The 72,089-nt window shown below is 32.8% G+C and overlaps 4 protein-coding genes across 4 annotated transcripts; all 4 read left to right on the top strand.

Moving 5' to 3' along the window:
- The first annotated feature begins 17,569 nt into the window (after positions 1 to 17,569).
- On the top strand, positions 17,570 to 27,663 carry LOC142229999 (uncharacterized). Its single transcript, XM_075300603.1, has 2 exons — positions 17,570 to 17,791; positions 27,184 to 27,663. Exon 2 carries the CDS (start codon positions 27,275 to 27,277, stop codon positions 27,587 to 27,589), a length of 315 nt encoding a protein of 104 aa, XP_075156718.1. The 5' UTR covers positions 17,570 to 17,791; positions 27,184 to 27,274; the 3' UTR covers positions 27,590 to 27,663.
- On the top strand, positions 20,495 to 25,201 carry LOC142231437 (uncharacterized). Its single transcript, XM_075302044.1, has one exon. The coding sequence runs from the start codon at positions 20,495 to 20,497 to the stop codon at positions 25,199 to 25,201; it is 4,707 nt and encodes a 1,568-aa protein (XP_075158159.1).
- A 10,227-nt stretch (positions 27,664 to 37,890) lies between the features above and the next one.
- Positions 37,891 to 42,198, top strand: LOC142231438 (uncharacterized). Its single transcript, XM_075302045.1, has 2 exons — positions 37,891 to 38,204; positions 39,621 to 42,198. The coding sequence occupies exons 1-2, from the start codon at positions 37,891 to 37,893 to the stop codon at positions 42,196 to 42,198; spliced, it is 2,892 nt and encodes a 963-aa protein (XP_075158160.1).
- Positions 42,199 to 49,417: 7,219 nt separating this feature from the next.
- LOC142231439 (uncharacterized) lies at positions 49,418 to 51,595 on the top strand. The gene has a single exon (XM_075302047.1). The coding sequence runs from the start codon at positions 49,418 to 49,420 to the stop codon at positions 51,593 to 51,595; it is 2,178 nt and encodes a 725-aa protein (XP_075158162.1).
- Positions 51,596 to 72,089: the final 20,494 nt, after the last annotated feature.

The following is a 72,089-nucleotide window of genomic DNA, read 5'->3' on the forward strand; positions in this document are numbered from 1 at the left end:
ATATCTCCTTAAATATGCGTCCTAGAGCGAAAAGGACAATAATTCGTGACCACCCCTCAAAAATCAAAATTTTGATGAAAATCCTTCAAAAATTAAAATTTTTATATGAAAAACTTATTTTGGTCATATCTCCTTAAATATGCGTCCTAGAGCGAAAAGGACGATAATTCGTGACCACCCCTCAAAAATCAAAATTTTTATGAAAATTCTTAAAAAAAAATAAATTTTTGTATGAAAAACTTATTTTGGCCATATCTCCTTAAATATGCGTCCTAGAGCGAAAAGGACAATAATTCGTGACCACCCCACAAAAATCAAAATTTTGATGAAAATCCTTGAAAAATAAAAATGTTTATATGAAAAACTTATTTTGGCCATATCTCCTTAAATATGCGTCCTAGAGCGAAAAGGACAATAATTCGTGACCACCTCTCAAAATAAAAATTTTGGTGAAAATTCTTGAAAAATTAAAATTTTTATATGAAAACTTATCTCCCTAAATATGCGTCCTAGAGCGAAAAGGACAATAATTCGTGACCACCCCTCAAAATAAAAATTTTGGTGATAATTCTTGAAAAATTAAAATTTTTATATGAAAAACTTATTTTGGCCATATCTCCTTAAATATGCGTCCTAGAGCGAAAAGGACAATAATTCGTTACCACTCCTCAAAATAAAAATTTTGATGAAAATCCTTGAAAAATTAAAATTTTTATATGAAAAACTTATTTTGGTCATATCTCCTTAAATATGCGTCCTAGAGCGAAAAGGACAATAATTCGTGACCACCTCTCAAAATAAAAATTTTGGTGAAAATTCTTGAAAAATTAAAATTTTTATATGAAAACTTATCTCCCTAAATATGCGTCCTAGAGCGAAAAGGACAATAATTCGTGACCACCCCTCAAAATAAAAATTTTGGTGAAAATTCTTGAAAAATTAAAATTTTTATATGAAAACTTATCTCCCTAAATATGCGTCCTAGAGCGAAAAGGACAATAATTCGTGACCACCCCTCAAAATAAAAATTTTGGTGATAATTCTTGAAAAATTAAAATTTTTATATGAAAAACTTATTTTGGCCATATCTCCTTAAATATGCGTCCTAGAGCGAAAAGGACAATAATTCGTTACCACTCCTCAAAATAAAAATTTTGATGAAAATCCTTGAAAAATTAAAATTTTTATATGAAAACCTTATTTTGGCCATATCTCCTTAAATATGCGTCCTAGAGCGAAAAGGACAATAATTCGTGACCACCCTTCAAAAATCAAAATTTTGATGAAAATCCTTGAAAAATTAAAATTTTTATATGAAAAACTTATTTTGGCCATATCTCCTTAAATATGCGTCCTAGAGCGAAAAGGACAATAATTCGTGACCACCCCTCAAAAATCAAAATTTTGATGAAAATCCTTGAAAAATTAAAATTTTTATATGAAAAACTTATTTTGGCCATATCTCCTTAAATATGCGTCCTAGAGCGAAAAGGACAACAATTCGTGACCACCCCTCAAAAATCAAAATTTTGATGAAAATCCTTGAAAAATAAAAATGTTTATATGAAAAACTTATTTTGGCCATATCTCCTTAAATATGCGTCCTAGAGCGAAAAGGACAATAATTCGTGACCACCCCTCAAAAATCAAAATTTTGATGAAAATCCTTCAAAAATTAAAATTTTTATATGAAAAACTTATTTTGGTCATATCTCCTTAAATATGCGTCCTAGAGCGAAAAGGACGATAATTCGTGACCACCCCTCAAAAATCAAAATTTTTATGAAAATTCTTAAAAAAAAATAAATTTTTGTATGAAAAACTTATTTTGGCCATATCTCCTTAAATATGCGTCCTAGAGCGAAAAGGACAATAATTCGTGACCACCCCACAAAAATCAAAATTTTGATGAAAATCCTTAAAAAATAAAAATGTTTATATGAAAAACTTATTTTGGCCATATCTCCTTAAATATGCGTCCTAGAGCGAAAAGGACAATAATTCGTGACCACCTCTCAAAATAAAAATTTTGGTGAAAATTCTTGAAAAATTAAAATTTTTATATGAAAACTTATCTCCCTAAATATGCGTCCTAGAGCGAAAAGGACAATAATTCGTGACCACCCCTCAAAATAAAAATTTTGGTGATAATTCTTGAAAAATTAAAATTTTTATATGAAAAACTTATTTTGGCCATATCTCCTTAAATATGCGTCCTAGAGCGAATAGGTCGATAATTTGTGACTACCCCTCAAAAATCAAAATTTTGATGAAAATCTTTAAAAAATTTAATTTTTATATGAAAAACTTATTTTGGCCATATCTCCTTAAATATGCGTCCTAGAGCGAAAAGGACAATAATTCGTGACCACCCCTCAAAATAAAAATTTTGGTGAAAATTCTTGAAAAATTAAAATTTTTATATGAAAAACTTATTTTGGCCATATCTCCTTAAATATGCGTCCTACAGCGAAAAGGACGATAATTCGTGCCCACCCCTCAAAAATCAAAATTTTGATGAAAATCTTTAAAAAATTTAATTTTTATATGAAAAACTTATTTTGGCCATATCTCCTTAAATATGCGTCCTAGAGCGAAAAGGACAATAATTCGTGACCACCCCTCAAAAATCAAAATTTTGATGAAAATCCTTGAAAAATTAAAATTTTTATATGAAAAACTTATTTTGGCCATATCTCCTTAAATATGCGTCCTAGAGCGAAAAGGACAATAATTCGTGACCACTCCTCAAAATAAAAATTTTGATGAAAATCCTTTAAAAATTAAAATTTTTATATGAAAAACTTATTTTGGCCATATCTCCTTAAATATGCGTCCTAGAGCGAAAAGGACAATAATTCGTGACTACCCCTCAAAAATCAAAATTTTGATGAAAATCCCTAAAAAATTAAATTTTTATATGAAAAACTTATTTTGGCCATATCTCCTTAAATATGCGTCCTAGAGCGAAAAGGACAATAATTCGTGACCACTCCTCAAAATAAAAATTTTGATGAAAATCCTTGAAAAATTAAAATTTTTATATGAAAAACTTATTTTGGTCATATCTCCTTCAATATGCGTCCTAGAGCGAAAAGGACAATAATTCGTGACCACCCCTCAAAAATCAAAATTTTGATGAAAATCCTTGAAAAATAAAAATGTTTATATGAAAAACTTATTTTGGCCATATCTCCTTAAATATGCGTCCTAGAGCGAAAAGGACATAATTCGTGACCACCCCTCAAAAATCAAAATTTTGATGAAAATCCTTGAAAAATAAAAATGTTTATATGAAAAACTTATTTTGGCCATATCTCCTTAAATATGCGTTCTAGAGCGAAAAGGACGATAATTCGTGACAACCCCTCAAAAATCAAAATTTTGATGAAAATCCTTGAAAAATTAAAATTTTTATATGAAAAACTTATTTTGGCCATATCTCCTTAAATATGCGTCCTAGAGCGAAAAGGACAATAATTCGTGACCACCCCTCAAAATAAAAATTTTGGTGAAAATTCTTGAAAAATTAAAATTTTTATATGAAAACTTATCTCCCTAAATATGCGTCCTAGAGCGAAAAGGACAATAATTCGTGACCACCCCTCAAAATAAAAATTTTGGTGATAATTCTTGAAAAATTAAAATTTTTATATGAAAAACTTATTTTGGCCATATCTCCTTAAATATGCGTCCTAGAGCGAAAAGGACAATAATTCGTTACCACTCCTCAAAATAAAAATTTTGATGAAAATCCTTGAAAAATTAAAATTTTTATATGAAAACCTTATTTTGGCCATATCTCCTTAAATATGCGTCCTAGAGCGAAAAGGACAATAATTCGTGACCACCCTTCAAAAATCAAAATTTTGATGAAAATCCTTGAAAAATTAAAATTTTTATATGAAAAACTTATTTTGGCCATATCTCCTTAAATATGCGTCCTAGAGCGAAAAGGACAATAATTCGTGACCACCCCTCAAAAATCAAAATTTTGATGAAAATCCTTGAAAAATTAAAATTTTTATATGAAAAACTTATTTTGGCCATATCTCCTTAAATATGCGTCCTAGAGCGAAAAGGACAATAATTCGTGACCACCTCTCAAAATAAAAATTTTGGTGAAAATTCTTGAAAAATTAAAATTTTTATATGAAAACTTATCTCCCTAAATATGCGTCCTAGAGCGAAAAGGACAATAATTCGTGACCACCCCTCAAAATAAAAATTTTGGTGAAAATTCTTGAAAAATTAAAATTTTTATATGAAAACTTATCTCCCTAAATATGCGTCCTAGAGCGAAAAGGACAATAATTCGTGACCACCCCTCAAAATAAAAATTTTGGTGATAATTCTTGAAAAATTAAAATTTTTATATGAAAAACTTATTTTGGCCATATCTCCTTAAATATGCGTCCTAGAGCGAAAAGGACAATAATTCGTTACCACTCCTCAAAATAAAAATTTTGATGAAAATCCTTGAAAAATTAAAATTTTTATATGAAAACCTTATTTTGGCCATATCTCCTTAAATATGCGTCCTAGAGCGAAAAGGACAATAATTCGTGACCACCCTTCAAAAATCAAAATTTTGATGAAAATCCTTGAAAAATTAAAATTTTTATATGAAAAACTTATTTTGGCCATATCTCCTTAAATATGCGTCCTAGAGCGAAAAGGACAATAATTCGTGACCACCCCTCAAAAATCAAAATTTTGATGAAAATCCTTGAAAAATTAAAATTTTTATATGAAAAACTTATTTTGGCCATATCTCCTTAAATATGCGTCCTAGAGCGAAAAGGACAACAATTCGTGACCACCCCTCAAAAATCAAAATTTTGATGAAAATCCTTGAAAAATAAAAATGTTTATATGAAAAACTTATTTTGGCCATATCTCCTTAAATATGCGTCCTAGAGCGAAAAGGACAATAATTCGTGACCACCCCTCAAAAATCAAAATTTTGATGAAAATCCTTCAAAAATTAAAATTTTTATATGAAAAACTTATTTTGGTCATATCTCCTTAAATATGCGTCCTAGAGCGAAAAGGACGATAATTCGTGACCACCCCTCAAAAATCAAAATTTTTATGAAAATTCTTAAAAAAAAATAAATTTTTGTATGAAAAACTTATTTTGGCCATATCTCCTTAAATATGCGTCCTAGAGCGAAAAGGACAATAATTCGTGACCACCCCACAAAAATCAAAATTTTGATGAAAATCCTTAAAAAATAAAAATGTTTATATGAAAAACTTATTTTGGCCATATCTCCTTAAATATGCGTCCTAGAGCGAAAAGGACAATAATTCGTGACCACCTCTCAAAATAAAAATTTTGGTGAAAATTCTTGAAAAATTAAAATTTTTATATGAAAACTTATCTCCCTAAATATGCGTCCTAGAGCGAAAAGGACAATAATTCGTGACCACCCCTCAAAATAAAAATTTTGGTGATAATTCTTGAAAAATTAAAATTTTTATATGAAAAACTTATTTTGGCCATATCTCCTTAAATATGCGTCCTAGAGCGAATAGGTCGATAATTTGTGACTACCCCTCAAAAATCAAAATTTTGATGAAAATCTTTAAAAAATTTAATTTTTATATGAAAAACTTATTTTGGCCATATCTCCTTAAATATGCGTCCTAGAGCGAAAAGGACAATAATTCGTGACCACCCCTCAAAATAAAAATTTTGGTGAAAATTCTTGAAAAATTAAAATTTTTATATGAAAAACTTATTTTGGCCATATCTCCTTAAATATGCGTCCTACAGCGAAAAGGACGATAATTCGTGCCCACCCCTCAAAAATCAAAATTTTGATGAAAATCTTTAAAAAATTTAATTTTTATATGAAAAACTTATTTTGGCCATATCTCCTTAAATATGCGTCCTAGAGCGAAAAGGACAATAATTCGTGACCACCCCTCAAAAATCAAAATTTTGATGAAAATCCTTGAAAAATTAAAATTTTTATATGAAAAACTTATTTTGGCCATATCTCCTTAAATATGCGTCCTAGAGCGAAAAGGACAATAATTCGTGACCACTCCTCAAAATAAAAATTTTGATGAAAATCCTTTAAAAATTAAAATTTTTATATGAAAAACTTATTTTGGCCATATCTCCTTAAATATGCGTCCTAGAGCGAAAAGGACAATAATTCGTGACTACCCCTCAAAAATCAAAATTTTGATGAAAATCCCTAAAAAATTAAATTTTTATATGAAAAACTTATTTTGGCCATATCTCCTTAAATATGCGTCCTAGAGCGAAAAGGACAATAATTCGTGACCACTCCTCAAAATAAAAATTTTGATGAAAATCCTTGAAAAATTAAAATTTTTATATGAAAAACTTATTTTGGTCATATCTCCTTCAATATGCGTCCTAGAGCGAAAAGGACAATAATTCGTGACCACCCCTCAAAAATCAAAATTTTGATGAAAATCCTTGAAAAATAAAAATGTTTATATGAAAAACTTATTTTGGCCATATCTCCTTAAATATGCGTCCTAGAGCGAAAAGGACATAATTCGTGACCACCCCTCAAAAATCAAAATTTTGATGAAAATCCTTGAAAAATAAAAATGTTTATATGAAAAACTTATTTTGGCCATATCTCCTTAAATATGCGTTCTAGAGCGAAAAGGACGATAATTCGTGACAACCCCTCAAAAATCAAAATTTTGATGAAAATCCTTGAAAAATTAAAATTTTTATATGAAAAACTTATTTTGGCCATATCTCCTTAAATATGCGTCCTAGAGCGAAAAGGACAATAATTCGTGACCACCCCTCAAAATAAAAATTTTGGTGAAAATTCTTGAAAAATTAAAATTTTTATATGAAAACTTATCTCCTTAAATATGCGTCCTAGAGCGAAAAGGACAATAATTCGTGACCACCCCTCAAAATAAAAATTTTGGTGAAAATTCTTGAAAAATTAAAATTTTTATATGAAAAACTTATTTTGGCCATATCTCCTTAAATATGCGTCCTAGAGCGAATAGGTCGATAATTTGTGACTACCCCTCAAAAATCAAAATTTTGATGAAAATCTTTAAAAAATTTAATTTTTATATGAAAAACTTATTTTGGCCATATCTCCTTAAATATGCGTCCTAGAGCGAAAAGGACAATAATTCGTGACCACCCCTCAAAATAAAAATTTTGGTGAAAATTCTTGAAAAATTAAAATTTTTATATGAAAAACTTATTTTGGCCATATCTCCTTAAATATGCGTCCTACAGCGAAAAGGACGATAATTCGTGCCCACCCCTCAAAAATCAAAATTTTGATGAAAATCTTTAAAAAATTTAATTTTTATATGAAAAACTTATTTTGGCCATATCTCCTTAAATATGCGTCCTAGAGCGAAAAGGACAATAATTCGTGACCACCCCTCAAAAATCAAAATTTTGATGAAAATCCTTGAAAAATTAAAATTTTTATATGAAAAACTTATTTTGGCCATATCTCCTTAAATATGCGTCCTAGAGCGAAAAGGACAATAATTCGTGACCACTCCTCAAAATAAAAATTTTGATGAAAATCCTTTAAAAATTAAAATTTTTATATGAAAAACTTATTTTGGCCATATCTCCTTAAATATGCGTCCTAGAGCGAAAAGGACAATAATTCGTGACTACCCCTCAAAAATCAAAATTTTGATGAAAATCCCTAAAAAATTAAATTTTTATATGAAAAACTTATTTTGGCCATATCTCCTTAAATATGCGTCCTAGAGCGAAAAGGACAATAATTCGTGACCACCCCTCAAAATAAAAATTGTGATGAAAATCCTTGAAAAATTAAAATTTTTATATGAAAAACTTATTTTGGCCATATCTCCTTAAATATGCGTCCTAGAACGAATAGGACGATAATTCGTGCCCACCCCTCAAAAATCAAAATTGTGATGAAAATCCTTAAAAAATTTAATTTTTATATGAAAAACTTATTTTGGTCATATCTCCTTAAGTATGCGTCCTACAGCGAAAAGGACGATAATTCGTGCCCACCCCTCAAAAATCAAAATTTTGATGAAAATCCTTGAAAAATTTAAATTTTTATATGAAAAACTTATTTTGGCCATATCTCCTTGAATATGCGTCCTAGAGCGAAAAGGACAATAATTCGTGACCACCTCTCAAAAATCAAAATTTTGATGAAAATCCTTAAAAAATTAAATTTTTATATGAAAAACTTATTTTGGCCACCCCTCAAAAACCACCCCTCAAAAATCAAAATATTGATGAAAATCCTTGAAAAATTAAAATTTTTATATGAAAAACTTATTTTGGTCATATCTCCTTAAGTATGCGTCCTACAGCGAAAAGGACGATAATTCAAAAATCAAAATTTTGATGAAAATCTTTAAAAAATTTAATTTTTATATGAAAAACTTATTTTGGCCATATCTCCTTAAATATGCGTCCTAGAGCGAAAAGGACAATAATTCGTGACCACCCCTCAAAACTCAAAATTTTGATGAAAATCCTTGAAAAATTAAACTTTTTATATGAGAAACTTATTTTGGCCATATCTCCTTAAATATGCGTCCTAGAGCGAAAAGGACGATAATTCGTGACCACCCCTCAAAAATCAAAATTTTGATGAAAATCCTTGAAAAATTAAAATTTTTATATGAAAAACTTATTTTGGCCATATCTCCTTAAATATGCGTCCTAGAGCGAAAAGGACAATAATTCGTGACCACCCCTCAAAAATCAAAATTTTGATGAAAACCCTTGAAAAATTAAAATTTTTATATGAAAAACTTATTTTGGCCATATCTCCTTAAATATGCGTCCTAGAGCGAAAAGGACAATAATTCGTGACCACCCCTCAAAATAAAAATTTTGATGAAAATCCTTGAAAAATTAAAATTTTTATATGAAAAACTTATTTTGGCCATATCTCCTTAAATATGCGTCCTACAGCGAAAAGGACAATAATTCGTGACCACCTCTCAAAAATCAAAATTTTGATCAAAATCCTTAAAAAATTAAATTTTTATATGAAAAACTTATTTTGGCCATATCTCCTTAAATATGCGTCCTAGAACGAAAAGTACAATAATTCGTGACCACCACTCAAAAATCAAAATTTTGATGAAAATCCTTGAAAAAATAAAATTTTTATATGAAAAACTTATTTTGGTTATATCTCCTTAAGTATGCCTCCAACAGCGAAAAGGACGATAATTCGTGACCACCTCTCAAAAATCAAAATTTTGATGAAAATCCTTAAAAAATTTAATTTTTATATGAAAAACTTATTTTGGACATATCTCCTTAAATATTCGTCCTAGAGCGAAAAGGACGATAATTTGTGACCACCCCTCAAAAATCAAAATTTTGATGAAAATCCTTGAAAAATTAAAATTTTTATTTGAAAAACTTATTTTGGCCATAGCTCCTTAAATATGCGTCCTAGAGCCAAAAAGGACAATAATTCGTGACCACCCCTCAAAAATCAAAATTTTGATGAAAATCCTTGAAAAATTAAAATTTGTATATGAAAAACTTATTTTGGTCCTATCTCCTTAAATATGCGTCCTAGAGCGAAAAGGACGATAATTCGTGACCACCCCTCAAAAATCCAAATTTTTATGAAAATCCTTGAAAAATTAAAATTTTTATATGAAAAACTTATTTTGGTTATATCTCCTTAAGTATGCCTCCAACAGCGAAAAGGACGATAATTCGTGACCACCTCTCAAAAATCAAAATTTTGATGAAAATCCTTAAAAAATTTAATTTTTATATGAAAAACTTATTTTGGACATATCTCCTTAAATATTCGTCCTAGAGCGAAAAGGACGATAATTTGTGACCACCCCTCAAAAATCAAAATTTTGATGAAAATCCTTGAAAAATTAAAATTTTTATTTGAAAAACTTATTTTGGCCATAGCTCCTTATATATGCGTCCTAGAGCCAAAAAGGACAATAATTCGTGACCACCCCTCAAAAATCAAAATTTTGATGAAAATCCTTGAAAAATTAAAATTTGTATATGAAAAACTTATTTTGGTCCTATCTCCTTAAATATGCGTCCTAGAGCGAAAAGGACGATAATTCGTGACCACCCCTCAAAAATCCAAATTTTTATGAAAATCCTTGAAAAATTAAAATTTTTATATGAAAAACTTATTTTGGCCATATCTCCTTAAATATGCGTCCTAGAGCGAATAGGACGATAATTTGTGACTACCCCTCAAAAATCAAAATTTTGATGAAAATCCTTAAAAAATTTAATTTTTATATGAAAAACATATTTTGGACATATCTCCTTAAATATTCGTCCTAAAGCGAAAAGGACGATAATTTGTGACCACCCCTCAAAAATCAAAATTTTGATGAAAATCCTTAAAAAATTACATTTTTATATGAAAAACTTATTTTGGCCATATCTCCTTAAATATGCGTCCTAGAGCGAAAAGGACAATAATTCGTGACCACCCCTCAAAAATCAAAATTTTGATGAAATTCCTTGAAAAATTAAAATTTTTATATGAAAAACTTATTTTGGTCATATCTCCTTAAATATGCGTCCTAGAGCGAAAAGGACGATAATTCGTGACCACCCCTCAAAAATCAAAATTTTTATGAAAATTCTTAAAAAAAATAAATTTTTGTATGAAAAATTTATTTTGGCCATATCTCCTTAAATATGCGTCCTAGAGCGAAAAGGACAATAATTCGTGACCACCCCTCAAAAATCAAAATTTTGATGAAACACCTTGAAAAATTAAAATTTTTATATGAAAAACTTATTTTGGCCATATCTCCTTAAATATGCGTCCTAGAGCGAAAAGGGCGATAATTCGTGACGACCCCTCAAAAATCAAAATTTTGATGAAAATCCTTGAAAAATTAAAATTTGTATATGAAAAACTTATTTTGGCCATATCTCCTTAAATATGCGTCCTAGAGCGAAAAGGACAATAATTCGTGACCACCCCTCAAAAATCAAAATTTTGATGAAAATCCTTGAAAAATTAAAATTTTTATATGAAAAACTTATTTTGGCCATATCTCCTTAAATATGCGTCCTAGAGCGAAAAGGACAACAATTCGTGACCACCCCTCAAAAATCAAAATTTTGATGAAAATCCTTGAAAAATAAAAATTTTTATATGAAAAACTTATTTTGGTCATATCTCCTTAAATATGCGTCCTAGAGCGAAAAGGACAATAATTCGTGACCACCCCTCAAAAATCAAAATTTTGATGAAAATCCTTCAAAAATTAAAATTTTTATATGAAAAACTTATTTTGGTCATATCTCCTCAAGTATGCGTCCTACCGCGAAAAGGACGATAATTCGTGACCACCCCTCAAAAATCAAAATTTTTATGAAAATTCTTAAAAAAAATAAATTTTTGTATGAAAAACTTATTTTGGCCATATCTCCTTAAATATGCGTCCTAGAGCGAAAAGGACAATAATTCGTGACCACCCCTCAAAAATCAAAATTTTGATGAAAATCCTTGAAAAATTAAACTTTTTATATGAAAAACTTATTTTGCCCATATCTCCTTAAATATGCGCCCTAGAGCGAAAAGGACGATAATTCGTGACCACCCCTCAAAAATCAAAATTTTGATGAAAATCCTTGAAAAATTAAAATTTTTATATGAAAAACTTATTTTGGCCATATCTCCTTAAATATGCGTCCTAGAGCGAATAGGACGATATTTCGTGCCCACCCCTCAAAAATCAAATTTTGATGAAAATCCTTAAAAAATTTAATTTTTATATGAAGAACTTATTTTGGACATATCTCCTTAAATATGCGTCCTAGAGCGAAAAGGACGATAATTCGTGACAACCCCTCAAAAATCAGAATTTTGATGAAAATCCTTGAAAAATTAAAATTTTTATATGAAAAACTTATTTTGGCCATATCTCCTTAAATATGCGTCCTAGAGCGAAAAGGACAATAATTCGTGACCACCTCTCAAAAATCAAAATTTTGATGAAAATCCTTAAAAAAATAAATTTTTATATGAAAAACTTATTTTGGCCACCCCTCAAAATCACCCCTCAAAAATCAAAATATTGATGAAAATCCTTGAAAAATTAAAATTTTTATATGAAAAACTTATTTTGGTCATATCTCCTTAAGTATCAGTCTTACAGCGAAAAGGACGATAATTCAAAAATCAAAATTTTGATGAAAATCTTTAAAAAATTTAATTTTTATATGAAAAACTTATTTTGGCCATATCTCCTTAAATATGCGTCCTAGAGCGAAAAGGACAATAATTCGTGACCACCCCTCAAAAATCAAAATTTTGATGAAAATCCTTGAAAAATTAAACTTTTTATATGAAAAACTTATTTTGGCCATATCTCCTTAAATATGCGTCCTAGAGCGAAAAGGACGATAATTCGTGACCACCCCTCAAAAATCAAAATTTTGATGAAAATCCTTGAAAAATTAAAATTTTTATATGAAAAACTTTTTTTGGCCATATCTCCTTAAATATGCGTCCTAGAGCGAAAAGGACAATAATTCGTGACCACCCCTCCAAATAAAAATTTTGATGAAAATCCTTGAAAAATTAAAATTTTTATATGAAAAACTTATTTTGGCCATATCTCCTTAAATATGCGTCCTAGAGCGAATAGGTCGATAATTTGTGACTACCCCTCAAAAATCAAAATTTTGATGAAAATCCTTAAAAAATTTAATTTTTATATGAAAAACTTATTTTGGACATATCTCCTTAAATATTCGTCCTAGAGCGAAAAGGACGATAATTCGTGACCACCCCTCAAAAATCAAAATTTTGATGAAAATCCTTGAAAAATTAAAATTTTTAAATGAAAAACTTATTTTGGTCATATCTCCTTAAGTATGCGTCCTACAGCGAAAAGGACAATAATTCGTGACCACCTCTCAAAAATCAAAATTTTGATGAAAATCCTTAAAAAATTAAATTTTTATATGAAAAACTTATTTTGGCCATATCTCCTTAAATATGCGTCCTAGAGCGAAAAGGACAATAATTCGTGACCACCCCTCAAAAATCAAAATTTTGATGAAAATCCTTGAAAAAATAAATTTTTTATATGAAAAACTTATTTTGGTTATATCTCCTTAAGTATGCGTCCAACAGCGAAAAGGACGATAATTCGTGACCACCCCTCAAAAATCAAAATTTTGATGAAAATCCTTGAAAAATTAAAATTTTTATATGAAAAACTTATTTTGGCCATATCTACTTAAATATGCGTCCTAGAGCGAAAAGGACAATAATTCGTGACCACCTCTCAAAAATCAAAATTTTGATGAAAATCCTTAAAAATTTAATTTTTATATGAAAAACTTATTTTGGCCATATCTCCTTAAATATGCGTCCTAGAGCGAAAAGGACGATAATTCGTGACCACTGACTTAAAAAACTAAATTTTTATATGAAAAACTTATTTTGGCCATATCTCCTTAAATATGCGTCATAGAGCGAAAAGGACAATAATTCGTGACCACCCCTCAAAAATCAAAATTTTGATGAAAATCCTTGAAAAATTAAAATTTTTATATGGAAAACTTATTTTGGTCATATCTCCTTAAGTATGCGTCCTACAGCGAAAAGGTCAATAATTCGTGACCACCTCTCAAAAATCAAAATTTTGATCAAAATCCTTAAAAAACTAAATTTTTATATGAAAAACTTATTTTGACCATATCTCCTTAAATATGCGTCCTAGAGCGAAAAGGACGATAATTCGTGACCACCCCTCAAAAATCAAAATTTTTATGAAAATCCTTGGAAAATTAAAATTTTTATATGAAAAACTTATTTTGGCCATATCTCCTTAAATATGCGTCCTAGAGCGAAAAGGACGATAATTCGTGACCACCCCTCAAAAATCAAAATTTTGATGAAAATCCTTGAAAAATTAAAATTTTTATATGAAAAACTTATGTTGGCCATATCTCCTTAAATATGCGTCCTAGAGCGAAAAGGACAATAATTCGTGACCACCCCTCAAAAATCAAAATTTTGATGAAAATCCTTGAAAAATTAAATTTTTTTTATTTTGGCCATATCTCCTTAAATATGCGTCCTAGAGCGAAAAGGAAAATCCTTGAAAAATTAAAATTTTTATATAAAAAACTTATTTTGGTCATATCTCCTTAAGTATGCGTCCTACAGCGAAGAGGTCAATAATTCGTGACCACCCCTCAAAAATCAAAATTTTGATGAAAATCCTTGAAAAATTAAAATTTTTATATGAAAAACTTAATTTGGCCATATCTCCTTAAATATGCGTCCTAGAGCGAAAAGGACAATAATTCGTGACCACCCCTCAAAAATCAAAATTTTGATGAAAATCCTTGAAAAATTTTAATTTTTATATGAAAAACTTATTTTGGTCATATCTCCTTAAATATGCGTCCTAGAGCGAAAAGGACGATAATTCGTGACCACCCCTCAAAAATCAAAATTTTGATGAAAATCCTTGAAAAATTAAAATTTTTATATGAAAAACTTATTTTGGCCATATCTCCTTAAATATGCGTCCTAGAGCGAAAAGGACGATAATTCGTGACCACCCCTCAAAAATCAAAATTTCGATGAAATTCCTTGAAAAATTAAAATTTTTATATGAAAAACTTATTTTGGTCATATCTCCTTAAATATGCGTCCTACAGCGAAAAGGACGATAATTCGTGACCAACACTCTCAAAAATCAAAATTTTGATGAAAATCTTTGAAAAATTAAAATTTTTATATGAAAAACTTATTTTGGCCATATCTCCTTAAATATGCGTCCTAGAGCGAAAAGGACAATAATTCGTGACCACCCCTCAAAAATCAAAATTTTGATGAAATTCCTTGAAAAATTAAAATTTTTATATGAAAAACTTATTTTGGCCATATCTCCTTGAAAAATTAAAATTTTTATATGAAAAACTTATTTTGGCCATATCTCCTTAAATATGCGTCCTAGAGCGAAAAGGACAATAATTCGTGACCACCCCTCAAAAATCAAAATTTTGATGAAAATCCTTGAAAAATTAAAATTTTTATATGAAAAACTTATTTTGGCCATATCTCCTTAAATATGCGTCCTAGAGCGAATAGGACGATAATATGTGACTACCACTCAAAAATCAAAATTTTGATGAAAATCCTTAAAAAATTAAATTTTTATATGAAAAACTTATTTTGGCCATATCTCCTTAAATATGCGTCCTAGAGCGAAAAGGACAATAATTCGTGACTACCCCTCAAAAATCAAAATTTTGATGAAAATCCCTAAAAAATTAAATTTTTTTATGAAAAACTTATTTTGGCCATATCTCCTTAAATATGCGTCCTACAGCGAAAAGGACAATAATTCGTGACCACCCCTCAAAAATCAAAATTTTGATGAAAATCCTTGAAAAATTAAAATTTTTATATGAAAAACTTATTTTGGCCATATCTCCTTAAGTATGCGTCCTACAGCGAAAAGGACGATAATTCGTGACCACCCCTCAAAAATCAAAATTTTGATGAAAATCCTTGAAAAATTAAAATTTTTATATGAAAAACTTATTTTGGTCATATCTCCTTAAGTATGCGTCCTACAGCGAAAAGGACAATAATTCGTGACCACCTCTCAAAAATCAAAATTTTGATGAAAATCCTTGAAAAATTAAAATTTTTATATGAAAAACTTATTTTGGTCACATCTCCTTAAGTATGCGTCCTACAGCGAAAAGGACGATAATTCGTGACCACCCCTCAAAAAAAAAATTAAAATTTTTATATGAAAAACTTATTTTGGCCATATCTCCTTAAATATGCGTCCTAGAGCGAAAAGGACAATAATTCGTGACCACCCCTCAAAAATCAAAATTTTGATGAAAATCCTTGAAAAATTAAAATTTTTATATGAAAAACTTATTTTGGCCAGATCTCCTTAACTATGCGTCCTAGAGCGAAAATGACAATAATTCGTGACCACCCCTCAAAAATCAAGATTTTGATGAAAATCCTTGAAAAATTAAAATTTTTATATGAAATACTTATTTTGGTCATATCTCCTTAAGTATGCGTCCTACAGCGAAAAGGACAATAATTCGTGACCACCTCTCAAAAATCAAAATTTTGATCAAAATCCTTAAAAAACTAAATTTTTATATGAAAAACTTATTTTGGCCATATCTCCTTAAATAAGCGTCCTAGTGTGAAAAGGACAAAAATTCGTGACCGCCCCTCAAAAATCAAAATTTTGATGAAAATCCTTGAAAAATTAAAATTTTTATATGAAAAACTTATTTTGGCCATATCTCCTTAAATATGCGTCCTAGAGCGAAAAGGACAATAATTCGTGACCACCTCTCAAAAATCAAAATTTTGATCAAAATCCTTAAAAAACTAAATTTTTATATGAAAAACTTATTTTGGCCATATCTCCTTAAGTATGCGTTCTACAGCGGAAAGGACAATAATTCGTGACCACCTCTCAAAAATCAAAATTTTGATGAAAATCCTTGAAAAATTAAAATTTTTATATGAAAAACTTATTTTGGTCATATCTCCTTAAGTATGCGTCCTAGAGCGAAAAGGACGATAATTCGTGACCACCCCTCAAAAATCAAAATTTTGATGAAAATCCTTGAAAAATTAAAATTTTTATATGAAAAACTTATTTTGGCCATATCTCCTTAAATATGCGTCCTAGAGCGAAAAGGACGATAATTCGTGACCACCCCTCAAAAATCAAAATTTTGATGAAAATCCTTGAAAAATTAAAATTTTTATATGTGTCCAAAAATGAAATTTTTGGACATTATCTTTAAACGTTTACTTGAGATTTAAATTTAAATTAAACACTAGTTCTGTAACAACTTATTGAATTGTGAATTATATATCTGAATTCGTGAGAAGGAAAAATGAAACTTGGTAACTAGAACTATTGTGAATTATCTATCAAAATAATCGAAATGTCAAAAATAAGAAATATTTGTAAAATTGAAACATAAGTTACCAAACACTAAAATGTTGAGTAGAACGGTCACTTACATTTGGGATCGCTATTGATTTCCCTTTGAATAACTCTGCACATTACGATTGGGATATTGGAGCCCTTATTGGGATTGCTTCGCTATTGGTTTCCTCTCTTCCCCTTTGTGCGATCTTAAACCCTCAACCATTTTCGCTACTACACCCACCACGGTGCTATTGTTAAAATCAGCCGCCAGCTGAATTATTCATGGTCCTTACGAAAGTGAAGAAGCAGTGACGTTGGAAAAATTTGGAACTCACCATTGGAACTCCAATCATGAGGTAAAAAACAACTGAAAATGATAGATACCATTAGTCTAACTCGGAAGCGGTAAGTGATGGCCACTCGCGGGTGATTATTTATTAGTATGAAAAGGAGAACAGAAACTCCAAAATTCAAATTTTAACTCATAAAAACCGCAAAATTTCGCACCGTAAAAATAAGCAAGTGTTGTCTAAAATTGTGCCTAGTGTCAAAGTAAATTAACAACTTTTATGCGAGGGAAGAAGGGCATTTATTGTCAGAAAGTGCTTTGAGGAAATAGAAAAAAAAAAGTCCTGAAGTGACTCGGGTTACGTAAATCACAAAACGAATTTAAGGAACAATCTGAAGATTTGTGTGAGAACATTTGAATCAACGCATTTTGAGTTATAATGCAAAAAACTTCGACAATTTGCTAGTGGGATTATATTTACGCTTCATATGGGAATTTTCTAGTTGGATTACAGTTACGCAAATTAGGTGTTTAAACTCGATGAAAAAAGTGAGTACATAACCCGTATTGTTATTTAAAAATCACATTTTTTTTCTTATAACGGTAACCAAGAAGACAAGATTTTTTTTTGTATTTCGTCAAGAAAGTACCGCTATAAAATTTAAAGTGCGGTGTGAGTAAGGTAAATACCGATAATTCACATTGCTCGAGTGCAAAGGAGAGAAAAAATTTTGTATGTTCATAGGCTTGAAGAGTAATAACGACAAATAGTGCAAGACAACTGTCAGAAATATATAACGAGTTTTCGTTAGTTCTTTATGTGCCTCGCTCTAAATCTAAGGTCAATAGCTGAGTATCTGTGCATCACTGGAATGAAATGATAATGCCTACATGTAGAGTTAAGCACAATTTCCAATATATTCCAAGAAGAAGAAGGTATTGAAATGAGACAATAAAATCTCAACTAAACAACTGAAGGAAGAATGATCAATATTTAGTCAAATGGAGGAAAAAGGAAAAGAAAGTCATACAGTCCATTGCTACATCCATTTTTTATGAAGTGGAAAACTAATTTAAATTATTATTGATCGAGACGACTGTCATAAAATTTCACTTCAAATGATTTTACCGCACGATGATGTTACATCGAATTATTGCCCCCTCTACCAATTCTTGTTTAGATGAATAACCCCGCAAAATTAGGTTTATTATAATTATTTCATTTAATTGGAATTTACCGCGTTATGACCCAAGTCAATTTATTGCTATTGATCCCTTTATAAGATTTCGGTTAAATGAATAACACCGCAAACCTAGTTGGTTAATTTAATTAATATGTGCTTAAGGAAGGAAGTAGACACAAATTGCGTTTCGATATGATGTCGTGATCGGAAATTTATTTATATGGGATACACCGCAGACCAATTAAAATTGGTTTAATACAAATTTCCATTTACATGAATATGACTGCATAAACAACTCGCATCGATTTTATAACAATTCATTTAAGTTATTTACACCGCAACGTAAAGTCAAATTACAGCTTCTATATGGAAGGAGCGTTCAATTAATTGAACTACGCCGACGAACTGAGCATTTTTTATACACCTTTTTTTTTGTTAATATAAAGGGTGATTTGTTAAGAGCTTGATAACTTTTTTTAAAAAAAACGCATAAAATTTGCAAAATCTCATCGGTTCTTTATTTGAAACGTTAGATTGGTCCATGACATTTACTTTTTGAAGATAATTTCATTTAAATGTTGACCGCGGCTGCGTCTTAGGTGGTCCATTCGGAAAGTCCAATTTTGGGCAACTTTTTCGAGTATTTCGGCCGGAATAGCCCGAATTTCTTCGGAAATGTTGTCTTCCAAAGCTGGAATAGTTGCTGGCTTATTTCTGTAGACTTTAGACTTGACGTAGCCCCACAAAAAATAGTCTAAAGGCGTCAAATCGCATGATCTTGGTGGCCAACTTACCGGTCAATTTCTTGAGATGAATTGTTCTCCGAAGTTTTCCCTCAAAATGGCCATAGAATCGCGAGCTGTGTGGCATGTAGCGCCATCTTGTTGAAACCACATGTCAACCAAGTTCAGTTCTTCCATTTTTGGCAACAAAAAGTTTGTTAGCATCGAACGATAGCGATCGCCATTCACCGTAACGTTGCGTCCAACAGCATCTTTGAAAAAATACGGTCCAATGATTCCACCAGCGTACAAACCACACCAAACAGTGCATTTTTCGGGATGCATGGGCAGTTCTTGAACGGCTTCTGGTTGCTCTTCACTCCAAATGCGGCAATTTTGCTTATTTACGTAGCCATTCAACCAGAAATGAGCCTCATCGCTGAACAAAATTTGTCGATAAAAAAGCGGATTTTCTGCCAACTTTTCTAGGGCCCATTCACTGAAAATTCGACGTTGTGGCTCGTTAGTAAGTCTATTCATGATGAAATGTCAAAGCATACTGAGCATCTTTCTCTTTGACACCATGTCTGAAATCCCACGTGATCTGTCAAATACTAATGCATGAAAATCCTAACCTCAAAAGAATCACCCTTTACAACCTTTGGTATAAAATCATTGGAATTAATTTTACATACAGTAGTTTAGTGTAGCCTTGCCTTTAACCTGTAGTTAACAGCATCGGAGAAATTGTGTTAAACTGCATCCTTATCGAGTGTAGAGGCGAATAATAACCACCTGATTAGTCGCTATTATAACGAGAACTCATTGGCGGCATTACATCCATATGGGAATTATTGTTTCGCTTAAGTTTTGCTACTGGCTTGGAAAGAGAATAATAATTTCCACGTCATTTACCTCATTACCTTTGTTTTGGTTTACAATTTTATCGCGTTTCATTAAAACCCCAATTTATTGCTACCGACTTCATCCTATTTTTATTACCATTTCTCCGCACAATTATCTGTCGTGAACTGAGAGCGAGGAGAGGATTCTCACCTCGGTTGGCTTATCGTTGCTTTGTTTTGATTCAAATTTATTGAGTTTTATTTAAATCCAAAATTCACAACAACCCAGTTTATTGGGTTGGTTATTGCTTTTAATACACATTTCGTTCTTCAGCTCAGTAGTCTGATAATTTTGGGTCATAGTTGATACATTCGATTGCAGTACACGGGAGCCTTGTGACCTTGGCTTAAATATTGGGTTTAGGAAACCGTATTAGCGTGTTCATAGACGTAAAGATTTGGTTCTTGATTTTTGCATTGCATTGATTCTGATCAATTTCAATGTCGGATCCACCTGAGAAGCAGAGTATTTCGGGTTTATCCGAAGGTATTTGCTCGTCACCACTACATCAGAAATTTCTTTTCGATTGCGAACATTTACAAAATTTCTGTACGAACTTTGAAGATGGGGAAATAACGGACCAGACAGATGCTATTCTTGGGGTAAAACTTGAAGATCTTGAGCATAAGTGGGATAAATTGAATCAATCTTTCGAGAAATTAGTTTTATCTCCTGAAGCGAGAGATTCCAGGGAATTTAAAGCAGCCGCTCTGGTCAACTATAACGTATCTTCTGAGGCCTACTATACCGTCCGTTCGACCATATTGGAGTTTCTTGGCTCGAGCAGATTGGCTCAGAACCAAAAAGTCACGATACGAAGACCATCGCCTTCCTTAAATGGCCAAAATCTTCAAAATTTTAACGGCTTTAGCCCTCAAAGTAGCGAAATTGCTATAAAGTTGCCTCCATGCGATACGGAGGTCTTTAAGGGAGGGTATGAAGAATGGCCGTCATTCCGTGACATGTTCACGGCGGTCTATATCAACCATCCCAAGCTCACCAGTGCTCAGAAACTCTATCATCTTAGAAATAAGACGAGAGATAGTGCGGGGGCAATTGTCAAGAGATACCCATTATGCGATGAAAACTTTGACATAGCGTGGGCCGCTCTTAGGAGCAGATATGAAAATAAAAGGGTACTGGTAGACAACCAGCTCAAAACTTTGTTTAATATAAATGTGGCAAAGATCGAAAATAGTGACACGCTTCAAAGAATTCAATGTACAGTCAATGATTGCTTGGCTACACTTAAATCTCTTGATGTGAGCACTGAAGGTTGGGATCCCATTTTAATATATCTCATATCGACGAAATTGCCAGATGAGACTTTGTCCTTTTGGGAACAGTCACTAAAGTGTCATAGGGAATTACCGAAGTGGTCTCAAATGAACGAATTTTTATGTAATCGCTATGAGATTGTAGAAAGGCTTTCGAGTATCAAATCGACAAGAGAGCGACACAGTGGGTCACACTCCTCGAACTCAAAAATCCAAACATATCATTCCCAAGAAAAGCTTGATAATGAATGTAAAATCTGCAATGAAAACCACAGTCTTAGAATTTGCCCTGCTTTTCGTAAATTAAATGTTCAAGAGCGCTTGAATGTTGTTGCCAAAAACAAATACTGTAATAATTGCCTTTCCATAGGCCACATTAGATACAAGTGCAAAAGTAAAAGCACTTGCGCTATTTGTCATCGGACACATCACACCTTACTCCATATAAGGCCCAAACAAAAGGAGGGGCCGGTTTATGATTCCCAGGACTCCCCACTGGGTGGAAAGGAGGAGAAGGATCTTAGTGAACAGGACAGTTTAGATTATTCGCCCTCAACATCTAAGCAAGCCCAAATACAGGCAAATTTTTCGTCGAATTTGGATACGGTTCTATTGCGCACTGCGTTGGTACAAATTGACTTGCGTGGAGAGCTTTTTACCGTTCGGGCTCTAATAGACCCAGGATCCCAACGCACTTTTGTATCCGAGAGGATAAGGGACCGTCTCCAGATTCCGTATCGTAAGTCGAGGTTTGAGATAGTAGGTATCGGTGGTTATACGCAAAATTCCGATAGGGAATGTGATTTTTTCCTGTTCGCCAAAAGATACAATGTCCGTTTTTCGGTTAACGCCATAGTCCTACCGAAGCTGACGAAATTGTTACCGTCTATTTCATTTGAGTTACCGGATATCGCCAAGTCAAGCCTTCAAGAACTTGATTTGGCGGACCCAAACTTTAACAAATCAACACAGATAGATATTATTCTGGGAAATGACTCAGAGCGGTTTCTAAATTTGGAAGGAATTAAAAGAAATATATGTGGAATTGCTTCGGCCTATAATACGGTGTTCGGCTGGGTCCTTAGCGGACCCATTTCCACGAAAGTTCAGTCCTTCACGTCAACCGTTGGGTTTTCTGAAAATTCCTCTCTGGATAAACTTCTCCGCAAGTTTTGGGAACAAGAGGAAATCCCATTTTTTAACCAAAGTACTGCAGAAGATGACTTTTGCGAAGAGTTTTATAGACGCACGACAACACGTCAGTCTGACGGAAGGTACATGGTAAGACTTCCTTTTAGGAAAGATTTTCCAAAGTCTGTGTATTTGGGACCGTCTAGGCATCTGGCAATCGGGCAGTATGCAAGCATGGAACGTTCATTAAACAGGGATCCCAGCTTACGAACGCAGTACAACTCTGTTTTGAATGAATATCTTTCCCTTGACCACATGGAAGCATCGTCTTCCGAAGAAGTGGTTAACGGAAAGAAATGTGAGTCATTCTATTTACCACATCACGCTGTGGTAAGACCCGATCACAAAACGACTAAGGTAAGAGTAGTGTTCAACGCATCCCGAAAAACTGACTCGGGATATTCACTGAACGACACTCTTTACACTGGTCCAACTTTACAGTCTGACTTGACATCCATTGTTCTGAATTGGAGGAAATATAAATACGTATATAGCGGTGACATACAAAAAATGTACCGCCAAATTTTAGTAGACCCACGGGATAGACCTTATCAGAAAATAGTTTTTCGCGCACACCCGAATGGCAGGATATCGGATTATCAACTCAAGACTGTAACGTTTGGAATCAACTGCGCGCCATTCCTTGCGATAAGGACACTGTTGGAACTTGCCTCATCAATTGAATCGGACTTACCGGAGATAAGTACTATATTAAAGAAAGAGACATACGTTGACGACATTCTGTCAGGAGGGTTTACCATTGAAGAAACCACCCATAGTCTTCTATCCCTAAAGCAGGCACTTCTGTCTGCTGGGTTCCCTCTCAAGAAAATTACAGCTAACTGTCCCGAGGTTTTAAGGAGATTAGAACCCGATGATCTTTATGACTTGGATTTCCTGCGGTTTCAGGAAACCAGCTCAACAAAAACGTTAGGAATCAAGTGGAATGCTCTCAGAGATACGTTCACTTATACATTCACAACTCCAAGTGCAACTAAGACAAAAAGGGGTATTTTATCGAAAATTGCCCAGCTTTTTGATCCAGCCGGTTGGATTACACCGGTTATAGTGAAGGCAAAGATACTCATGCAACAGCTTTGGCTGGATAAATTGGGGTGGGATGAGAACATTGGTTTAGAATCAATACGATGTTGGGATAATATGGTTTCGGATTTCGCGCACATAGAAAAACTGAACATCCAACGCTGGCTTCAATATACTCCCACAGACTCAATTCAACTTCATGGGTTCTCCGATGCCTCTAAGTCAGCTTATGCCGCATGCATTTATATCAGGTGCGAGACTTCAAAGTCGGTTGTATTTTGCAATCTTTTTATGGCTAAGAGCAAAGTAGCTCCCCTTAAGACTATCTGTTTGCCTAGATTGGAGTTAAACGGGGCGGTCCTACTTGCCAAATTAGTGCACTATGTTACTAATACTTTTGATTTCAAATTTAATGGTATATACTTATGGACGGACTCTTCAATAGTCCTAGGGTGGCTTTCTAAACCTCCATGGAATTGGGAAACCTATGTGGCTAATCGTGTCGCCCAAATCCATGAACTAGCTCCTAATGCCATATGGGCCCACGTGCCCACAAGTAGCAACCCGGCCGATCTTGGGACAAGAGGTTGCAGACCACAAGATTTGGTGACAAACTTGTTGTGGTGGCAAGGTCCACCATGGTTGACTAGACCGGCGTCATCGTGGCCTAGGCGAAATCCTTTAGAAACACCAGATATAGGGAAAAGGAATACATCCCTCTCTGCGTCTATATCGGAACCTGACATATTAGCACGATTTTCCTCATATCACAAGGCATTGAGAACACTTTGCTATGTATTTCGGTTCTACAACCGATGTCGCATGAACTTCTCGTTGGTACCAACCACACTTAATCTTTCGCAAGAGGAATTAAAGTTTGTTAAATCCCGCCTCATTATGGTTTGTCAAAAAACTTATTTTGAAGCGGAGTACAATTCTCTTTTAGAAAACACAATTATTCCTAATAAGAGCGCCTTGAAACCGCTAAACCCCTTTTTAGATCAGGATAAGATATTACGCGTAAATGGTCGCTTGGTTAATTCCTCACTTTCTTATAGCGAACGCTATCCCATGATCTTGCCGGGAAAGTCACATTTCTGCCAATTGTATCTTCAGCACATACACATAATTCTCTTTCACGGTGAATGCAATCAGATGTGTAGGCTCGTTCAGACCGAGTTTTACATATCTCGATTAAAGCCCAATATCAAAAGCATAATTCATAAATGCAAAACATGTGCTATATTTAAAAAGAAATCCTGTTCCCAAGTTATGGCACCTCTGCCCCCCGAACGATGCACACTTACACCGCCTTTTCATACAACCGGTATAGATTTTGCTGGCCCATATGAGCTTAAATGTTCAGCTGTTAGAAATTCTCCAACAGTAAAAGGTTACGTGGTTGTATTTGTGTGTTTCGCAACAAAGGCGATCCATTTAGAAATATGCTCCGAACTATCTTCTTCGGCATTTGAGGCGTCATTCGCCCGTTTCATTGGAAGGCGTGGTTTGCCCCACAAAGTTGTGTCCGACAACGGACGGAACTTTCTGGGGGCTAGTAGAAGATTACTTCGAGAATTTTCTAGATTTTTAAAAACCGCGTCCACTGACATAGCTCAACGATATAAAGGGTGATTCTTTTGAGGTTAGGATTTTCATGCATTAGTATTTGACAGATCACGTGGGATTTCAGACATGGTGTCAAAGAGAAAGATGCTCAGTATGCTTTGACATTTCATCATGAATAGACTTACTAACGAGCAACGCTTGCAAATCATTGAATTTTATTACCAAAATCAGTGTTCGGTTCGAAATGTGTTTCGCGCTTTACGTCCGATTTATGGTCTACATAATCGACCAAGTGAGCAAACAATTAATGCGATTGTGACCAAGTTTCGCACTCAGTTTACTTTATTGGACATTAAACCAACCACACGAATGCGTACAGTGCGTACAGAAGAGAATATTGCGTCTGTTTCTGAGAGTGTTGCTGAAGACCGTGAAATGTCGATGAATGAAATGTCGCAGCAATTGGGTTTGTGTTATTCGACCACATGGAAGATTTTACGCAAAGATCTTGGTGTAAAACCGTATAAAATACAGCTCGTGCAAGAACTGAAGCCGAACGATCTGCCACAACGTCGAATTTTCAGTGAATGGGCCCTAGAAAAGTTGGCAGAAAATCCGCTTTTTTATCGACAAATTTTGTTCAGCGATGAGGCTCATTTCTGGTTGAATGGCTACGTAAATAAGCAAAATTGCCGCATTTGGAGTGAAGAGCAACCAGAAGCCGTTCAAGAACTGCCCATGCATCCCGAAAAATGCACTGTTTGGTGTGGTTTGTACGCTGGTGGAATCATTGGACCGTATTTTTTCAAAGATGCTGTTGGACGCAACGTTACGGTGAATGGCGATCGCTATCGTTCGATGCTAACAAACTTTTTGTTGCCAAAAATGGAAGAACTGAACTTGGTTGACATGTGGTTTCAACAAGATGGCGCTACATGCCACACAGCTCGCGATTCTATGGCCATTTTGAGGGAAAACTTCGGAGAACAATTCATCTCAAGAAATGGACCGGTAAGTTGGCCACCAAGATCATGCGATTTGACGCCTTTAGACTATTTTTTGTGGGGCTACGTCAAGTCTAAAGTCTACAGAAATAAGCCAGCAACTATTCCAGCTTTGGAAGACAACATTTCCGAAGAAATTCGGGCTATTCCGGCCGAAATGCTCGAAAAAGTTGCCCAAAATTGGACTTTCCGAATGGACCACCTAAGACGCAGCCGCGGTCAACATTTAAATGAAATTATCTTCAAAAAGTAAATGTCATGGACCAATCTAACGTTTCAAATAAAGAACCGATGAGATTTTGCAAATTTTATGCGTTTTTTTTTTTTAAAAATTATCAAGCTCTTAACAAATCACCCTTTATAACACATGGATTTGAGTGGAGTTTCATCCCACCTCATGCGCCACATATGGGTGGACTATGGGAGTCCGCTGTTAAAAGTTTTAAATATCATTTCAAAAGAATTTCCGGATCCCATAAATTTGACTTTGAACAAATGGCAACACTCTTAGCCAGAATTGAAGGTGTTCTAAACTCCAGACCACTTTCAGCCCTCTCTGAAGATCCATCCGATTTGACCGCTTTGACACCAGGCCACTTTTTGAAAGGCAGCCCCATCCTGTCTTTTCCCGAAACCATTTCCCAGAATCTATCTCTCATCAATCGCTGGGAAAAAATGAAAGCCCTTCACCATCAGTTTGCGATTAGATGGAAAACTGACTACCTCAAGTCACTCCATAAACGTTACAAATGGAAAAATCCATCTCCCAACCTTCAGGCCGGTGACATGGTAGTAGTGATAGACGATATGCTACCCCCAAGTGAATGGCGCTTAGGTCGAATCGTTGACACACATCCGGGAACAGATAGTAGAGTCCGAGTGGCGGATGTTCGTACCTCCACAGGGATCATAACTAGACCCATTGTAAAACTTTGTGTTTTGCCAATTTTAGACAACAACCATAGGGCACAAGAATAAAAACTTGATTGAAATTATAAAAAAATAACATAAACATAAATAAAAATAAAATAACAATACTTCCAGATCGTATCCGAAACGTAAAGGCTCTGAAGTCTACAAATGTAAATTGTGCTATGACTACCATTCCATTCGAAGCTGTAAAAGGTTTTTGAAAATGACCTCCAAAGAGAGAAGAGCTGTGGTAGAAAAGTTTAAATACTGTGTCAATTGTCTAGCACAAAGTCACACACTTGGTTCTTGCACATCGAGGAAAACTTGCTTCAAATGTCAACGTCACCATCACACTTTACTTCACCCTAATGCGGCACGAACACAAAGAAAGCAAAGGAAACCCAAGAAAAACACAACTGCTACAGCAACGCAGCCAGATACGAGAATATTATCTGAAGCAATCAAGTCTTTAGCCGCTGTTCTCTGCAGCTCACATAACGTTGCACAAGTGCAAGGCGGGCGCCATGTCCAAAAATGAAATTTTTGGACATTATCTTTAAACGTTTACTTGAGATTTAAATTTAAATTAAACACTAGTTCTGTAACAACTTATTGAATTGTGAATTATATATCTGAATTCGTGAGAAGGAAAAATGAAACTTGGTAACTAGAACTATTGTGAATTATCTATCAAAATAATCGAAATGTCAAAAATAAGAAATATTTGTAAAATTGAAACATAAGTTACCAAACACTAAAATGTTGAGTAGAACGGTCACTTACATTTGGGATCGCTATTGGTGAGGATCACTTAAAAATAAAAATATACAACTTGAACTACCTTAACAATTGGGTTGGTTTTTTTGATTTCCCTTTGAATAACTCTGCACATTACGATTGGGATATTGGAGCCCTTATTGGGATTGCTTCGCTATTGGTTTCCTCTCTTCCCCTTTGTGCGATCTTAAACCCTCAACCATTTTCGCTACTACACCCACCACGGTGCTATTGTTAAAATCAGCCGCCAGCTGAATTATTCAATATGAAAAACTTATTTTGGCCATATCTACTTAAATATGCGTCCTAGAGCGAAAAGGACAATAATTCGTGACCACCCCTCAAAAATCAAAATTTTGATGACAATCTTGAAAAATTAAAATTTTTATATGAAAAACTTATTTTGGTCATATCTCCTTAAGTATGCGTCCTACAGCGAAAAGGACAATAATTCGTGACCACCTCTCAAAAATCAAAATTTTGATGAAAATCCTTGAAAAATTAAAATTTTTATATGAAAAACTTATTTTGGTCATATCTCCTTAAGTATGCGTCCTACAGCGAAAAGGACGATAATTCGTGACCACCCCTCAAAAAAAATTAAAATTTTTATATGAAAAACTTATTTTTGCCATATCTCCTTAACTATGCGTCCTAGAGCGAAAATGACAATAATTCGTGACCACCCCTCAAAAATCAAGATTTTGATGAAAATCCTTGAAAAATTAAAATTTTTATATGAAATACTTATTTTGGTCATATCTCCTTAAGTATGCGTCCTACAGCGAAAAGGACAATAATTCGTGACCACCTCTCAAAAATCAAAATTTTGATCAAAATCCTTAAAAAACTAAATTTTTATATGAAAAACTTATTTTGGCCATATCTCCTTAAATAAGCGTCCTAGAGTGAAAAGGACAAAAATTCGTGACCGCCCCTCAAAAATCAAAATTTTGATGAAAATCCTTGAAAAATTAAAATTTTTATATGAAAAACTTATTTTGGCCATATCTCCTTAAATATGCGTCCTAGAGCGAAAAGGACAATAATTCGTGACCACCTCTCAAAAATCAAAATTTTGATCAAAATCCTTAAAAAACTAAATTTTTATATGAAAAACTTATTTTGGCCATATCTCCTTAAGTATGCGTTCTACAGCGGAAAGGACAATAATTCTACTTAAATATGCGTCCTAGAGCGAAAAGGACAATAATTCGTGACCACCCCTCAAAAATCAAAATTTTGATGAAAATCTTGAAAAATTAAAATTTTTATATGAAAAACTTATTTTGGTTATATCTCCTTAAGAATGCGTCCTACAGCGAAAAGGACATAATTCGTGACCACCCCTCAAAAATCAAAATTTTGATCAAAATCCTTGAAAAATTAAAATTTTTATATGAAAAACTTATTTTGGCCATATCTCCTTAAATATGCGTCCTAGAGCGAAAAGGACAATAATTCGTGACCGCCCCTCAAAAATCAAAATTTTGATGAAAATCCTTGAAAAATTAAAATTTTTATATGAAAAACTTATTTTGGCCATATCTCCTTAAATATGCGTCCTAGAGCGAAAAGGACAATAATTCGTGACCACCTCTCAAAAATCAAAATTTAAAATTTAAAATTTTATATGAAAAACTTATTTTGGCCATATCTCCTTAAATATGCGTCCTAGAGCGAAAAGGACAATAATTCGTGACCACCCCTCAAAAATCAAAATGTTGATGAAAATCCTTGAAAAATTAAAATTTTTATATGAAAAACTTATTTTGGCCATATCTCCTTAAATATGCGTCCTAGAGCGAAAAGGACAATAATTCGTGACCACCCCTCAAAAATCAAAATTTTGATGAAAATCCTTGAAAAATTAAAATTTTTATATGAAAAACTTATTTTGGCCATATCTACTTAAATATGCGTCCTAGAGCGAAAAGGACAATAATTCGTGACCACCTCTCAAAAATCAAAATTTTGATCAAAATCCTTAAAAAACTAAATTTTTATATGAAAAACTTATTTTGGCCATATCTCCTTAAATATGCGTCCTAGAGCGAAAAGGACAATAATTCGTGACCACCCCTCAAAAATCAAAATTTTGATGAAAATCCTTGAAAAATTAAAATTTTTATATGAAAAACTTATTTTGGTCATATCTCCTTAAGTATGCGTCCTACAGCGAAAAGGACAATAATTCGTGACCACCTCTTAAAATTCAAAATTTTGATGAAAATCCTTGAAAAATTAAAATTTTTATATGAAAAACTTATTTTGGCCATATCTCCTTAAATATGCGTCCTAGAGCGAAAAGGACAATAAATCGTGACCACCCCTCAAAAATCAAAATTTTGATGAAAATCCTTGAAAAATTAAAATTTTTATATGAAAAACTTATTTTGGCCATATCTCCTTAACTATGCGTCCTAGAGCGAAAATGACAATAATTCGTGACCACCCCTCAAAAATCAAGATTTTGATGAAAATCCTTGAAAAATTAAAATTTTTATATGAAAAAGTTATTTTGGTCATATCTCCTTAAGTATGCGTCCTACAGCGAAAAGGACAATAATTCGTGACCACCTCTCAAAAATCAAAATTTTGATCAAAATCCTTAAAAAACTAAATTTTTATATGAAAAACTTATTTTGGCCATATCTCCTTAAATATGCGTCCTAGAGCGAAAAGGACAATAATTCGTGACCACCCCTCAAAAATCAAAATTTTAATGAAAATCCTTAAAAAATTAAATTTTTATATGAAAATCTTTTTTGGGCCATATCTCCTTAAATATGCGTCCTAGAGCGAAAAGGACAATAATTCGTGACCACCCCTCAAAAATCAAAATTTTGATGGAAATCCTTGAAAAATTAAAATTTTTATATGAAAAACTTATTTTGGCCATATCTCCTTAAATATGCGTCCTACAGCGAAAAGGACAATAATTCGTGACCACCCCTCAAAAATCAAAATTTTGATGAAAAATTAAAATTTTTATATGAAAAACTTATTTTGGTCATATCTCCTTCAATATGCGTCCTAGAGCGAAAAGGATAATAATTCTTTACCACCCCTCAAAAATCAAAATTTTGATGAAAATCCTTGAAAAATTAAAATTTTTATATGAAAAAACTTATTTTGGCCATATCTCCTTAAATATGCGTCCTAGAGCGAAAAGGACAATAATTCGTGACCACCCCTCAAAAATCAAAATTTTGATGAAAATCCTTGAAAAATTAAAATTTTTATATGAAAAACTTATTTTGGCCATATCTCCTTAAATATGCGTCCTGGAGCGAAAAGGACAATAACTCGTGACCACCTCTCAAAAATCAAAATTTTGATGAAAATCCTTAAAAAATTAAATTTTTATATGGAAAACTTATTTTGGCCATATCTCCTTAAATATGCGTCCCAGAGCGAAAAGGACAATAATTCGTGACCACCCCTCAAAAATCAAAATTTTGATGAAAATCCTTGAAAAATTAAAATTTTTATATGAAAAACTTATTTTGGCCATATCTCCTTAAATATGCGTCCTAGAGCGAATAGGACGAAAATTTGTGACTAACCCTCAAAAATCAAAATTTTGATGAAAATCCTTGAAAAATTAAAATTTTTATATGAAAAACTTATTTTGGCAATATCTCCTTAAATATGCGTCCTACAGCGAAAAGGACAATAATTCGTGACCACCTCTCAAAAATCAAAAATCAAATTTTGATGAAAATACTTAAAAAATTAAATTTTTATATGAAAAACTTATTTTGGCCATATCTCCTTAAATATGAGCCGTAGAGCGAAAAGGACAATAATTCGTGACCACCCCTCAAAAATCAAAATTTTGATGAAAATCCTTCAAAAATTAAAATTTTTATATGAAAAAACTTATTTTGGCCATATCTCCTTAAATATGCGTCCTAGAGCGAAAAGGACAATAATTCGTGACCACCCCTCAAAAATCAAAATTTTGATGAAAATCCTTGAAAAATTAAAATTTTTATTTGAAAAACTTATTTTGGCCATATCTCCTTCAATATGCGTCCTAGAGCGAAAAGGACAATAACTCGTGACCACCTCTCAAAAATCAAAATTTTGATGAAAATCCTTAAAAAATTAAATTTTTATATGAAAAACTTATTTTGGTCATATCTCCTTCAATATGCGTCCTAGAGCGAAAAGGACAATAATTCGTGACCACCCCTCAAAAATCAAAATTTTGATGAAAATCCTTGAAAAATTAAATTTTTATATGAAAAACTTATTTTGGCCATATCTCCTTAAATATGCGTCCTAGAGCGAAAAGGACAATAATTCGTGACCACCCCTCAAAAATCAAAATTTTGATGAAAATCCTTGAAAAATTAAAATTTTTATATGAAAAACTTATTTTGGTCATATCTCCTTAAGTATGCGTCCTACAGCGAAAAGGACAATAATTCGTGACCACCCCTCAAAAATCAAAATTTTTATGAAAATTCTTAAAAAAAATAAATTTTTGTATGAAAAACTTATTTTGGCCATATCTCCTTAAATATGCGTCCTAGAGCGAAAAGGACGATAATTCGTGACCACCCCTCAAAAATCAAAATTTTGATGAAAATCCTTAAAAAATTAAATTTTTATATGAAAAACTTATTTTGGCCAATCTCGTTAAATATGCGTCCTAGAGCGAAAAGGACAATAATTCGTGACCACCCCTCAAAAATCAAAATTTTGCTGGAAATCCTTGAAAAATTAAAATTTTTATATGAAAAACTTACTTTGGTCATATCTCCTTAAGTATGCGTCCTACAGCGAAAAGGACAATAATTCGTGACCACCTCTCAAAAATCAAAAATCTAATTTTGATGAAAATCCTTAAAAAATTAAATTTTTATATGAAAAACTTATTTTGGCCATATCTCCTTAAATATGCGTCCTAGAGCGAATAGGACGATAATTTGTGACTAACCCTCAAAAATCAAAATTTTGATGAAAATCCTTGAAAAATTAAAATTTTTATATGAAAAACTTATTTTGGCCATATCTCCTTCAATATGCGTCCTAGAGCGAATAGAACGATAATTTGTGACTAACCCTCAAAAATCAAAATTTTGATGAAAATCCTTGAAAAATTAAAATTTTTATATGAAAAACTTATTTTGGCCATATCTCCTTAAATATGCGTCCTACAGCGAAGAGGATAATAATTCGTGACCACCTCTCAAAAATCAAAACTCAAATTTTGATGAAAATCCTTAAAAAATTAAATTTTTTTATGAAAAACTTATTTTGGCCATATCTCCTTAAATATGAGCCCTAGAGCGAAAAGGACAATAATTCGTGACCACCCCTCAAAAATCAAAATTTTGATGAAAATCCTTCAAAAATTAAAATGTTTATATAAAAAGCTTATTTTGGCCATGTCTCATTAAATATGCGTCCTAGAGCCAAAAATACAATAATTCGTGACCACCCCTCAAAAATCAAAAATCAAATTTTGATGAAAATCCTTAAAAAATTAAATTTTTATATGAAAAACTTATTTTGGTCATATCTCCTTAAGTATGCGTCCTACAGCGAAAAGGACAATAATTCGTGACCACCCCTCAAAAATCTAAATTTTGATGAAAAATCCTTGAACAATTAAAATTTTTATATGAAAAACTTATTTTGGTCATATCTCCTTAAATATGCGTCCTAGAGCGAAAAGGACAATAATTCGTGACCACCTCTCAAAAATCAAAAATCAAATTTTGATAAAAATCCTTAAAAAATTAAATTTTTATATGAAAAACTTATTTTGGTCATATCTCCTTAAGTATGCGTCCTACAGCGAAAAGGACAATAATTCGTGACCACCCCTCAAAAATCTAAATTTTGATGAAAAATCCTTGAACAATTAAAATTTTTATATGAAAAACTTATTTTGGTCATATCTCCTTCAATATGCGTCCAAGAGCGAAAAGGATAATAATTCGTGACCACCCCTCAAAAATCAACATTTTGATGAAAATCCTTGAAAAATTAAAATTTTTATATGAAAAACTTATTTTGGTCATATCTCCTTAAATATGCGTCCTAGAGCGAAAAGGACAATAATTCGTGACCACCTCTCAAAAATCAAAATTTTGATGAAAATCCTTAAAAAATTAAATTTTTATATGAAAAACTTATTTTGGCCATATCTCCTTAAATATGCGTCCTAGAGCGAAAAGGACAATAATTCGTGACCACCTCTCAAAAATCAAATATCAAATTTTGATGAAAATCCTTCAAAAATTAAAATGTTTATATGAAAAGCTTATTTTGGCCATATCTCCTTAAATATGCGTCCTAGAGCGAAAAGGACAATAATTCGTGACCACCCTCAAAAATCAAAATTTTGATGAAAAATTAAAATTTTTATATGAAAAACTTATTTTGGTCATATCTCCTTCAATATGCGTCCAAGAGCGAAAAGGATAATAATTCGTGACCACCCCTCAAAAATCAACATTTTGATGAAAATCCTTGAAAAATTAAAATTTTTATATGAAAAACTTATTTTGGCCATATCTCCTTAAATATACGTCCTAGAGCGAAAAGGACAATAATTCGTGACCACCCCTCAAAAATCAAAATTGTTGAATCCAGTTCAACAATCATTGTTTTCTTTTCTTGCTGTCATTGAATTTTCTGAATATTCTGAATTTATTAATTAATGAATTATTTAAATATTAGCTAGTTGTAACGTAGTTGTATAAGATCATCTCATATTGAAGTTCTCAACCATATGGTAACTCTATATAGTTAACAAAAGCTTTTTTGAAGAACAAATATCTTTGTCCTATTTCAACCTAAAACTACAATTTTTTAAAATTACATATTGAAATTGGTTAGATCCTAAATGGTTTGGTTTAAGAGACTTACTTGTGTATTAGCACTAGAGCGGTAAGCAGCACCAACCCAAATAAAACCTGCATCAAAATTGAAGATTCGATCTGTTTTATTTCCATATTTGTCACTTCTGGGATTTTCTCGTTTACACTTCTGGGAGTAAATCATCTTCACATTATACAGTCCATTCGAAGCTAGAATACATCTCCGAGAAGTGTACATGGTCCATCGAACCTTCTAAAGAAACCAGAAAGAACGAAATATTTGCAAAGGATCACGTCCAGTAATATTCATCTTATATTGAAACTTCCCAGTGACATCTTACGAAAAAATTATGGAAAGCAGGTATGTAAAGTTTAATTGATGTGTGAACGAATAAATTGAGGTGCTATGTATACGGCAAATGTTGGCAGCAAAGGCGATTACGACTATACCTCAGAAAATATTTGGGCATATATGTAGGTGGATGTGTATTTAATGTTACGGCTAGAGAAGTGGTTGCTTTAATGTCCCATCTTCACCTCTCGGACACAAGATCTACAGTTTACACTACTCCTAAAAGAGACCTTTCCACAAAAGCTGTTCGCAATCTCTTGACCAACATATCGAGTGGACTTTATGCTTCACGAGCATCGTTTTTCGAGTAATATTGAAGTAAATTAAGACTATATGTCATAAAAGTCACAGTACAACCTTACATTTTTATTTCCTTTTTACACCTGATTCATTTTGGTGACATAAGGGCTCTCACGTGTTCGCCAAGTAGGCAGTTTTGTTCGCAATCTCTAGGAAAGAAAGAGGGTGAAGACAGATCTTCGGCGAAATTTACCTGTTTCTTTTTACATGACTCTTTTGATGTATATAGGCCCAACAGTGTTCTCAGTTACGAAAAAATGTGGTAAATTAATAAATTAACATTAGAGACACTCACGTTGATTAATACCTATAAACTCACTTAACATTGAGTGAGTAGAGCGCCTGTAATTCAGGACAGGGAATCGCTACAACAAACTCACAGTGGTTACTCTTGGAGTAATACTCACCACGTCTCTCTTAATGTTCAGATATTCTCTTTTCACCTTTGGGTCACTATTACGCATACATTCTTGAAAATTTGCACTGCCAGTGGTGATTACTGAGATTGGTCTGTCAAAATTTGGATGAAGAAGAAGAATATTCGAGTTGAGGTGTATGTTGAAACAGAACGGTCTGATTAATGTATGGAAAGAAAAGATAATTTAGTGAGAAACAAGAAAGAGATATATGTGCATGCATTGTGGAAAGTGCTTATGAAAAGGTTGTTACGGTCGATAATTATGAAGATTAAATTATATCAGTGAAGTGACAGAAACAGTGCAAGAGAAAACTATCTAAATACACGACAAAGTTGGAAGAAGAATTATTCTTCAAGTCACTAAAATTTTTTTTCTGTATGAATATAATGTGGAAGATTAAGCTTGTAGTGAATTGTGGTGACAATAATTTGGCTATTGCGGAAAGTTAATGTCACATGGATTCATAGCGAGAATTATGTCATATGCTAGTTTACATGATTACATGAGGCCTAGGCAATTTGGCGGATCGATTACAGCAGTTATAAGAGTGAGTCTTTTTATATTCATTGTTGCCATCCCAAATTTTCATATCATATATATTTCGAACACTGAAATAAATTTAATTAAACATTAGTCGATATCAGATAAAAATATTTGATGTTATATACATGCTAATACTCACGGAGATTTGTGTCATCAGTCTACCACGTTGATAATCTTTATTTATTGGCTATAGTTTCGTCATAAATATTTAGAAGAAAAGTTTGCGTTTAATACGGAATGGAGATAATTATCTTCATTTACCATTGTTTATCCACTCCGATCTAGTTAGAAGGAGAGTTATACACATTTTTTCCTTCGTGTCCCAGGAAATGGTAAGAGGCCCTAATTTAGGGACGCCAAATTTTCTGGGAAATCGCTGCAGTGATATTGATTCACATTGTCGGGAGCGATCATATTAGTTTGCAAGGTTACCCGATTCGAAAGAGAAAAGTACTCCCGGAATCTACACTACATCATACTTTGTGCCACATCATAAGAGAATTCCGACTTTGTTGGAGTTTATACATCTTAATACGCACCTTCAAGAACGAAGGACTTAATTCATCGTGTGATCGACATTTTCTGAGAAATTGCTATGTTGTGTTATATGTTATTTGTTTTTTTGTTTTGTTCATTTTATTCATTGATCACTTAAAGCAGTGTGATAAATGAAGTTAAGTTTTGAAAAAGGGAAAAGTATCTTTATCGGGACAACAGTTTTCTTAAGTAGGCAAATGGTAACACTGCTGTTGGTGAAATGAGAGCGAGTTATCTTTCAGCGTAAAATAATAGCAACGTTTTCAAATCATTGCATGGATTCTCCTACTGATTCACCCAAGTATTTAAAGAAGGAAGAAACTACATTGCGTTTTTCGATTGAGTTTCTATTGTGTTCGTTTTATTAAATTCTGAATATCTGCACTCTGAAAAGGGGGCACTATAGCCGGTTTAACTTTATCTTATCTTCATTAAAAAAAAAGGATAAACTTTCGTCTACCTTGATGGATTTGAACACGTTACTTAAATTAACTAATGGTTTAGAGAAATTTATATTTTCAAAACTTTCACACGTTATAAATTTCTCATGGTGTTAAATACGTTTACAATAAAAAAAGTGGAAATATTAAGTATGTCTATTGCATTGTTTTTAATTTGTTGGGTAATGTCTACTTATTTTGTCATTTCGGCGTGCATGATTTAGTGGATATTTGCTGAGACTCACTTACACTGGCTTGACGGTAGAGTGCTTGATTTATTGAATCTGTTTCGTACATTTTCATATCTGGGTATGAGACGCCTTCTTGAGGTTGGAATTGTCCATAGTCTTTTGCTGAAAAAAGTCGAAGATACGTATCCTGAAAAGCTGTGAAATAATTTCGAACTTGCGTTTAACTTGTAAATTCATATTTTTTTGTTTTGCTTGAACTTTCATTCGGGTTCTACTTAACACAGGCTCACATTCTGGATATTTAATACGCACGAATTTTTTATACCAAAAGACTGATTGGATTGGAAGATATATTCAATAGTATTGGGAATAAAGTGTTTCAGTCGATACAGGTTTTCTGTTTTGTTCCATCCATTCTCTTTTTTTAAGTAAGACGACATGACTTCCCAAAAGTTTACGTTTTTTTCGGACGAAGTGGTTACGTATTGTGCGGATTTTGAAAAAGTCGACATTTCCACACATACATTATCGCGTTTGAAAGTGGAACTTGATGATTTGGAGCGCCGGTGGCGTCAATTCGTCCTAATTTATGAAACTAATATGACATCCTCAGATCCTCAGATTACAAAGGATATTCAGGAATTGATGAGTGAAAAGTTTTCGGACACATTGAAGTCATACAAGACATGCAAGGCTTCAATATTGGACTTAATGGAAATTGTGCAGGTGAAAATGGATACACCCAGAAAAAAGTGACCCCTTCTTTAAGTTAAAATGAACTCATTGTGAAGAAAGTTGAACTTCGTATAGCGCCAAAGACATTTTTATTTGTTTGAACGATGTGATTTTCGTAGAAATTAGGAATAATGCATTCCATATATTAGTTAACATTTTCCTATATTTATATACCACTATACTACAGAATGAAAAAATTTAACTAATTTGAATTCATATATGGAATGATTTTATTGAAATTTTTTTATTCATTTCGACAAATCTTACACATTTGTGGTAAAACTTTTACTTCATAATTAGAACTGCTTACCTTCGTTTTTAAATACAATTTTATTTATTTCTATAAGCAATTTTATCTTCAATAAAAGACATGTTTTATTAATATATTGAATATATTTATTAAGAGTCAACAGCATCGAATCTCTTTGAAATATTAGTTTATTATTCCACTATTTCCATTTTCCGTGTGATATTATCAACTGTAAAACGCACTTTTTCTTCTTCTTGTACTTTTCACTTTTAATAAGTTGCTGCCTAACGATTTTGTCCTCCTTTTACAATTTCAATACCTACAAATATAAAAAATCATAAAACATTTTTGTTGCAAAAGGTTAGCGTCACTGAATATTACCTGATAATTGAAGATTCCAAAATGAAGACAAATGAAAGGGTTGTTATTCTGCTGGTGTTTTCTTTCTTTATACACTATCACGAACATTGATAGATTTTTTTAAAAAAACGAAAATTTTTCTCACTAATTTAAAATAACAAATATTTTATTTGTTATTTATTATATTATTTTACCAAATTATTTTTTAACAATCTCTCCGTATACCAAAACAACGCGATTCCAACTAAAAAAACAACCGACGCGCAAATATATCGATTACACCCACGCGCAAACACATCGATTACGATGACAGTTATCGATTACAGGTAGACAGTAGAAATTTAGGAAAATTTCCTATATTCTAACAAGTGTGTTTCCTTAAGTTTTGAAAGGATTGCATACTTCTTAGTACGAATGAACTAAAATATTTTTCTATGCCAAGTGTTGTTCGTATGTATGAAAAACTTTCTATTATAAAGGAAGTCGCAATTATCATTTTATAAGAAATTTTACTAATTTTGAGGAAACTTGGTTTTAGTTCGGTTTTTGTTTATTTTTACGAATGCTTTGTTATCGGTGAATACAATTTTCTTTTTCAGTAGTAAATTCTTATACCCAGCGAAGAAAATAGTATGAGTAAAATTCCATGCCTTATTCTAGTTAATGAACTATTCCTAACTGCTTACAGTTTAGGATTTTTTTACTGAAACGAGTAAATTTTATTATTTTTCACAAAAATTTACCTTAATGGAAATAAAATGGATAAACTATATTGATGAAAATTTTTTCCTTTAGTTTCGAAGGCACTTTTTTCTGGGTGTAGGTCCACTGTTCAAACAAAAGTCGAAAATGTGAAGATTGTGGAAGATACCGGAGGTTCTCTTAAAGTTCCACCATGCGATACGGAAATGTTTTCCGGTGGATATGATAAATGGCCGAGCTTTCGGGATATGTTTACGGCCATTTATGTAAATCACCCAAAATTGTCTCCCGCCCAAAAGCTTTTCCATTTGAGGGGAAAAACTCGTGGGGAGGCAAATCAAATTGTAAAGCAATTCGCCTTAACGGACGACAATTTTATATTAGCGTGGGATGCCTTGAAGCAGAGATACGAGAATCAGCGTATTCTCATAAATCATCAATTACGTAGGATTTTTGAGATGGATAGTGTAAATTCAGAAAGAGGGAAAAGTCTAAGAAACCTACAGTATACTATTAATAACGCTCTTTCGGTATTGAAAACGTACAATATTTCTGTTATATCCTGGGATCCGTTTCTTGTCTTTTGGGTTTCTTCTAAGTTGCCAGACGAGACTTTGAGTGCATGGGAAAACTCAATTATCGATCACAAGCAGATGCCCAGTTGGTCCCAATTAGATGAGTTTATTTCGAAAAGATTAAATATGATTGAATCGCTTTCTGACATGCGGAAACCTTCCAATTCTCAGCCGTCCAGTAACAAATCGCAGAACTTTTATGCCGCCAATGAGAGCAATTTTCGTCCCTGTAAGGCTTGTAAGAAAAATCATGCCTTAAGATTCTGCCCCAAATTCAAATCTTGGCCCCTTAGTCGAAAACAAAATTTCGTGTCAACCAATAACATATGTGAAAATTGCCTTTCATACGGACATTTGATCCAAGATTGCCAGAGTGAATATGTGTGCCAGAAGTGTCAGCAAAAACATCATTCCACGTTGCATCCTGATAGTAATAATACTGGAAATCGTAGTGGAAATTCAAGAACCGCGTACCAGAGAGCCGCAGGTTCACAAGGAAACCAATCATATCAGGCAGGCTCTTTCCATGTTGACGCTCAATCCGATGAGCATGCAGCAACTTCGGATGAACCCCCCCATAGTACCACGTACAATGTTCAATCCCATTTCGCCGATTCTGGTGAAGGAACAGTTTTGCCCACAGCTTTAGCTGAGCTAGAACATTTGGGAACTTTATTCACGGTTAGAATTTTCATAGACCAGGGTTCTCAAGAGTCCTTTATATCGAATAGAATCGTAAATAAATTTTCAATTCCGACAACAAAATCCTTCACGAGGATTTCAGGACTCGGAGGGACAATTCTGGAAAATTCATCAAGGATGTGCTACATCACACTGAAATCGCGCAAATCAAATTTCAAAATTCGTACTTCGGCCTTGGTTGTTTCGAACTTGAAAAATTTGATGCCTTCTGCCCCCACTCAGCTTACTAATTGGTCAGGGTTTAATGAAATCGATTTAGCCGATCCACATTTTTTCCGACCTGGTCCAATAGATATGCTATTGGGCAGCGATGTTTTCCCTTCGATAATAAAGGTTGGGATTCAGAGAAACGTTTTCGGCAGTCTTTTGGCGCAAGAGTCTGAATTTGGATGGCTAATAAGTGGTCCACCGAGACCTCGAAATATAACTACATTCTCATCATTTGTAGCATATGATGACTCGATAAATGACGACATACGGAAATTTTGGGAGTTAGAAGAAGTCCCAAAATCGAAACCGCAGTCTGAAAATGATTCCTGGTGTGAAAATTTTTTCCAAAACACCACGAAACGTATGCCCAATGGCCGATATATGGTCAGGTTGCCATTTCGACAGCTTCTTCCTCCCGACTTTGCACTCGGATCTTCACGTCCTGCTGCTATGGGTCAGTTTCTACGGATGGAAAAGACTTTGGAAAAGTCTCCAGAGCTTGGGGCTGAGTATTCGAGAGTTTTGTCTGAATATCTTACACTCGACCATATGGAGTTGGCTCCACCAAATGAAATTGTTGAAGATTGTTGTTATCGTTCATTCTATTTACCACATCATGCGGTGATTCGGCCGGAGAGCTCTTCAACCAAAGTAAGAGTAGTTTTCAACGCTTCTAAGAAAACGTCCACCGGTATCTCGTTAAATGATATTCTCCATACTGGCCCAACACTTCAAAACGACTTGATAAATGTCATTCTAAGATGGAGATTCTTTAAATTTGTATTTAATGGAGATATCGAGAAGATGTATCGACAAATCTACGTTCATGAAATTGATAGGCCGTTTCAAAAAACACTGTTTCGTGAATTTCGAACCGAACCAATCCAGGATTTCTACTTGAAGACTGTTACGTTTGGGGTAAATTGTGCCCCATATCTGGCAATAAGGACTCTGCTACAGTTGAGTGAAGACGGGAAAGCCACTCATCCCGTTGCTGCTTCCATTCTTAAAAATCAAATCTACGTAGATGATATCCTTTCTGGTGGACATACTATACAGGAAACACAGTCATATCTTCGGGAACTAATCGATTTATTGAGTACTGCTGGTTTCCCTTTAAAAAAGTTAACAGCAAATCATTCGTCTATACTTCAAGACTTGCCCTCAGAGGATCTCTTGGATGAGGATGTTGCGGTTTTAAAGAAATCATAAAAAAGGAGAATAATTCGATTGCAAGCCTATTCATATATATGTACACAAAATAAATTAAAAATAAAAAAGCAGCATATAAATTATATATAAATAAATATATATTTTCAAAATGTATAATGTTCACTATAAGTTCACATTTTATTTTCATATAAACCAATGTTAATTCTAACGGTAGAAGATAGTGCGATATGTTGTACAATTAGCATAAGACATTATATTGTATTGTGTGAGACAAGTTATTATGTCAATATTTTGGGTAACAAGAATCGAACTGAATTTCGATGATAAACTGCTGGTAACGATAATCGTAGCGTGGTGAGTGAGACACGAGCTTCCTGTAAAGAACTCCCATGTTTTTCTTTTTCGGACCGGTCGTGAACAAGTAAAGTCATACATTAAAAAGACAGAAAAAAAAGTATTCCCGCAAAAATAGAAATGAAAGAAGCCACTCAGGTCTTGTGAAAAGTTTTGCTTTTTAAAAGTGGATAGAATAAATCTGGCGGTGCTAGTAAGCTCGTTGCGATTTTACTTGGCGACTCATGCCTATAATCGATTGAAAGTGAAAGTCTTGAATATAATCCACAATCCCGAGTGCTTGGCACGAGGTTTTATATTGCCTCCAACAAATTATTTTTCGACTTATTTCCTCCACAAAAGAAGGCCACAGCAAAACAAAATAACAATTGGGAATATATCATTGTAAAGAGTGCAAAAAGGGGGTGCAACAACATCTATGCATTTGTCCCAAAACCCGAGAGTACAAACGAGTCAGTCATCAAAAGCAACAAAGGTCTCCAACACCTAACAACAAAAAATCATAGCCCAATCATCAACAGCAGTAGAAGTCTCCATCACGCAACAACAAAAACAACAGAAAACGATCATCAGCAATATCGCTAAAGAGAACACATAATCTCTGTGACGTCACCACCATTCGATGCAACTGGTTTGGAACCCATTTATAGGTATAATGTAAGTTATGTTTATACGTATGTAAGTACTCATGTTTAGTTTATATTGAGTGATATTTTTAAGAGAGAGAGAGAGAATTAACAACACTAACAATGATAGGCAATAGTTGGATTGAAATATGAATAAGTGGAAAAATAAATAAATATGGAGAATTGAATTGAAATAAATTGTGTGCATGAGGGGGGCTAGTCGGACGGACAGAAGGTACAGACGGACAAGGTAGATATGAAGTAAATTTACAAAACAAAACAGAATTGGGAGCTGCAAATAAAAATAAAACACAGAGCAGCTCAGGATGGGAGGGTAAGATATATGCCTGTAAATTAACACCTAATACAGAGCATACTTGTGTAATAGGCTGGAATAGAAATTTTATCTTTCGTATGAGAACACAATAGAATTATAACCAATATGGTCGGGTACAAATTTCGTGTAATGCGGGACGCTGTGTAACCTTCTTACAAGAATCCACCCTCCGGCGAGTTAGTCCGTGCCATAGAAGAAGTACCCGAGTAAGACAGGAGCACAGAAATCAGACCTACGTCCGCGCATAACACTGGCGCCCAACGATCGCATAGGAATCAACCGATTCCGAGCTATATATATATAAATATAAAGAAATAAAGAAAAAATTATAATAACATACCATTGGATGTTGGTTAGTTTTAGAAAGTTCTAGAAATTGTAGAATTCCATTCCATTCGACGACAACAATAATCTTGATCTTTTAAGTAGACATCTTAACATAGGATCCCAGTGATTTTGATTAAATGTGTCCACGGGGAAAGGTCCCAAAAACTAGTACAGAATTATATTCACGTAATGCCAATCAGGAAGTAGTTTTTCTATTGTGAGTTCTGGATATAATTATTTCGGTATACAGTGACCAGCTTTGATGGAATTAAATTAATATCCTCAATATGTGGCATATGTTGCGGAATGACATTCGATGACATTTGACTCAATCGACAATTTACGGACGGACGACAATTTACGGACGGAGATCTTACCGGCAAGCAAACTTCATGCACACAAATAATAGTAGATGCTAACAACTGAATATATACATATTTAAGTAAAGAAAACAAATAAAGCGAGAAACCGTTTTGGTGGACAAAACAAAAAGAAAAAAAAAAAAAAAACAAAGAAAAAACAAAGACGAAAATATAAATAAAAATAAAATAAATAAGATTAGAGAAGAGGAAAGAAAAGAAACAAAAACACAAAACAAAACATAAAAAAAGGTGTTAATTTTACTATAATTGCGATGGCTGAAGGGGGTGGAATGACTCTCAGAAGCGGGAAGACGATTGAGGAAGAGATTAGCGAAATAGAACAGGGAGAAGCCAATATGGTTTCCACTCAACCTCCTTCGGGAGAAAAGACGGATGGTCATAATATCTCAAGCACTCAGATGCATGACATTATAAAACATTTTGAATCTATGTTCGTACAATACCAAATGGACGTGAATAGGGCAACTGCAGAGGCTGTAAGAAATGCTGTCAAGGATATTAGAAAAGACGTGGAAATAATATCAGGTAGAATATCATCTTTGGAGTTAGTAGATAATGGAGCTGAGGTCACCCCAAATGCACCAAATTCTGGAGCATTTCAAAGACCGCAACAGAGAGGGATATTGGATGAGAATGTGGGTAGAACTCCACACAATGGTGACCAAATTTTGCATAGCCAAGATAGGAAAAAATTAAAGAGTGTTCGAGATTGGGGTCTCAAATATGATGGTAGCCACAAGTCAATGCCAATCGAAAGATTCTTATTCAGGGTAGAAACGCTGCAAAAACGTTACGGCATAAGTGATGAGGAATTATACGGGAGTTTCCATTTGTTGTTAGATGGTCAGGCAGAAGAATGGTTTTGGCTCTATATGGAAGAACATAATGGCAGTTTGTTCAATGACTTTGATGATTTTAAGGAGGCATTCTTGGGTCGATTTCGACAAGCTGATTGCGACGAGGAAATAAGAACAGCTATGAATGAACGTAAGCAGGGTTATAATGAGACTTTTGATGAGTTCTACGCTGTCATTAGGGGTATGGCTTTCACAATGAGATGTAAAATTCCAGAGCAGAGTCTGTTGAGTATTGTAAGAAGAAATTTGAGGCCTAGAATTAAAAATCTAATATTTAGCTGCAGAATTGAGAGTTTAGATGATTTGAGAAGGGAGTGTAGACGTGCGGAAAAGCATTTGGCTGATACGGAAAATAAGGCAATTAGAAGAAAGAATGTAGAAGAAGTGCAATGTGAATGTTTCGATAATGATTCGTCTGATCAGGTATCTGCCAGCCTGGAAGCATTTGATAAGAGATCACCGAATTTCAAAAATGGTAATTACAATCAAAAGCCACTACAAAAAAATAACTTTGACACAAAAGGCGACCTGAAAGCCTCATGTAATTGTAATTCGCACTTCCATAAGCTAGTGTGTTTCAAATGCAATCAGCCTAACATCCAACGATATATATGTGGGAAATGTGGATCGGAAAACATGAGCGGTGGCGACAAAGTCGGGGTGAGTCGTCAGACGCAAGTAGTCCCCGAACAGTCACCCAACCAATAATTGTTATGAATAATGAAGAAAGGTGTAAAATTTCAAATACAAATGGGAGTAGTAGATTGTCTTTAGAAGAGAGACAGAAACGTTACGAGGAAATAAGGGCCAAGATATTTGGCACGAAAATGGATTATTCAAGAAGTAGAAATTTTAGAAAGATAGAGACAATAAGAAAGAAGGTTAGGGAAAGGAAGATCGATAGAAAAGCTCTAGAGGGGACGATAATTAGAGACTCATTTGACAATAGACCGTATGCAAGGGTGTCGGTTGAAGGTAAGGAATTATTAGGTATGCTTGACAGTGGTGCTAATGTGAGCTGTTTCGGAAAGGATGGGTTGTGTACAGCGCAGGAACTAGGATTGAAAGTTAAAATTTCGGATGTATGTGGATGAGGTGACCATGGCGTTCAATGGCATAGAAGTGGATTTCAAGGATCCTTCATTTTCGGATGTAGAATATTTAAAACTGGTAAGAGATATAGAGGATAACAGAGGAAGCCTTCCAGATTTTGCAATCCAAAATGGTATTGTGCTAAAGAGAACCAAGTTTAGAGATGGGGACAGTCGGGATGATGTATGGAGGATATGGGTCCCAACTGGCCTTCGGGAAGATTTGATTAAAAGCCACCATAATTCTCCAATGGCTGGACATGGTGGAATTGGAAAAACCATTCAAAGACTGCGTGCGAAATATTTTTGGCCGAACATGATTTCCGATGTGACTTCTTTCATATCAAAATGTGAGATTTGCAAATGTTCCAAGGCCACCAACCGAATAACAAGACCACCTATGGGAGACCAAATTGTTTCGGAACGAGTGTTCCAAAGGTTGTTTATCGATTTTTGTGGTCCATACCCACGGTCTAGACAGGGTAATAGTTACGTTTTCGTGGTCTTAGACCATTTTTCAAAATTCGTCTTTTTGAAACCAATGAGAAATGCAACGGCAGCCGAGGTGGTTAAATATTTAGAAAATGATATATTCCATATATTTGGAATCCCAGAAGAAATTGTGTCCGATAATGGACGACAATTTATTTCGGAAACGTTTTCGGATTTGTTAAAGAAATATGGAGTAACACATATGCGGACGGCCGTGTACGCGCCGCAAGTTAACTCCTCAGAAAGAGTTAACAGATCTATGCTTTCGATAATTAGATCTTACATAAGTGATTCTGATCAGCGAAACTGGGACGAACACATAACCAAGGCTGCATTTGCCCTCAGAAGTGCTTATCATGAGGCAATTCGAATGGAACCTTATAGGGCAGTTTTTGGTCAATCGATGGTACAACATGGGGACTCATACGAAATATTGCGTAAACTTGACAGCATTAATGAGCCACAGACAGAAGTTATGTCAAAGGACTTACGACTGCAACTACTGCGCGAGAAGATGGTTGCAAGTTTGAAAAGGGCATATGAAAAAGGCAAAAAAATATATGATACTAGATCAAGAGAAATACGTTATAAAGTAGGCCAATGTGTATATAGGAAAAATTTTAAGTTGAGTGATGCAACTAAAAATTATAGTTCCAAATTAGCGCCGAAATACTTAAAATCGATTGTCTTGAAAGAAATTGGAAATTCCTTATATGAATTGGGTGACAGCACCGGAAAATCTGTAGGGGTATACCATGCCCAAAATATTAGAATCTAGTGAAGATAGAGCATGAGAAAGTGGGCTCTTGCCCCACGTTAGAGCGCGGACTAAACCCAGTCTTAAACCAGTGAAAGAAAGAAATATTTATCTTTGATGGGTAATCAAAATAATAAAAATTATGCAAAAAAAAAAAACTCGAAATGAAATGAAAAGAACTAATGTTGTTTTGTTTTTTTTGTTTTTTTTTTTTTTTTTTTGACAAAACGCTTTTCGAGTCCATCAACAACCAGGGTTGATCGATTTACTCGCCCTGTTGCGGTTTTAAAGAAATCATAAAAAAGGAGAATAATTCGATTGCAAGCCTATTCATATATATGTACACAAAATAAATTAAAAATAAAAAAGCAGCATATAAATTATATATAAATAAATATATATTTTCAAAATGTATAATGTTCACTATAAGTTCACATTTTATTTTCATATAAACCAATGTTAATTCTAACGGTAGAAGATAGTGCGATATGTTGTACAATTAGCATAAGACATTATATTGTATTGTGTGAGACAAGTTATTATGTCAATATTTTGGGTAACAAGAATCGAACTGAATTTCGATGATAAACTGCTGGTAACGATAATCGTAGCGTGGTGAGTGAGACACGAGCTTCCTGTAAAGAACTCCCATGTTTTTCTTTTTCGGACCGGTCGTGAACAAGTAAAGTCATACATTAAAAAGACAGAAAAAAAAGTATTCCCGCAAAAATAGAAATGAAAGAAGCCACTCAGGTCTTGTGAAAAGTTTTGCTTTTTAAAAGTGGATAGAATAAATCTGGCGGTGCTAGTAAGCTCGTTGCGATTTTACTTGGCGACTCATGCCTATAATCGATTGAAAGTGAAAGTCTTGAATATAATCCACAATCCCGAGTGCTTGGCACGAGGTTTTATATTGCCTCCAACAAATTATTTTTCGACTTATTTCCTCCACAAAAGAAGGCCACAGCAAAACAAAATAACAATTGGGAATATATCATTGTAAAGAGTGCAAAAAGGGGGTGCAACAACATCTATGCATTTGTCCCAAAACCCGAGAGTACAAACGAGTCAGTCATCAAAAGCAACAAAGGTCTCCAACACCTAACAACAAAAAATCATAGCCCAATCATCAACAGCAGTAGAAGTCTCCATCACGCAACAACAAAAACAACAGAAAACGATCATCAGCAATATCGCTAAAGAGAACACATAATCTCTGTGACGTCACCACCATTCGATGCAACTGGTTTGGAACCCATTTATAGGTATAATGTAAGTTATGTTTATACGTATGTAAGTACTCATGTTTAGTTTATATTGAGTGATATTTTTAAGAGAGAGAGAGAGAATTAACAACACTAACAATGATAGGCAATAGTTGGATTGAAATATGAATAAGTGGAAAAATAAATAAATATGGAGAATTGAATTGAAATAAATTGTGTGCATGAGGGGGGCTAGTCGGACGGACAGAAGGTACAGACGGACAAGGTAGATATGAAGTAAATTTACAAAACAAAACAGAATTGGGAGCTGCAAATAAAAATAAAACACAGAGCAGCTCAGGATGGGAGGGTAAGATATATGCCTGTAAATTAACACCTAATACAGAGCATACTTGTGTAATAGGCTGGAATAGAAATTTTATCTTTCGTATGAGAACACAATAGAATTATAACCAATATGTTCGGGTACAAATTTCGTGTAATGCGGGACGCTGTGTAACCTTCTTACAAGAATCCACCCTCCGGCGAGTTAGTCCGTGCCATAGAAGAAGTACCCGAGTAAGACAGGAGCACAGAAATCAGACCTACGTCCGCGCATAACAAGGAGTTCTTAAAATTTGAAGAGACTAGCGATACCAAAACGTTGGGAATACGATGGAATGCTGTAACTGACCAATTTTTTTACAAAATTTCCAATATTTCTATTCCTTGTTCTCCAATTACAAAACGGAAAATTTTATCGATTGTGGCCAAGTTATTTGACCATGCTGGCTGGCTGTCGCCTATCATAGTTTTAGCGAAAATTCTCATGCAACAACTGTGGATGGATGGCACAGATTGGGACCAAGAAGTAAAACCACTTTCACTTGAAAAATGGAATTCGTTTATTGCCAATTTCTCTGATATTGAAAAAATTCACATTCCTCGTTGGATTAATTACTCTCCCGATAGTAAGCTTGAACTTCATGGTTTCTGTGATGCATCGGAGAAAGCATATTGCGCATGTGTATACGTTCTTTCAAGATCCGCCCACAATATTACTTCCTGTCACTTGTTAGTTTCAAAGAGTAAAGTTGCGCCACTGAAAACTATTAGTCTGCCTAGGTTGGAGTTGTGCGGCGCAGCTTTATTATCCAGGTTATTGAAAGCGATTTGCCAACATTTAAATTTGAATGGTTCTAAAATCAATCTGTGGTCAGATTCTACAATAACACTGTCATGGCTAGAGAAACCCCCTTTTCATTGGAAGACCTTTGTGGCAAATAAAGTTTCGGAGATACTGGATAACGTAGGTAACGCCAATTGGCGGCATGTGCCAACACACGAAAACCCGGCAGATTTGGGAACTCGAGGTTGTTCTCCATTGGAATTAAAGGGAAGTTCACTTTGGTGGAGAGGTCCGCACTGGTTAGTTCGACCCCCAGAATTTTGGCCCGATCAGCCTCCTCGAAAGGAAGTCTCTCTAGAAAAGAAAGTTAAAACGTTTCATGTTCAAATCGAATTGAAAGATATCTTGGAAAGATTTTCTTCAATCGATCGTGCATTTCGTGTTGTATGTTATATGTTTCGATTCATTAGAAAATGCCAAAAGAAACATTCCGTAGAATTGCAGAAACTATATATAACAGCACAGGAAATACAATTCGTCAAGTTTCGCTTAATACATATTGCTCAAATTTCTCATTTTCCTGATGAATATAAAGCTCTTGCATCACATCAAGGCATACACTCAAAAAGCAGGCTGATAACTCTGAATCCTTTCATAGATGAAAACAAATTGCTCCGAGTCAACGGACGTTTAGCAAATTCTGATATGAGCTATAATGAACGATTTCCTATCATTGTGCCAGAAAATTCTCGGTTTTGTAAACTTTTCATTGAATATACCCACAAGATACTTCTTCATGCAGAGCATCAAACGATGCTGCGAGCAATCCGACAGGAGTTCTATGTCATTCGTTTAAAGAATGCCATCCGGAAATGTATCCATAGCTGTAAAATTTGCGCCATTTACAAACATAGGATTCGAAACCAGATAATGGCGGCTCTCCCTCCTGAGAGATGCACTTTTTCGCTACCATTCACTCATACGGGAATAGACTTTGCGGGGCCGTTTGAAATAAAAACTTCGAGGCTTCGAAACGCCAGGCTTCAAAGAGGCTACGCGACAATATTTGTTTGTCTGTCTACCAGAGCAGTTCACTTAGAAGCTTGTTCTGAGCTAACTTCTGAGGCATTTCTTGCAACATTTAATCGGTTTGTGGGACGCAGGGGATTCCCTAAAAAGGTTTTCTCGGATAATGGGACGAATTTCGTAGGTGCTAATAGAGCTTTAAAGGAAGAGTATAAGAATTTTCTAACGTGTAGCGAAAAGTCTGTAATCGAAAAGTATGGGATGCATGGTTTCTCTTGGCACTTTATTCCTCCTCATGCACCACACATGGGAGGGTTGTGGGAAGCAGCTGTCAAGAGCATGAAGTCCCATTTAAGGAAAGTTGCAGGGAATACAAAATTTACCTTTGAAGAATTCTCTACGTTGCTGGTTCGCATAGAAAGTGTATTGAATTCCAGGCCATTGTCGCCCATCAGTGAGAACCCATCGGACTTAATTGCACTGACACCTGGCCATTTGCTCCGAGGAGCACCATTGATGGCAATTCCTGAGGAGTACTCTGAAAATCTTTCTTTGATGAATCGATGGCAGAAGCTAAAATCATTGCAAATCATATTCGCAAGGCGATGGAAAAATGAATATGTTTCCGAACTACAAAGAAGATATAAGTGGAAATCGACCCAGAGGGATTTGAAGGGGGAAGAATTTGTAATTGTTAAAGAGGACAACCTTCCACCCACCGAATGGTGTCTTGGAAGAGTTGTAAAAGTATTCTATGGCAAGGATTCTAGAGTTCGTGTTGCGGAAGTACGAACACGAAACGGGGTAATCACTCGCCCTCTTGTTAAATTGTGCATCCTTCCCAATGCGTAATAGTAGTGATTGTAACATTCTGTTCACACATCAAATAAACTTTACCTTTTCAGCCGTGCACGAAGCCTACCGAAGTGTCGTATCTGTCAAGGGAGACACTTCCTAAAACATTGTCCTACGTTCCAACGACTCACCGTGTCTGAGCGAAGGGAGATAATAAGAGCAAAAGGATTTTGCTATAACTGCCTATGTACATCTCACACTCGAAGCTGGTGTCCGTCGAGAAATACATGTGTCGTGTGTCAACGCAACCATCACACTCTTATTCATATGGACGAGTATCCAGGCAACCATCGATCTCGTAATATATCATCGCCAAGCCGAAGGGCCCGTATAGCCAGAAATCACTCCAGTGGAGGGGAATCCAAGGTTAGGTTAGGTTAGGTTATGTGGCAGCCCGATGTATCAGGCTCACTTAGGTTATTCAGTCCATTGTGATACCACAGTGGTGAACTTCTCTCTTATCACTGAGTGCTGCCCGATTCCATGTTAAGCTCAATGACAAGGGACCTCCTTTTTATAGCCGAGTCCGAACGGCGTTCCACATTCCAGTGAAACCACTTAGAGAAGCTTTGAAACCCTCAGAAATGTCACCAGCATTACTGAGGTGGGATAATCCACCGCTGAAAAACTTGTTGGTGTTCGGTCGTAGCAGGAATCGAACCCACGACCTTGTGTATGCAAGGCGGGCATGCTAACCATTGCACCACGGTGGGGAATCCAAACGAATTGCACGTTCCCAATCGTATCTGTGCGAACGTCTAAGCCAACGGCCCAGGACGCACGTCTTTCTTCCAACTGCTCTTGCACGTGTTTTAACTCCAAACGGACCCACCAAATCAAGATTACTCCTAAGTACCGGTGAAGTACAGACGGTCATATTACGCTCTTTGGTTGAACGCTTACATACCCGTACTACAAAGAGGGATGGCAAGGAATATTGCACTCTAAATTTGGAATCATACTATGATCCACTAGTGAAAATTCAAATTGTTGGTGTTGTGAAATCTGTTATTCCTACTAAGCTTCCAAAAAGGACCGATGAACCAAAACTAAGAACCATATACAACCACTTGACCGATTTGGCTGACCCACATTTCTGGGACCCAACCAATGTTGAAATTCTCATGGGAAACGACCAGCTGCCCAAAATATTGCGTGCTGGACTCATCCAAACGTCCTCCAGTACGCCCCTAGCCCAGAGCACCATTTTCGGCTGGACAATCTCCGGAGGCTGCCACTTCTAACATTGCAATACTGCAAGCCCGGCGGCATGTTGAATCCAGTTCAACAATCATTGTTTTCTTTTCTTGCTGTCATTGAATTTTCTGAATATTCTGAATTTATTAATTAATGAATTATTTAAATATTAGCTAGTTGTAACGTAGTTGTATAAGACCATCTCATATTGAAGTTCTCAACCATATGGTAACTCTATATAGTTAACAAAAGCTTTTTTGAAGAACAAATATCTTTGTCCTATTTCAACCTAAAACTACAATTTTTTAAAACTACATATTGAAATTGGTTAGATCCTAAATGGTTTGGTTTAAGAGACTTACTTGTGTATTAGCACTAGAGCGGTAAGCAGCACCAACCCAAATAAAACCTGCATCAAAATTGAAGATTCGATCTGTTTTATTTCCATATTTGTCACTTCTGGGATTTTCTCGTTTACACTTCTGGGAGTAAATCATCTTCACATTATACAGTCCATTCGAAGCTAGAATACATCTCCGAGAAGTGTACAAAAATTTTGATGAAAATCCTTGAAAAATTAAAATTTTTATATGAAAAACTTATTTTGGCCATATCTCCTTAAATATGCGTCCTAGAGCGAAAAGGACAATAATTCGTGACTACCCCTCAAAAATCAAAATTTTGATGAAAATCCTTGAAAAATTAAAATTTTTATATGAAAAACTTATTTTGGCCATATCTCCTTAAATATACGTCCTAGAGCGAAAAGCACGAAAAAAATTCGTGACCACCCCTCAAAATAAAAATTTTGGTGAAAATTCTTGAAAAATTAAAATTTTTATATGAAAACTTATTTTGGTCATATCTACTTAAGTATGCGTCCTACAGCGAAAAGGACGATAATTCGTGCCCACCCCTCAAAAATCAAAATTTTGATGGAAATCCTTGAAAAATTAAAATTTTTATATGAAAAACTTATTTTGGTCATATCTCCTTCAATATGCGTCCTAGAGCGAAAAGGACAATAATTCGTGACTACCTCTCAAAAATCAAAATTTTGATGGAAATCCTTGAAAAATTAAAATTTTTATATGAAAAACTTATTTTGGTCATATCTCCTTAAATATGCGTCCTAGAGCGAAAAGGACAATAATTCGTGACCACCCCTCAAAAATCAAAATTTTGATGAAAATCCTTGAAAAATTAAAATTTTTATATGAAAAACTTATTTTGGCCATATCTCCTTAAATATGCGTCCTAGAGCGAATAGGACGATAATTTGTGACTAACCCTCAAAAATCAAAATTTTGATGAAAATCCTTGAAAAATTAAAATTTTTATATGAAATATTTATTTTGGCCATATCTCCTTAAATATGCGTCCTACAGCGAAAAGGACAATAATTCGTGACCACCCCTCAAAAATCAAAATCCTAGAGCGAAAAGGACAATAATTCGTGACTACCTCTCAAAAATCAAAATTTTGATGGAAATCCTTGAAAAATTAAAATTTTTATATGAAAAACTTATTTTGGTCATATCTCCTTAAATATGCGTCCTAGAGCGAAAAGGACAATAATTCGTGACCACCCCTCAAAAATCAAAATTTTGATGAAAATCCTTGAAAAATTAAAATTTTTATATGAAAAACTTATTTTGGCCATATCTCCTTAAATATGCGTCCTAGAGCGAATAGGACGATAATTTGTGACTAACCCTCAAAAATCAAAATTTTGATGAAAATCCTTGAAAAATTAAAATTTTTATATGAAATATTTATTTTGGCCATATCTCCTTAAATATGCGTCCTAGAGCGAAAAGGACAATAATTCGTGACCACCCCTCAAAAATCAAAATTTTGATGAAAATCCCTCAAAAATTAAAATTTTTATATGAAAAACTTATTTTGGTCATATCTCCTTCAATATGCGTCCTAGAGCGAAAAGGACAATAACTCGTGACCACCTCTCAAAAATCAAAATTTTTATGAAAATCCTTAAAAAATTAAATTTTTATATGAAAAACTTATTTTGGTCATATCTCCTTCAATATGCGTCCTAGAGCGAAAAGGACAATAATTCGTGACCACCCCTCAAAAATCAAAATTTTGATGGAAATCCTTCAAAAATTAAAATTTTTATATCAAAAACTTATTTTGGCCATATCTCCTTAAATATGCGTCCTAGAGCGAATAGGACGATAATTTGTGACTAACCCTCAAAAATCAAAATTTTGATGAAAAATCTTTATATGAAAAACTTATTTTGGCAATATCTCCTTAAATATGCGTCCTACAGCGAAAAGGACAATAATTCGTGACCACCTCTCAAAAATCAAAAATCAAATTTTGATGAAAATCCTTAAAAAATTAAATTTTTATATGAAAAACTTATTTTGGTCATATCTCCTTAAATATGTGTCCTAGAGGGAAAAGGACAATAATTCGTGACCACCCCTCAAAAATCTAAATTTTGATGGAAATCCTTGAAAAATTAAAATTTTTATATGAAAAACTTATTTTGGTCATATCTCCTTCAATATGCGTCCTAGAGCGAAAAGGACAATAATTCGTTACCACCCCTCAAAAATCAAAATTTTGATGAAAATCCCTCAAAAATTAAAATTTTTATATGAAAAGCTTATTTTGGCAATATCTCCTTAAATATGCGTCCTACAGCGAAAAGGACAATAATTCGTGACCACCTCTCAAAAATCAAAAATCAAATTTTGATGAAAATACTTAAAAAATTAAATTTTTATATGAAAAATTTATTTTGGCCATATCTCCTTAAATATGCGTCCTAGAGCGAAAAGGACAATAATTCGTGACCACCCCTCAAAAATCACAATTTTGATGAAAATCCTTGAAAAATTTAAATTTTTATATGAAAAGCTTATTTTGGCCATATCTCCTTAAATATGCGTCCTAGAGCGAAAAGGACAATAATTCGTGACCACCCCTCAAAAATCAAAATTTTGATGAAAAATTAAAATTTTTATATGAAAAACTTATTTTGGTCATATCTCCTTCAATATGCGTCCAAGAGCGAAAAGGATAATAATTCGTGACCACCCCTAAAAATTAAAATTTTTATGAAAATCCTTGAAAAATTAAAATTTTTATATGAAAAACTTATTTTGGCCATATCTCCTTAAATATGCGTCCTAGAGCGAAAAGGACAATAATTCGTGACCACCCCTCAAAATAAAAATTTTTATGAAAATCCTTGAAAAATTAATATTTTTATATGAAAAACTTATTTTGGTCATATCTCCTTAAATATGCGTCCTAGAGCGAATAGGACGATAATTCGTGACCACCCCTCAAAAATCAAAATGTTGATGAAAATCCTTGAAAAATTAAAATTTTTATATGAAAAACTTAGTTTGGTCATATCTCCTTAAATATGCGCCCTAGAGCGAAAAGGACGATAATTCGTGACCACCCCTCAAAAATCAAAATTTTGATGAAAATCTTTGAAAAATTAAAATTTTTATATGAAAAACTTATTTTGGCCATATCTCCTTAAATATGCGTCCTAGAGCGAAAAGGACAATAATTCGTGACCACCCCTCAAAAATCAAAATTTTGATGAAAATCCTTCAAAAATTAAAATTTTCATATGAAAAACTTATTTTGGTCATATCTCCTTAAGTATGCGTCCTACAGCGAAAAGGACAATAATTCGTGACCACCCCTCAAAAATCAAAATTTTTATGAAAATTCTTAAAAAAAATAAATTTTTGTATGAAAAACTTATTTTGGCCATATCTCCTTAAATATGCGTCCTAGAGCGAAAAGGACAATAATTCGTGACCACATCTCAAAAATCAAAATTTTGATGAAAATCCTTAAAAAATTAAATTTTTATATGAAAAATTTATTTTGGCCATATCTCGTTAAATATGCGTCCTAGAGCGAAAAGGACAATAATTCGTGACCACCCCTCAAAAATCAAAATTTTGATGAAAATCCTTGAAAAATTAAAATTTTTATATGAAAAACTTATTTTGGTCATATCTCCTTCAATATGCGTCCTAGAGCGAAAAGGACGATAATTCGTGACCACCTCCCAAAAATCAAAATTTTGATGAAAATCCTTAAAAAAATAAATTTTTATATGAAAAACTTATTTTGGTCATATCTCCTTCAATATGCGTCCTAGAGCGAAAAGGACAATAATTCGTGACCACATCTCAAAAATCAAAATTTTGATGAAAATCCTTAAAAAATCAAGCGAATAGGACGATAATTTGTGACTAACCCTCAAAAATCTAAATTTTGATGAAAAATCCTTGAACAATTAAAATTTTTATATGAAAAACTTATTTTGGCCATATCTCCCTACCCCTCAAAAATCAAAATTTTGATGAAAATCCTTAAAAAATTAAATTTTTATATGAAAAACTAATTTTGGCCATATCTCCTTAAATATGCGTCCTAGAGCGAAAAGGACAATAATTCGTGACCACCCCTCAAAAATCAAAATTTTTATGAAAAATCCTTGAACAATTAAAATGTTTATATGAAAAACTTATTTTGGCCATATCTCCTTAAATATGCGTCCTAGAGCGAAAAGGACAATAATTCGTGACCACCCCTCAAAAATCAAAATTTTGATGGAAATCCTTGAAAAAATTAAAATTTTTATATGAAAAACTTACTTTTGTCATATCTCCTTAAATATGCGTCCTAGAGCGAAAAGGACAATAATTCGTGACCACCTCTCAAAAATCAAAATTTTGATGAAAATCCTTAAAAAATTAAATTTTTATATGAAAAACTTATTTTGGCCATATCTCCTTAAATATTCGTCCTAGAGCGAAAAGGACAATAATTCGTGACCACCCCTCAAAAATCAAAATTTTGATGAAAATCCTTAAAAAATTAAATTTTTATATGAAAAACTTATTTTGGTCATATCTCCTTCAATATGCGTCCTACAGCGAAAAGGACAATAATTCGTGACCACCCCTCAAAAATCAAAATTTTGATGAAAAATTTTTATATGAAAAACTTATTTTGGCAATATCTCCTTAAATATGCGTCCTACAGCGAAAAGGACAATAATTCGTGACCACCTCTCAAAAATCAAAAATCAAATTTTGATGAAAATACTTAACAAATTAAATTTTTATATGAAAAACTTATTTTGGCCATATCTCCTTAAATATGAGCCGTAGAGCGAAAAGGACAATAATTCGTGACCACCCCTCAAAAATCAAAATTTTGATGAAAATCCTTGAAAAATTAAAATTTTTATATGAAAAACTTATTTTGGCCATATCTCCTTCAATATGCGTCCTAGAGCGAAAAGGACAATAATTCGTGCCCACCTCTCAAAAATCAAAAATCAAATTTTGATGAAAATCCTTCAAAAATTAAAATTTTTATATGAAAAGCTTATTTTGGCCATATCTCCTTAAATATGCGTCCTAGAGCGAAAAGGACAATAATTCGTGACCACCCCTCAAAAATCAAAATTTTGATGAAAAATTAAAATTTTTATATGAAAAACTTATTTTGGTCATATCTCCTTCAATATGCGTCCAAGAGCGAAAAGGATAATAATTCGTGACCACCCCTCAAAAATCAACATTTTGATGAAAATCCTTGAAAAATTAAAATTTTTATATGAAAAACTTATTTTGGCCATATCTCCTTAAATATACGTCCTAGAGCGAAAAGGACAATAATTCGTGACCACCCCTCAAAAATCAAAATTTTGATGAAAATCCTTGAAAAATTAAAATTTTTATATGAAAAACTTATTTTGACCATATCTCCTTAAATATGCGTCCTAGAGCGAAAAGGACAATAATTCGTGACCACCCCTCAAAAATCAAAATTTTGATGAAAATCCTTGAAAAATTAAAATTTTTATATGAAAAACTTATTTTGGCCATATCTCCTTAAATATACGTCCAAGAGCGAAAAGGACAATAATTCGTGACCACCCCTCAAAAATCAAAATTTTGATGAAAATCCTTAAAAAATTAAATTTTTATATGGAAAACTTATTTTGGCCATATCTCCTTAAATATGCGTCCCAGAGCGAAAAGGACAATAATTCGTGACCACCCCTCAAAAATCAAAATTTTGATGAAAATCCTTGAAAAATTAAAATTTTTATATGAAAAACTTATTTTGGCCATATCTCCTTAAATATGCGTCCTAGAGCGAATAGGACGAAAATTTGTGACTAACCCTCAAAAATCAAAATTTTGATGAAAATCCTTGAAAAATTAAAATTTTTATATGAAAAACTTATTTTGGCAATATCTCCTTAAATATGCGTCCTACAGCGAAAAGGACAATAATTCGTGACCACCTCTCAAAAATCAAAAATCAAATTTTGATGAAAATACTTAAAAAATTAAATTTTTATATGAAAAACTTATTTAAATATGCGTCCTAGAGCGAAAAGGAAAATAATTCGTGACCACCTCTCAAAAATCAAAATTTTGCTGGAAATCCTTCAAAAATTAAAATTTTTATATTAAAAACTTATTTTGGCCATATCTCCTTAAATATGCGTCCTAGAGCGAATAGGACGATAATTTGTGACTAACCCTCAAAAATCAAAATTTTGATGAAAATCTTTGAAAAATTAAAATTTTTATATGAAAAACTTATTTTGGCCATATCTCCTTAAATATGCCTCCTACAGCGAAAAGGACAATAATTCGTGACCACCTCTCAAAAATCAAAAATCAAATTTTGATGAAAATCCTTAAAAAATTAAATTTTTATATGAAAAACTTATTTTGGTCATATCTCCTTAAATATGCGTCCTAGAGGGAAAAGGACAATAATTCGTGACCACCCCTCAAAAATCTAAATTTTGATGGAAATCCTTGAAAAATTAAAATTTTTATATGAAAAACTTATTTTGGTCATATCTCCTTCAATATGCGTCCTAGAGCGAAAAGGACAATAATTCGTGACCACCCCTCAAAAATCAAAATTTTGATGAAAATCCTTCAAAAATTAAAATTTTTATATGAAAAACTTATTTTGGCCATATCTCCTTAAATATGCGTCCTAGAGCGAATAGGACGATAATTTGTAACTAACCCTCAAAAATCAAAATTTTGATGAAAATCTTTGAAAAATTAAAATTTTTATATGAAAAACTTATTTTGACCATATCTCCTTAAATATACGTCCTACAGCGAAAAGGACAATAATTCGTGACCACCTCTCAAAAATCAAAAATCAAATTTTGATGAAAATACTTAAAAAATTAAATTTTTATATGAAAAATTTATTTTGGCCATATCTCCTTAAATATGCGTCCTAGAGCGAAAAGGACAATAATTCGTGACCACCCCTCAAAAATCAAAATTTTGATGAAAATCCTTCAAAAATTAAAATTTTTATATGAAAAGCTTATTTTGGCCATATCTCCTTAAATATGCGTCCTAGAGCGAAAAGGACAATAATTCGTGACCACCCCTCAAAAATCAAAATTTTGATGAAAAATTAAAATTTTTATATGAAAAACTTATTTTGGTCATATCTCCTTCAATATGCGTCCAAGAGCGAAAAGGATAATAATTCGTGACCACCCCTCAAAAATCAACATTTTGATGAAAATCCTTGAAAAATTAAAATTTTTATATGAAAAACTTATTTTGGCCATATCTCCTTAAATATGCGTCCTAGAGCGAATAGGACGATAATTTGTGACTACCCCTCAAAAATCAAAATTTTGATGAAAATCCTTAAAAAATTAAATTTTTATATGAAAAACTAATTTTGGCCATATCTCCTTAAATATGCGTCCTAGAGCGAAAAGGACAATAATTCGTGACCACCCCTCAAAAATCAAAATTTTGATGGAAATCCTTGAAAAATTAAAATTTTTATATGAAAAACTTATTTTGGCCATATCTCCTTCAATATGCGTCCTAGAGCGAAAAGGACAATAACTCGTGACCACCTCTCAAAAATCAAAATTTTGATGAAAATCCTTAAAAAATTAAATTTTTATATGAAAAACTTATTTTGGTCATATCTCCTTCAATATGCGTCCTAGAGCGAAAAGGACAATAATTCGTGACCACCCCTCAAAAATCAAAATTTTGATGAAAATCCTTGAAAAATTAAAATTTTTATATGAAAAACTTATTTTGGCCATATCTCCTTAAATATGCGTCCTAGAGCGAAAAGGACAATAATTCGCGACCACCCCTCAAAAATCAAAATTTTGATGAAAATCCTTGAAAAATTAAAATTTTTATATGAAAAACTTATTTTGGTCATATCTCCTTAAGTATGCGTCCTACAGCGAAAAGGACAATAATTCGTGACCACCCCTCAAAAATCAAAATTTTTATGAAAATTCTTAAAAAAAATAAATTTTTGTATGAAAAACTTATTTTGGCCATATCTCCTTAAATATGCGTCCTAGAGCGAAAAGGACGATAATTCGTGACCACCCCTCAAAAATCAAAATTTTGATGAAAATCCTTAAAAAATTAAATTTTTATATGAAAAACTTATTTTGGCCAATCTCGTTAAATATGCGTCCTAGAGCGAAAAGGACAATAATTCGTGACCACCCCTCAAAAATCAAAATTTTGATGGAAATCCTTCAAAAATTAAAATTTTTATATGAAAAACTTATTTTGGCCATATCTCCTTAAATATGCGTCCTAGAGCGAATAGGACGATAATTTGTGACCAACCCTCAAAAATCAAAATTTTGATGAAAATCCTTGACAAATTAAAATTTTTATATGAAAAACTTATTTTGGCAATATCTCCTTAAATATGCGTCCTACAGCGAAAAGGACAATAATTCGTGACCACCTCTCAAAAATCAAAAATCAAATTTTGATGAAAATCCTTAAAAAATTAAATTTTTATATGAAAAACTTATTTTGGTCATATCTCCTTAAATATGCGTCCTAGAGGGAAAAGGACAATAATTCGTGACCACCCCTCAAAAATCTAAATTTTGATGGAAATCCTTGAAAAATTAAAATTTTTATATGAAAAACTTATTTTGGTCATATCTCCTTCAATATGCGTCCTAGAGCGAAAAGGACAATAATTCGTGACCACCCCTCAAAAATCAAAATTTTGATGAAAATCCTTCAAAAATTAAAATTTTTATATGAAAAACTTATTTTGGCCATATCTCCTTAAATATGCGTCCTAGAGCGAATAGGACGATAATTTGTGACTAACCCTCAAAAATCAAAATTTTGATGAAAATCTTTGAAAAATTAAAATTTTTATATGAAAAACTTATTTTGACCATATCTCCTTAAATATACGTCCTACAGCGAAAAGGACAATAATTCGTGACCACCTCTCAAAAATCAAAAATCAAATTTTGATGAAAATACTTAAAAAATTAAATTTTTATATGAAAAATTTATTTTGGCCATATCTCCTTAAATATGCGTCCTAGAGCGAAAAGGACAATAATTCGTGACCACCCCTCAAAAATCAAAATTTTGATGAAAATCCTTCAAAAATTAAAATTTTTATATGAAAAGCTTATTTTGGCCATATCTCCTTAAATATGCGTCCTAGAGCGAAAAGGACAATAATTCGTGACCACCCCTCAAAAATCAAAATTTTGATGAAAAATTAAAATTTTTATATGAAAAACTTATTTTGGTCATATCTCCTTCAATATGCGTCCAAGAGCGAAAAGGATAATAATTCGTGACCACCCCTCAAAAATCAACATTTTGATGAAAATCCTTGAAAAATTAAAATTTTTATATGAAAAACTTATTTTGGCCATATCTCCTTAAATATGCGTCCTAGAGCGAATAGGACGATAATTTGTGACTACCCCTCAAAAATCAAAATTTTGATGAAAATCCTTAAAAAATTAAATTTTTATATGAAAAACTAATTTTGGCCATATCTCCTTAAATATGCGTCCTAGAGCGAAAAGGACAATAATTCGTGACCACCCCTCAAAAATCAAAATTTTTATGAAAATTCTTAAAAAAAAATAAATTTTTGTATGAAAAACTTATTTTGGCCATATCTCCTTAAATATGCGTCCTAGAGCGAAAAGGACAATAATTCGTGACCACATCTCAAAAATCAAAATTTTGATGAAAATCCTTAAAAAATTAAATTTTTATATGAAAAACTTATTTTGGCCATATCTCGTTAAATATGCGTCCTAGAGCGAAAAGGACAATAATTCGTGACCACCCCTCAAAAATAAAAATTTTGATGGAAATCCTTGAAAAATTAAAATTTTTATATGAAAAACTTATTTTGGTCATATCTCCTTCAATATGCGTCCTAGAGCGAAAAGGACGATAATTCGTGACCACCTCTCAAAAATCAAAATTTTGATGAAAATCCTTAAAAAAATAAATTTTTATATGAAAAACTTATTTTGGTCATATCTCCTTAAATATGCGTCCTAGAGCGAAAAGGACAATAATTCGTGACCACCCCTCAAAAATCAAAATTTTGATGGAAATCCTTGAAAAAACTAAAATTTTTATATGAAAAACTTACTTTGGTCATATCTCCTTAAATATGCGTCCTAGAGCGAAAAGGACGATAATTCGTGACCACCCCTCAAAAATCAAAATTTTTATGAAAATTCTTAAAAAAAAATAAATTTTTGTATGAAAAACTTATTTTGGTCATATCTCCTTAAGTATGCGTCCTACAGCGAAAAGGACAATAATTCGTGACCACCTCTTAAAAATCAAAAATCAAATTTTGATGAAAATCCTTAAAAAATTAAATTTTTATATGAAAAACTTATTTTGGCCATATCTCCTTCAATATGCGTCCTAGAGCGAATAGGACGATAATTTGTGACTAACCCTCAAAAATCAAAATTTTGATGAAAATCCTTGAAAAATTAAAATTTTTATATGAAAAACTTATTTTGGCCATATCTCCTTAAATATGAGCCCTAGAGCGAAAAGGACAATAATTCGTGACCACCCCTCAAAAATCAAAATTTTGATGAAAATCCTTCAAAAATTAAAATGTTAATATAAAAAGCTTATTTTGGCCATATCTCCTTAAGTATGCGTCCTAGAGCCAAAAATACAATAATTCGTGACCACCCCTCAAAAATCAAAAATCAAATTTTGATGAAAATCCTTAAAAAATTAAATTTTTATATCAAAAATTTATTTTGGTCATATCTCCTTAAGTATGCGTCCTACAGCGAAAAGGACAATAATTCGTGACCACCCCTCAAAAATCTAAATTTTGATGAAAAATCCTTGAACAATTAAAATTTTTATATGAAAAACTTATTTTGGCCATATCTCCTTAAATATGCGTCCTAGAGCGAAAAGGGCGATAATTCGTGACCACCCCTCAAAAATCAAAATTTTGATGAAAATCTTTGAAAAATTAAAATTTTTATATGAAAAACTTATTTTGGTCATATCTCCTTAAATATGCGTCCTAGAGCGAAAAGGACAATAATTCGTGACCACCTCTCAAAAATCAAAATTTTGATGAAAATCCTTAAAAAATTAAATTTTTATATGAAAAACTTATTTTGGCCATATCTCCTTAAATATGCGGCCTAGAGCGAAAAGGACAATAATTCGTGACCACCTCTCAAAAATCAAAATTTTGATGAAAATCCTTAAAAAATTAAATTTTTATATGAAAAACTTATTTTGGTCATATCTCCTTCAATATGCGTCCTAGAGCGAAAAGGACAATAATTCGTGACCACCCCTCAAAAATCAAAATTTTGATGAAAATCCTTGAAAAATTAAAATTTTTATATGAAAAACTTATTTTGGTCATATCTCCTTCAATATGCGTCCTAGAGCGAAAAGGACAATAATTCGTGACCACCTCTCAAAAATCAAAAATCAAATTTTGATGAAAATCCTTCAAAAATTAAAATTTTTATATGAAAAGCTTATTTTGGCCATATCTCCTTAAATATGCGTCCTAGAGCGAAAAGGACAATAATTCGTGACCACCCCTCAAAAATCAAAATTTTGATGAAAAATTAAAATTTTTATATGAAAAACTTATTTTGGTCATATCTCCTTCAATATGCGTCCAAGAGCGAAAAGGATAATAATTCGTGACCACCCCTCAAAAATCAACATTTTGATGAAAATCCTTGAAAAATTAAAATTTTTATATGAAAAACTTATTTTGGCCATATCTCCTTAAATATACGCCCTAGAGCGAAAAGGTCAATAATTCGTGACCACCCCTCAAAAATCAAAATTTTGATGAAAATCCTTCAAAAATTAAAATTTTTATATGAAAAACTTATTTTGGTCATATCTCCTTCAATATGCGTCCTAGAGCGAAAAGGACAATAATTCGTGACCACCCCTCAAAAATCAAAATTTTGATGGAAATCCTTGAAAAATTAAAATTTTTATATGAAAAACTTATTTTGGTCATATCTCCTTCAATATGCGTCCTAGAGCGAAAAGGACAATAATTCGTGACCACCTCTCAAAAATCAAAATTTTGATGGAAATCCTTGAAAAATTAAAATTTTTATATGAAAAACTTATTTTGGCCATATCTCCTTAAATATACGCCCTAGAGCGAAAAAGACAATAATTCGTGACCACCCCTCAAAAATCAAAATTTTGATGAAAATCCTTGAAAAATTAAAATTTTTATACGAAAAGCTTATTTTGGTCATATCTCCTTAAATATGCGTCCTAGAGCGAAAAGGGCGATAATTCGTGACCACCCCTCAAAAATCAAAATTTTGATGAAAATCCTTGAAAAATTAAAATTTTTATATGAAAAACTTATTTTGGCCATATCTCCTTAAATATGCGTCCTAGAGCGAAAAGGACAATAATTCGTGACCACCCCTCAAAAATCAAAATTTTGATGAAAATCCTTGAAAAATTAAAATTTCTATATGAAAAACTTATTTTGGTCATATCTCCTTAAATATGCGTCCTAGAGCGAAAAGGACGATAATTCGTGACCACCCCTCAAAAATCAAAATTTTTATGAAAATTCTTTAAAAAAAATAAGTTTTTGTATGAAAAACTTATTTTGGCCATATCTCCTTAAATATGCGTCCTAGAGCGAAAAGGACGCTAATTCGTGACCACCCCTCAAAAATAAAAATTTTGATGAAACTCCTTGAAAAATTAAAAATTTTATATGAAAAACTTATTTTGGCCATATCTCCTTAAATATGCGTCCTAGAGCGAAAAGGGCGATAATTCGTGACCACCCCTCAAAAATCAAAATTTTGATGAAAATCCTTGAAAAATTAAAATTTTTATATGAAAAACTTATTTTGGCCATATCTCCTTAAATATGCGTCCTAGAGCGAAAAGGGCGATAATTCGTGACCACCCCTCAAAAATCAAAATTTGGATGAAAATCCTTGAAAAATTAAAATTTTTATATGAAAAACTTATTTTGGCCATATCTCCTTAAATATGCGTCCTAGAGCGAGTAGGACGATAATTTGTGACTACCCCTCAAAAATCAAAATTTTGATGAAAATCCTTAAAAAATTAAATTTTTATATGAAAAACTTATTTTGGCCATATCTCCTTAAATATGCGTCCTAGAGCGAAAAGGACGATAATTCGTGACCACCCCTCAAAAATCAAAATTTTGATGAAAATCCTTGAAAAATTAAAATTTTTATATGAAAAACTTATTTTGGCCATATCTCCTTAAATATGCGTCCTAGAGCGAAAAGGACAATAATTCGTGACAACCCCTCAAAAATCAAAATTTTGATGAAAATCCTTCAAAAATTAAAATTTTTATATGAAAAACTTATTTTGGCCATATCTCCTTAAATATCGTCCTAGAGCGAAAAGGACAATAATTCGTGACCACCCCTCAAAAATCAAAATTTTGATGAAAATCCTTAAAAAATTAAAATTTTTATATGAAAAACTTATTTTGGCCATATCTGCTTAAATATGCGTCCTAGAGCGAAAAGGACAATAATTCGTGACCACCCCTCAAAAATCAAAATTTTGATGAAAATCCTTGAAAAATTAAAATTTTTATATGAAAAACTTATTTTGGCCATATCTCCTTAAATATCGTCCTAGAGCGAAAAGGACAATAATTCGTGACCACCCCTCAAAAATCAAAATTTTGATGAAAATCCTTAAAAAATTAAAATTTTTATATGAAAAACTTATTTTGGCCATATCTGCTTAAATATGCGTCCTAGAGCGAAAAGGACAATAATTCGTGACCACCCCTCAAAAATCAAAATTTTGATGAAAATCCTTGAAAAATTAAAATTTTTATATGAAAAACTTATTTTTGTCATATCTCCTTAAGTATGCGTCCTACAGCGAAAAGGACGATAATTCGTGACCACCCCTAAAAATCAAAATTCTGATGAAAATCCTTGAAAAATTAAAATTTTTATATGAAAAACTTATTTTGGCCATATCTCCTTAAATATGCGTCCTAGAGCGAAAAGGACAATAATTCGTGACCACCCCTCAAAAATCAAAATTTTGATGAAAATCCTTGAAAAATTAAAATTTTTATATGAAAAACTTATTTTGGCCATATCTCCTTAAATATGCGTCCTAGAGCGAAAATGACAATAATTCGTAACCACCTCTCAAAAATCAAAATTTTGATGAAAATCCTTAAAAAATTAAATTTTTATATGAAAAACTTATTTTGGCCATATCTCCTTAAATATGCGTCCTAGAGCGAAAAGGACAATAATTCGTGACCACCCCTCAAAAATCAAAATTTTGATGAAAATCCTTGAAAAATTAAAATTTTTATATGAAAAACTTATTTTGGTCATATCTCCTTAAGTATGCGTCCTACAGCGAAAAGGACAATAATTCGTGACCACCCCTCAAAAATCAAAATTTTGATGAAAATCCTTGAAAAATTAAAATTTTTATATGAAAAACTTATTTTGGCCATATCTCCTTAAATATGCGTCCTAGAGCGAAAAGGACGATAATTCGTGACCACCCCTCAAAAATCAAAATTTTTATGAAAATCCTTGAAAAATTTAAATTTTTATATGAAAAACTTATTTTGGCCATATCTCCTTAAATATGCGTCCTAGAGCGAAAAGGACAATAATTCGTGACCACCCCTCAAAAATCTAAATTTTGATGAAAATCCTTGAAAAATTAAAATTTTTATATGAAAAACTTATTTTGGCCATATCTCCTTAAATATGCGTCCTAGAGCGAATAGGACGATAATTTGTGACTACCCCTCAAAAATCAAAATTTTGATGAAAATCCTTAAAAAATTAAATTTTTATATGAAAAACTTATTTTGGACATATCTCCTTAAATATTCGTCCTAGAGCGAAAAGGACGATAATTTATGACCACCCCTCAAAAATCAAAATTTTGATGAAAATACTTAAAAAATTACATTTTTATATGAAAAACTTATTTTGGCCATATCTCCTTAAATATGCGTCCTAGAGCAAAAAGGACAATAATTCGTGACCACCCCTCAAAATAAAAATTTTGATGAAAATCCTTAAAAAATTAATTTTTTATATGAAAAACTTATTTTGGCCATATCTCCTTAAATATGCGTCCTAGAGCGAAAAGGACAATAATTCGTGACCACCCCTCAAAAATCAAAATTTTGATGAAAATTCTTGAAAAATTAAAATTTTTATATGAAAAACTTATTTTGGTCATATCTCCTTAAGTATGCGTCCTACAGCGAAAAGGACAATAATTCGTGACCACCCCTCAAAAATCAAAATTTTGATGAAAATCCTTGAAAAATTAAAATTTTTATATGAAAAACTTATTTTGGCCATATCTCCTTAAATATGCGTCCTAGAGCGAAAAGGACAATAATTCGTGACCACCCCTCAAAAATCAAAATTTTGATGAAAATCCTTGAAAAATTAAAATTTTTATACGAAAAGCTTATTTTGGTCATATCTCCTTAAATATGCGTCCTAGAGCGAAAAGGGCGATAATTCGTGACCACCCCTCAAAAATCAAAATTTTGATGAAAATCCTTGAAAAATTAAAATTTTTATATGAAAAACTTATTTTGGCCATATCTCCTTAAATATGCGTCCTAGAGCGAAAAGGACAATAATTCGTGACCACCCCTCAAAAATCAAAATTTTGATGAAAATCCTTGAAAAATTAAAATTTTTATATGAAAAACTTATTTTTGTCATATCTCCTTAAGTATGCGTCCTACAGCGAAAAGGACGATAATTCGTGACCACCCCTAAAAATCAAAATTTTGATGAAAATCCTTGAAAAATTAAAATTTTTATATGAAAAACTTATTTTGGTCATATCTCCTTAAGTATGCGTCCTAGAGCGAAAAGGACAATAATTCGTGACCACCTCTCAAAAATCAAAATTTTGATGAAAATCCTTAAAAAATTAAAATTTTTATATGAAAAACTTATTTTGGCCATATCTCCTTAAATATGCGTCCTAGAGCGAAAAGGACAATAATTCGTGACCAACCCTCAAAAATCAAAATTTTGATGAAAATCCTTGAAAAATTAAAATTTTTATATGAAAAAACTTATTTTGGCGATATCTCCTTAAATATGCGTCCTAGAGCGAAAAGGACAATAATTCGTGACCACCCCTCAAAAATCAAAATTTTGATGAAAATCCTTGAAAAATTAAAATTTTTATATGAAAAACTTATTTTGGCCATATCTCCTTAAATATGCGTCCTAGAGCGAAAAGTACAATAATTCGTGACCACCTCTCAAAAATCAAAATTTTGATGAAAATCCTTAAAAAATTAAATTTTTATATGGAAAACTTATTTTGGCCATATCTCCTTAAATATGCGTTCTAGAGCGAAAAGGACAATAATTCGTGACCACCCCTCAAAAATCAAAATTTTGATGAAAATCCTTGAAAAATTAAAATTTTTATATGAAAAACTTATTTTGGCCATATCTCCTTAAATATGCGTCCTAGAGCGAAAATGACAATAATTCGTAACCACCTCTCAAAAATCAAAATTTTGATGAAAATCCTTAAAAAATTAAATTTTTATATGAAAAACTTATTTTGGCCATATCTCCTTAAATATGCGTCCTAGAGCGAAAAGGACAATAATTCGTGACCACCCCTCAAAAATCAAAATTTTGATGAAAATCCTTGAAAAATTAAAATTTTTATATGAAAACTTATTTTGGCCATATCTCTTTAAATATGCGTTCTAGAGCGAAAAGGACAATAATTCGTGACCACCCCTCAAAAATCAAAATTTTGATGAAAATCCTTCAAAAATTAAAATTTTTATATGAAAAACTTATTTTGGTCCTATCTCCTTAAATATGCGTCCTAGAGCGAAAAGGACGATAATTCGTGACCACCCCTCAAAAATCAAAATTTTTATGAAAATCCTTGAAAAATTTAAATTTTTATATGAAAAACTTATTTTGGCCATATCTCCTTAAATATGCGTCCTAGAGCGAAAAGGACAATAATTCGTGACCACCCCTCAAAAATCAAAATTTTGATGAAAATCCTTGAAAAATTAAAATTTTTATATGAAAAACTTATTTTGGCCATATCTCCTTAAATATGCGTCCTAGAGCGAATAGGACGATAATTTGTGACTACCCCTCAAAAATCAAAATTTTGATGAAAATCCTTAAAAAATTAAAGTTTTATATGAAAAACTTATTTTGGACATATCTCCTTAAATATTCGTCCTAGAGCGAAAAGGACGATAATTTATGACCACCCCTCAAAAATCAAAATTTTGATGAAAATACTTAAAAAATTACATTTTTATATGAAAAACTTATTTTGGCCATATCTCCTTAAATATGCGTCCTAGAGCGAAAAGGACAATAATTCGTGACCACCCCTCAAAAATCAAAATTTTGATGAAAATCCTTGAAAAATTAAAATTTTTATATGAAAAACTTATTTTGGCCATATCTCTTTAAATATGCGTTCTAGAGCGAAAAGGACAATAATTCGTGACCACCCCTCAAAAATCAAAATTTTGATGAAAATCCTTCAAAAATTAAAATTTTTATATGAAAAACTTATTTTGGCCACCCCTCAAAAATCAAAATTTTGATGAAAATCCTTGAAAAATTAAAATTTTTATATGAAAAACTTATTTTGGTCCTATCTCCTTAAATATGCGTCCTAGAGCGAAAAGGACGATAATTCGTGACCACCCCTCAAAAATCAAAATTTTTATGAAAATCCTTGAAAAATTTAAATTTTTATATGAAAAACTTATTTTGGCCATATCTCCTTAAATATGCGTCCTAGAGCGAAAAGGACAATAATTCGTGACCACCCCTCAAAAATCAAAATTTTGATGAAAATCCTTGAAAAATTAAAATTTTTATATGAAAAACTTATTTTGGCCATATCTCCTTAAATATGCGTCCTAGAGCGAATAGGACGATAATTTGTGACTACCCCTCAAAAATCAAAATTTTGATGAAAATCCTTAAAAAATTAAATTTTTATATGAAAAACTTATTTTGGACATATCTCCTTAAATATTCGTCCTAGAGCGAAAAGGACGATAATTTATGACCACCCCTCAAAAATCAAAATTTTGATGAAAATACTTAAAAAATTACATTTTTATATGAAAAACTTATTTTGGCCATATCTCCTTAAATATGCGTCCTAGAGCGAAAAGGACAATAATTCGTGACCACCCCTCAAAATAAAAATTTTGATGAAAATCCTTAAAAAATTAATTTTTTATATGAAAAACTTATTTTGGCCATATCTCCTTAAATATGCGTCCTAGAGCGAAAAGGACAATAATTCGTGACCACCCCTCAAAAATCAAAATTTTGATGAAAATCCTTGAAAAATTAAAATTTTTATATGAAAAACTTATTTTGGTCATATCTCCTTAAGTATGCGTCCTACAGCGAAAAGGACAATAATTCGTGACCACCCCTCAAAAATCAAAATTTTGATGAAAATCCTTGAAAAATTAAAATTTTTATATGAAAAACTTATTTTGGCCATATCTCCTTAAATATGCGTCCTAGAGCGAAAAGGACAATAATTCGTGACCACCCCTCAAAAATCAAAATTTTGATGAAAATCCTTGAAAAATTAAAATTTTTATACGAAAAGCTTATTTTGGTCATATCTCCTTAAATATGCGTCCTAGAGCGAAAAGGGCGATAATTCGTGACCACCCCTCAAAAATCAAAATTTTGATGAAAATCCTTGAAAAATTAAAATTTTTATATGAAAAACTTATTTTGGCCATATCTCCTTAAATATGGGTCCTAGAGCGAAAAGGACAATAATTCGTGACCACCCCTCAAAAATCAAAATTTTGATGAAAATCCTTGAAAAAT

Source organism: Haematobia irritans, chromosome 3 (genome assembly GCF_050003625.1).
Source record: "Haematobia irritans isolate KBUSLIRL chromosome 3, ASM5000362v1, whole genome shotgun sequence".
Taxonomy (NCBI): Eukaryota; Metazoa; Arthropoda; class Insecta; order Diptera; family Muscidae; genus Haematobia; species Haematobia irritans.

Bases quoted from the DNA above. Each gene is read 5' to 3' on its own strand.
- LOC142231437 (XM_075302044.1), top strand. From the start codon at position 20,495: ATGTCGGATCCACCTGAGAAGCAGAGTATTTCGGGTTTATCCGAAGGT.
- LOC142229999 (XM_075300603.1), top strand. From the start codon at position 27,275: ATGACCTCCAAAGAGAGAAGAGCTGTGGTAGAAAAGTTTAAATACTGT.
- LOC142231438 (XM_075302045.1), top strand. From the start codon at position 37,891: ATGACTTCCCAAAAGTTTACGTTTTTTTCGGACGAAGTGGTTACGTAT. The intron at 38,205-39,620 runs GTGACCCCTTCT...TTCTGGGTGTAG, and splicing joins ATGGATACACCCAGAAAAAA to GTCCACTGTTCAAACAAAAG.
- LOC142231439 (XM_075302047.1), top strand. From the start codon at position 49,418: ATGCAACAACTGTGGATGGATGGCACAGATTGGGACCAAGAAGTAAAA.